At 41.3% G+C, this 72,089-nt stretch overlaps 1 protein-coding gene across 1 annotated transcript; it reads left to right on the top strand.

Moving 5' to 3' along the window:
- The first annotated feature begins 38,436 nt into the window (after nucleotides 1-38,436).
- Nucleotides 38,437-70,054, top strand: tiam1.S (T cell lymphoma invasion and metastasis S homeolog). Its single transcript, NM_001096632.1, is given in 3 exon segments — nucleotides 38,437-38,693; nucleotides 67,161-67,303; nucleotides 68,766-70,054. A coding segment is annotated over 1 exon segment (966 nt). The 5' UTR covers nucleotides 38,437-38,693; nucleotides 67,161-67,303; nucleotides 68,766-68,777; the 3' UTR covers nucleotides 69,744-70,054.
- Nucleotides 70,055-72,089: the final 2,035 nt, after the last annotated feature.

Here is a 72,089-nt window from a genome sequence, read left to right as displayed (position 1 = left end):
ATCTGACTCACACTGATATTACACCTGTTCCCTTATACTGGACAGATGGATATTGTCTCTGCCCCTCCAGCACCTCAGGTACCCCTTGCTCTTGTATTGATAAACTCTTTAAACCCCATGCTTTTAATGTGAGTGTCACCTGAAATGTCCAGGTGTGTTAGGCACAGGTACTTGTGTATACAATGTGCTCTTTTAAGCACACCTATAACCTGCACCCAACACACTTTCAACATATGGGGATGGAGCTTTTGAGCATCACTGGGTAATTCCCATTTTCCCCCCTTTAGATTGGGGCCCCGACCTGTCTTTAATATCCAGACCCCCTGACCTCAAGCTGTGCCCCTGGGTGTTCTTATACTATTTAGGGTTAATGTTTCTAACCATTTAGCACTTATTGTTGTTTATTGTTGTTATGTAATTGCAGTCTAGTGTGGAACCGGTTAATGGTATCATTTTCTGGTATCAGATGTAGTGAAACTAACAGTCCCTGCTTCCGGCATGGCTTTTCCGCATGGGGCAGTAACTTTACCTTGGCTTCTTTTAAACAACGCATTGGATGGATCAGAGCCCTTTGAAAATCACTGCCCAAAGCTGTTGGGTGCCAGAAGGACTTTGGCACCACAGTGGAATAAATACAGAATTATAAGATTTAACCCTCTCCTCCTACTCTTCGTAACGTCACCCTAAAAGAAGTGTTGTGCACTCAACGTGGATCCATTTCTCTGCTCTTGGGAGATGAGCGGATATCTGTGGCCCTGATGTGGCCCTTACATCTCATCAGCCCCAGAGCCCAAAGAGTTAATGGCTACGCTCCGGAGCACTTTGTTGCATAAAGCAGAGCACTCTGCAGCAGCCGCACACATGATTGCATTTAATTCTGCATGAATTCCTTGCTTGCACTTTCCAATGTAATAAATAGGTGGGGGTGGGCACGTAGTGCTTGAAAACAATAAATAATGAAGTGAACTTTCTATAAGTAGAAAGCAAATTCGGCCCACGCTGCGGAGCTGCTCACCTTGTGCCTATTTTTGACTTCTCTGCCCTTCTGTGTAGGCTGAAGAGGAAACAAATCATTTGCCACCATTAGTTGCTAGTAATTATAAAGGGGAAAAAACTTTACTTCTTTAAACAAAAATCCTTGGTTTGATCAGATTTGGTAAAAATTGGGTATGATTTTTATTTTTTTAGCTGAAGGATTAAATGCGCACTTTCTGCCCTCATATGACCATGTCCTTGATCTTTTCAATTAATATCTGATTGGATTAGATATTAGAAATGTGGCCAGACAGCACCACACCAGCCAGTGGACAGGGTCTCTTGCTGATTGCTCTCTACAGACCACCCTATGGTGGCGGCCCTCCCCTTGGATCCACTCATTTGGTTAACTTGGGCAGATCTGTGTGGCAGTGGTTTTTTTTAAATAGGCATTGAGATTGAAAAAAGACATGTCCATTAGGTTCAAACTTTTCAGTCAGGCCCTTATTTGTGGAGAAGAGGCCACCAAGGCCCGGGACTAGGGTGGCAGAATTTTAGGAGGCGGCATGCTGCCCAACCACACCCACATATGGTTCAGGAACACTGGGAATGCACGGGAGATATGATTTTTTTAAATATGATTTTTAAGTTTCCTGTGTATTAATCCGGTCCTGATGAAAATTTGAGAAAATAAAAGGGAGGGGACTGGGGGGTGATGAACGATAGCGGGCCTAGGGGCGCTTGCTATGTAAATCCGGCCTTGTTTTCAGCTAAATAAAACCTGCCTAACTGCTAGTTTGAAGGCAGAAATAGCCATTTTTACCCTCTCCAGTTTGTCTCCCTGACTCCGAGATGGTTATTAGACCAGTCCCTGGGTCAACACTGTGCTGAGTGAGCCAATTGGATTCAGTTTTACAACTCATATTTGGTTAGTCCTAGTGTGATTGTGGTCGATTACCCAAGTGCTCCACTAGGGATATTTAATTAGTTATTATGCTGCTATCCCAGGGCAGTTTAGCCGGGTAAAGCTACTGTATCATTTAAGTCATGATTAACACAACTGTGCTCAGTTAGGGAAGAAAGAAACGTTGCTTTAGGCTAGTGGTTTGGGCAGCTGGAGGGCCTTCAGATATGGCTGCTCTACATCCAAGAGTGGGGTTCCTCCATTGGCTCATGGCTGATATACGTCCTGTGACTCAACTACACCTCCCAGCATTCTGCCTGTTGTGGTCCAAGGGGAAAACATTGTCCACACAGCAATGATATTCATATTTGCTTGAAAACTGCTGCAAAGTCATGATTCTAGTAAATGAATCTGGGAGTAAGTAATGTGGATTATGGGAGAAGGAGAATTTTGGCATAGGATTAGTCCATTCTTTCCCATTAAGCTTGCACTTCTGCGCTGTGGACTAAAGTTAACCTGCTGCCCTGGATACAGCAAATGCAAGATATAAATGCCAACTCATCACTGATCTACTAAAATGCTGGCGTTTATTAAAGCTCCGTGATTCCTGCGTATCTCTAGCATAACCGTGTCATGAAATTGTTGCACCGTCATGTTAAATGTCAGCACTTCAAAGGAAAAGTGTGATGTTAAAATGTTGCTCTTAGTGGTATTTGTTATAGTGATGATGAAGGTATGTATGACCTGCTCTGTCCTACAGGAATGTGGTTTGACAGCTGTTTAGCTGCAGCGATGCCCCCCGCCCCGTAGCTTCACTTTTTGTCCTTCATGGATGTGTATTTGTTGTCTTGAGACAAAGTTCTTTACGGCTAAATAGACTTGTACATAGACATGTTTATATTCCATACACCTCCCTCCCACATACATCGTGACCTTGTTTCCACCAACTAGAGAAGTGCACTTCTGTTGCACAAACTGGTAGCCATATACCCTAGACCAGGAACCCTCAAACCTTTTAAACAGGGTGCCAGTGCACAGTCCCTCAGACCGTTGGGGTGGCAGATTATGGTTTGAAAAAAAATAAAAACCATGAATGAATTTGCGTGCACACTGCACATATCTTATTTGTAGTGCAAAAAACATGAAAGAACAATACAATATTTAACCAACCATTTCAATGGGGGTCAAGTTTTGGCCTGCTTTTGGCTGATGAGATTGTCAATATCTGTTTCCAACTCAGCTCCTACTTTGGCGCAACTTGGTTCCTACATTGGCGCAACTTGGTTCCTACTTTGGCGCAACTTGGCTCCTACTTTGGCGCAACTTGGCTCCTACTTTGGCGCAACTTGGCTCCTACTTTGGCGCAACTTGGCTCCTACTTTGTCGCAACTTGGCTCCTACTTTGGCGCAACTTGGCTCCTACTTTGGCGCAACTTGGCTCCTACTTTGGCGCAACTTGGCTCCTACTTTGGCGCAACTTGGCTCCTACTTTGGGGCAACTTGGCTCCTACTTCGGCGCATCTTGGCTCCTACTTCGGCGCAAATTCCTTTCCATGCACACTGCACATATATTATTTGTAGTGCAAAAAACATGAAGGAACAATACAATATTTAACCAACCGTTTCAATGGGGTCAAGTGTGTGCCTGCTTTTGGCAAATGAGATTGTCAATATCTGTTTCCAACTTGGCTCCTACTTTGGCACAACTTTGCTCCTACTTTGGGGCAAATTCCTTTCCATGCACACTGCACATATCTTATTTGTAGTTCAAAAAAACATGAAAGTACAATACAATATTTAACCAACCATTTCGATGGATTTAACCAACCATTTCAATGGGAAGTATGGGCCTGCTTTTGGCTGATGAGATTGTCAATATCTGTTTCCAACTGGGCTCCTACTTTGGCGTAACTGGGTTACTACTTTGGCGCGATCTGGCTCCTAATTTGCCGCAACACGGATCCTACTTTGGTGCAACACGGCTCCTACTTCGGCGCAACTTGGCTCCTACTTTGGTGCAACTCGGCTCCTACTTCAGCGCAACTCGGCTCCTACTTCAACGCAACTAGGCTCCTATTTCAGCGCAAACCTGGCTCCTATTTCGGTGAAAACTGAGCTCCTATTTCGGCAACTCAAGGGAGCCTAGCTAATCCAGGAAACGTAGCACGGCCAGGCCCCATTGAAAATATAGGCTCTGCACACCTAGCTACGTATCTGTCTCTACCTGAGAGTGGGGATTTGGTTGATAATTCCTCTGTAACACTAGTTAGGACCCTGACATGTGCAGAGGGTGCGTGCAAGAGGAGTACCTGGACCGGATGAGTGACACACTTCCACTAAGTTGCTGCTTGCAGATCCTCTCTTTTCCTCGGGCCCAGCGACGTCAACGCGTCACCCCTGATGCTAATAACACTGGACGCGGCCGCAGCGGGGAGTGGTGCCGGATAAGTAACCTTGGAGGGCCGTATCTGGCCCTTGGGCTGTAGTTTGAGGACCCTGCCCTAGACAGTAGTCCACTCCACCAGCCACCCTGGCTTGGGAAAGTCTAGAGCACCAATGTCAAGTCCTCAGCAGAGCACTTTGTCCACACATATAGATGGCCAACATTACATTGGGATCTGTTATCCAGAAACCCATTACAGAAAGCTCGAAATTACAGGAAGGCCGTCTACCATAGACTCTATTTTTTCAAATAATTCAGATTTTTTTTTGCATAGAAGAGAAGGTCTCCTGGTTCCAAATGGCTGCTCATCGGATTGTGTGCATGGAAGCAGTCATTTATATATTTGCCAAGACTGATCTATTAACCCTTGGCAGGTGTCTAGATAAGCATGCATTGAAACCTGGCTTGCTGTGTCTGGCGGGAGTGTGGTTAAAGGGGTGGTTCACCTTTTAGTTAACTTTTAGTATGTTATAGTATGGACAATTCTAAGCAACTTTTCAACTGGTCCTCAATTATTTTTTATAGATTTTTTAACTATTTGACTTTTTCTTCTAATACTTTCTGGCTTTCAAATGGGGGTCACTGACCCCATCTAAAAACAAATGATCTGTAAAGTTACAACTGTATTGTTAATGCTACTTTTTATTAGTCATCTTTCTGTTCAGGCCTCTCCTGTTCATATTCCAGGATAATTTGGACCTTAGCAACCAGATTGCTGAAAATGTAAACTGGAGAGCTGCTAAATAACTCAGAAACCACAAATAATAAAAAAATTAAAACCAATTGCAAATTGTCTCAGAATATCCCTCTCTACATCATACTAAAAGTTAATTTAAAGGTGAACAACCACTTTTATACTAAGGGAGAATACAAAATCGCCATTTATTAGTCGCTGATCATCCCTTTGGGATCATGCTGAAAACCGGCTGCTACTTGAAAGCGGTAGCTATCCTTAAAATTATCCTTTAGTATGATTGGAATGATTCTCTATTTTATGTGACTTTTTAGAATGATCACTTTTGCTCTGCAGCTCTCATGATCATAATTTATACTGCTATCTGGTTGCTGCAGCTTAATTATCCTAGCAACCAGACCGTAGAGTGTCAGAGATTGGGAAAAAAGTTAGAGCATATCAGAAAAGCAAGGAAAGCAGACAAACCACAAACAAATAAGGCCTACCATAAGGTTAAAGCTTTAGAATAAATCTGATTTAGTTGCAGTGTTGGACCATATAGAACACAAAGGTGAACTTCCCCTTTAATCTTCCCACTCTATAGAAGCTAACAGCAAGCGTGGGTTTGAAAGGTCTTGCTTGCAGTTACATGAGTATATTAAGCTCGCATAGGCACCACTTAATCAAGCTGCATACACTTTATACACACTCTGATTATGTAACCCTTATTTAATTGCCCTGCTCAAGAAATAATAACAGATCCGCCAGCAGAAACAACTCCAGGGTATTACATAGAATGTCAACACATCACAGATCCGCGTGGGAACAGGACAGGCACGGTTAAAGGGGTGGTTTACCTTTAAGTCAACTTTTAGTATGTTATAGAATGGCTAATTCTAAGCAACTTTTCATTTGGTCTTCACGTTTTCTTTTTTATAGTTTTTGAATTATTTGCCTTTTTTGTCTGTCTCGTTCCAGCTTCCAAATGGGGGTCACTGACCCCCATTTAAAATCAAATGCTATGTAAGGCTACAAGCGTATTGTTATTGCTACTTTCTATTCAGCCTGTCTCATATTCTATTCTCTTTTTTCATATTAATTTGTTTGTGGTTGCTAGGGTAATTTGGACCATAGCAATCAGATTGTTGAAAATGCAAACTGGAGAGCTGCTGAATAAATAGCTAAATAACTCAAAAACCACATGATAAAAATGAAAACCAATTGCAAATTGTCTCAGAATTTCACTTTCTATATCATACTAAAAGTTAATTTAAAGGTGAACAGCCCCTTTGAGCTGCAAGTCAGTTTCCCCAGGAGACCTACTTTTGATAAATTGTTTCTTTGCTTATCTTAAATTGTTACAAAAGTATCTTAGTGCACCTGCCACATATTCTGGGCTCTCTGCCAAAAGCCAATTAAGTTAGAAATGTTGTATATGTTTCTGGCTGTTCAGTGCAGGAGATCAAAGAGAAAGTCGTGACATTTCAGTAAGAATCCAGGACTGCGGCTTGAGCTGTCAAAATCGAGACTGTCCCGCTTAAAATGGGACAGTTGGGAGGTATGTGCTAGGGAACAATAGCAATTCATAGAAGTCAGAAACTGCAAGCTAGAACCAGTAGCACAGGCACTATAGGGGGGTCACAGATTTCTAATTAGAGTTTGTGGGCTAAATTGTAAGCTGTGTAGCGGCACTGGAAAGATTAGCTTAGCTTGAGGGTTGTGTCAGTACTGGGAGTTGTGAATAAGTAGCAACTGCCTGGGCTTTTATTGCCTGTATTAGGGCTCTTACAGAGGAGGGTTTTTACCTGCGCTCTTCTTCTGATTTCATGCGTTTAGCCGCAGGGGATCGCAGGAGAAGACGCACTGAATTCTTTTCAATGGGGCCAGTGACGGACTGGGCCAGCGGGAAACCGGAAAAAAACCCGGTGGGCCCCTGCCGGGCCCACACCCAGTCCTAGATTGACCCCCGTATGGAAAAAAAAAATTGTGCAGTGCTGTATACCTGGTGTTCACGCATGCACACGGTGGGCCTTTCATTCTCACGCGCGGTGGGCCTGACGTTCACGCATGCGCGTGGTGGGCCTGTCATTCTCGCATGCGGCAGTGCGTCTGCTATGCGCGTACAAGCTCATGCGCACTGGGCCCCCCGAGGTTCAGAACCTGGTAGGCCCCAACTGCGCCAGTCTGACCCTGAATGGGGCTGTACTCACACAGACGCATGTAATTGCCAAACGCAGGAAAAATGCAACATGCTGCATCCCAACCTGAGTTCGGCGCTTACATGCGTCTGTGTGAGTACATCCCTCTTCAAAATAAATGACTGTTTTCTCCTGCACTCCCCTGTGACTGAACGCATAAAACCGGAACGCAGGGGAGCGCCGCTAAAAACGCTTGTCTGTAACAGCCCTTAGGGTCTTTACACAGCCGTTTTTACCTGTGCTCCCCTGCGTTGCACTTTCTTCTGTTCAGCTGCAGGGGAGCGCAGTAGTAGATGCAGTCATTTATTTTGAAGGGGGCTGTACTGACACAGACACATGTAAACACCAAACGCAGGTTGGGACGCAGCATGTTGCATTTTACCTGCGTTCGGCGCTTACATGTGTCCGTGTGAGTACAGCCCCATTAACAATAATTCAGTTCATCTACTCCTGCTCTCCCCTGCGGCTGAACAGAAGAAAGTGCAATGCAAGGGAGAGCAGGTTAAACTGACCGTGTGTAAGAGCCCTGAGGGTTGCATGTCTGGCAAATATTGTCAGTACTGGGAGTTGTAAATGGGGAGCACCTGCCTGGGCTTTTATTGCCTTTTTTCGAGAGATAATTACCCATACAGGGAAACTGGTGGTGTTTCCTGTTCATTCCCATTGGGTTTATCCCCCTCCAGTGTGGGAATATTAGGGCAGTCAAGGCTCTAATGCATTGACGTATGGAACCATTGTTGGCTGAGCCTGCTCTCCCAGCAGAACCCAATTCAGTGCCAATGTATATGAATTTCTGTTACTTGCCACCCACTTCTTTTGCTTGGGAAAAATGTAACATTTTCACCTTGCGCAGCTTTCAGCCCAAATTAAATCAAGGCATTTCCCTGCCTGGCCAAAGGCCTTTTTGTTCAGTGTCGTGTGAATGGGACCAGTTTCGGGACAGTATTTGACATTTAAAATTAAACTATAGCTGGAAACACCATTCAAAGTAACTCTGGTCTCAAACAACACCTTGCTCTGTTGCAACGAATGGGTTAAATGAACAATATGCCCTCAAATTGTATGTATTTCTATGGTAAAGGCAAAGTATTCCTAATTTATAGGTTGGTTTTCTAGTTCTATAATTATGCAATAGTGTACTGTATTAGCATAGCATGCTCTGCACAGCCTTATTTATATGCATAGTTATTTCTGTAGTAGGAAGATGCCATTCTGGTTCTACTGTTAAATGGAATCTGCCCGGCACAGTAAGTCCCGGTTGATTCAGACTTGCCCAAACATCATTCAAGTCAACAAAGTGATCAAATCAATCAGATCGTTAAGTCATTTCTGATTAATAGCTCCCATGCCTGGACTGCTGCCCTGCAAGAGTTAGGGCTCTTACACACGGCCGTTCCGTGTGAACAAGCCCTTTAACTGCGGCCCACTTGGGGATGATGTATAAGGGCTCTTACATACGGCCGTTCCGACCTGCGCTCCCCTGCGTTCCGTTTTTTGGCGTTCAGCCGCAGGGGAGCGCAGGAATAGACGCAAGTCATTATTTGAAATGGGGCTGTACTCACTCAGGCACGTGTAGGCGCCGAACGCAGGAAAAATGCAGCATGTTGCGTCTGAACCTGCGTTCGGCGCCTACACGCGCCTGAGTGAGTACAGCCCCATTTCAAATAATGACTTGCGTCTATTCCTGCGCTCCCCTGCGGCTGAACGCCAAAAAACGGAACGCAGGGGAGCGCAGGTCGGAACGGCCGTGTGTAAGAGCCCTTATACATCATCCCCAAGTGGGCCGCAGTTAAAGGGCTTGTTCACCTTTGTGTTAACTTTTAGTATGATGTATAGAACGATATTCTGAGATAATTTGCTGTTGGTTTCCATTTTTTATTATTTTGAGTTAATGAGCGTTTTATGCAGCAGCTCTCCGGTTTGCAATTTCAGCACTCTGGTTGCTAGGGTCTGAATTACACTAGTAACCATGCCTTGATTTGAATAAGAGACTGGAATATGAATAGGAGAGGCCTGAATAGAAAGATAAGTAATAAAAAAAGTAGCAATAACAATTAGGGATGCACCGAATCAACTATTTTGGATTAGGCCAATCCCCCAAATCTTTTGCGAGAGATTCGGCCGAATACCGAACCGAATCAGAATTCTAAGTTGCATATGCAAATTAGGGGTGGGAAGGGGAAAACATTTTTTACTTCCTAGTTTTGTGACAAAAAGTCATGCAATTTCCCTCCCCACCCTTAATTTGCATATGCAAATTAGGATTTGGATTCGACTCGGCTGGGCAGAAGGATTTGTCTGAATCCGAATCCTGCTGAAAAAGGCCGAATCCCGAACTGAATCCTGGATTCGGTGCATCCCTAATAACAATACATTCGTACCCTTACGGAGCATTTTTTTAAATGGGTACAGTGTCCCACATTTAAAAGCTGGAAATAGTCAGAAATAAAAGTCAAATAAAATAATAATAATAATAATTATAATAACTTTTAGTATATTTTGGAATGGCCAATTCTAAGCAACCTTTCAACTGGTCTACATTATTTATTTTTTATAGTTTTTTTATGATGTGCCTTTTTATTCTGACTGTTCCCAGCTTTCAAATGGGGATCACTGACCCCATCTAAAAAAAACAAATGCTCTGTATGGCTACAAGTTTATTGTTATAGCTAATTTTTATTACTCATCTTTCTATTCTGACCTCTACTTTTCATATTTTAGTCTCTTATTCAAATTGGTGCATGGTGATAGGGGTAATTTGGACCCTAGCCACCATATTGGAGATATTGCAAACTGGAGACCTGCTGAATAAAAAGCTAAACAACTCAAAAAATGACTCTATATCATACTAAAAGTTCATTTAAAGGTGAACCACCCCTTTAAGGACAGCAATCCTGTCTTCCCACCATAGACCTATATAAAGCCAATAACAGGAATGACCGAGGAGTCTGTCTCTGGCAGAGACAACAACTCAGTGGTTTGTTCTCCCCCATACATGTTAAAGCTGGACTTTAGAACTGTGGGGCTGGCCTGTAGGGTGGCCTGACTTCATCAGAACTGCTACCCCTTTGATCTTTGCTGCATTTTAAAGGGGAACTAAGCACAACACAACATCTTTGTGGTGGGTTTCCTTTCCATATCTCCAGGCCACCCTACAGGGGCCAGCCCCACAGTTCTAAATCAAGACTAGCCAGCCTTTGGCTTTTCAGCTATTAGTGGGGGCGATGGTTGTCGGAATGGTCATAGTTTGGGCAACACTAGGGATCTGGGTCCCCCCTGCCTTTTAGAACTCATCCCACCTTCTACTCCTCTTTGCGTCCAAACTCCGGCCATTGCTCCAGTTTTTAAGTCCTACTATTAAAATGCTCTATTGACAGGACTATTCGTTAAATATTATTTTAAAACGAGGACTGTGGATTATCATATGATGACTCATTACTTTTAAGTTTTCCTTGGTGAATTGAGTAGGGCAGAACTCATCTGTTGAGGACTCTTCATGTAACGATGGGTTTTAATGAAAATTCATTTTCCTTTGGTGATAGATATCTGAATTATAACAAGTTTCTCTAATCTGGAGACTTTCCTGCACTTGATGGGAAAGTGATGGGTGACTCAGCACCTTGACATACACAAAAAGCTGTTATAATAATACCCAGTCCAGCTCTATAGAGTATAACGCAGGCAGCACTGGTGATTGATTAGATTTTGGCAGCATTTTGCAGCATAATTGGCTTGGCTATTTAAAAAGATTGGCTATTTAGCTATAAAGCCTTTTGCACAGTTTTGGGGGGGGGGGGTTAATTTTGGTCACCATACTTACCCCTCTTTCTTCCCTGATGTTACTTGCTTCCGTCTTATTTCTTCTCATCCCCATATTAAAGGGGTGGTTCACCTTTAAGTTAACTTTTGGTATGTTATAGAATTCTAAGCAACTTTTTAATTTGTATTTTTTATAGTTTTTTTTTAATGATTTGCCTTCTTCTTTTGACTCTTTCAAGCTTTCAAATTGGGGTCACTGACCCCATCTAAAAAACAAATGCACTGTAAAGTTACACATGTATTGTTATTGCTACTTTTTATTACTTATCTTTCTATTAAAGGAGAACTAAATCCTAACTAAAGAAGTAGCTATAAATGTTGTACATTATGTTTTGTGCTTCTGTACCAGCCCAAGGCAGACACAGCCCTTTAGCAGTAAAGATCTGTGTCTCCAAAGATGCCCCAGTAGCTCCCCATCTTCTTTTCTGCTGATTCACTGCACATGCTCTGTGCTGCTGTCACTTACTGAGCTTAGGGACCCACTCACAATATACAGTACACATAGAATAGAAATGTCACAATATAAGGCTGATTAGTAATTAATACAGATAATTACTACATGGCAGCACAGAAACCAGTGAAATTAGCATCAGAATTTAATAATCAGCAAACCTGTAGCATCAGCTTATATTACAGGCCAACCTCATTTTCTGCTGGATAATTAGTGACGAGCCCTAAGCTTAGCTTCTCAACAGCTGCTCAGAGCCCACTGAGCATGTGAGTGTCACAGACACTTTCCAAGATGGTGACCCCCTGTGACAAGTTTGAAGTCCTGGATCATTGCTGCTATTGACAAGCTGAAACTTTAGGCTGGTGCAATAAGTTCTGTATATAAAATATGCCATTTTTAGCCCTATTGATTTTTAGGCTTTAGTTCTCCTTTAAGTTAACTTTTGGTATGTTATAGAATTCTAAGCAACTTTTCAATTCATATTCTGCATTAGGAGTTCAGATGAATTTATTAGTGATTAGTGAATCTTTTAGCTGTGCTTGGTGGGGAGAATTCTTGGGCATCTGAAGGGCAGCAGGCCAAACACCCATTCTATACAGCAGTTGTGTCAGTTCGATTCCCATCAGCTTAATAATGTGGCGCTTAGAGGATTGATGAATCAATGTTTTACCTGTTAGTACCAGGTTCAGTGAAATCCCTGGGATCAATATCTAGCTCATTAGCAATGCAATGTGTGTAACTGTAACCAGCCACTGACATACGGAATCCCAAAGCACATTTATACTGCATATCATTTAATAGGGTTTGCGCAAGGCCATTACAGATCAATATAAGCACTGTCTGGATAACCGCTTGTTACACCCAACAACAGACATCTCCCTTATCTCCTCTGGTTTTATTGCCGCTAAGCTTGTACTTATGGGTGAACAGCAGTGCAGGACAGGATGGAGCCTCATCAATCACAGTGGCGTAAACCACCCGACAATGCACATTATCTTCACTGGTTCCTTGGTGAACCTGACAGATGAAATAATCAAGCTCCGTTTCATGGTGAATACAAACCCCTGTTCTAGAGTCGTATCACAGTAAAACAGGCTTATAAACATATATCTGAAAATACCCAGAATACCAGACAATATTCTCTGTGTATAGTCCGGGCACTAGTTGTCCGCAAGCCTTCGTTGGTTTGTAGAGGAGCTGGCATGACCACCGCTGGTGGGGAAGAACGTTCCACAGACAAGCCAGAACACTGTAAGAACCTGAAGCATGACAGTAGATCTCTGAGAAGGGGAGAAGTAGACTCTATATGACCTGTAAGGCTAGGCAGGTTAAAGGAACAGTTCAGTGTAAAAATAAAAACTGGGTAAATAGATAGGCTGTGCAAAATGGAAAATTATTTTAATATTAAAGTCTGAAGTAACTGGATGTCCAACATAATATCAAAAACCCAACTTCCTGCTTTTCAACTCTCTAACTCTGAGTTAGTCAGACTTTAAGGGGGGGCCACATGGGACATAAATGTTAAGTGAGTTTGCAATTGATCCTCAGCATGCAGCTCAGATTAAAAAAACAAAACAGTTTTGACCCATATGGCCCCCCCTCAAGTCTCTGATTGGTTACTGCCTGGTCAGTGTAAACCAAGAGAGCTGCAAAGCAGGAAGTAGTGTTCTGGCTATTATGTGAGACATCCAGTCACTCCAGCCTTTATACATTACATTTTTGGCTAACTAACTATATTAGAAACATTTTGCACAGCCTATCTATTTACCCATTTTTATTTTTACACTGAACAATTCCTTTAAAGAAGAAGGAAAGCTACAGAGGCCATTTATTGCCAATAGATTAGCCACAATAGTACAAGCTATAGCACTATATTTATTCTGTAGAATGCTTTACCATACCTGAGTAAACAGCTCTAGAAGCTCTCACTGTTTGCAGCTGCCATATTAGCTTGGTGTGACATCATTTCCTGCCTGAGTCTCTCCCTGCTCACTCATAGCTCTGGGCTCAGGTTACAGCAGGGAGGGGAGGAGCGAGTGAGAGAGAGGAGCAAACTGAGCATGCTCAAGCCCATGCCCTGGAGGTTTATGCTGAAAACAGGAAGTCTGATACAGAAGCCCATGTGTACATAATAGAAGAAAATAAATTCAGTGTTTCTTTTGACAGAGGACTCAGAGCAGCATTACTTTGAGGGTTTACTGGTGTATTTATATAGACCTTTCTGATAAAGCTTACTTAATTTTAACCTTTCCTTCTCCTTTAATAGAGAGGTTTTTTGAATGGGTGTATGGCAAGGGCTTTAGGCTGCCAGCACTCCAGTTATGGTACAATGGACAAATAACAAGTTTAAAATCATTGGTGTAAGCTCTGTGTTTGTGTATAGAAGAGGCAATGAAAAAGGGGATTTTAATAGTAGAAGAGATAAAATGAATAATTTCTTTATACAAGTTTCTATATAACTTAGGGATGCACTGAATCCAGGATTTGGTTTGCGATTCAGCAAAGATTCAGACTTTTTCAGCAGGATTCAGATTTGGCAGAATCCAATTACCTGACTGAACGGAATCCAAATCTAAAAAAATCACGTGACTGTTCGTCACACAAACAAGGAAATATTTTTTAACCGCAAGCGGCTCTTTTCACAAATTTACATATGGAAATTAGGGGTCAGATTTGGTTCGGTATTTGGACAAATCTTTCACAATGGATTTGCAATTCGGACAAATCATAAATAGTGGGTTTGGTGCATCCCTAATATAACTGGCCTGCACAGTGGGCACAGGCACATTTTTTCTGGGGTGTTAGTCATTTATGTCAGTAGCTAAGTAAGGGTGACATAGGGGGGTACTACAGCCATTCTGCCAACATTCACATGGATAGACCAGCCTGTAGCCATTATGTTACAGGAGTCACATGAGTATAAGTTTCCCCTGTCCATGGTACTGATAGAATAAGAATATACAATGCAATTCTCTGCAGACACAAGTAGGGCTATATGAATAAAGAATAAATAACTAAATCATCTGCACCCTGGTATCATTAATCGCTCTGTTGGATCTTTTGCTGCATTCATAGCCATTAAAGCAAACATGGCAACCCCCGGGGGTCCCTTTATTCTAAGAACATCATAAAGCTGTTTGCACTTACACATGTGCTTTCACACCATTGGGTGCTTTAATGGTTGCTATGCAACAGCATCCCAGGTTGAGGGTACACGTATGGAATGTCTTTGTTTTACTTTATAGTCTCCTTACCCTATGCAGCCTTGGTGGGTTGTAGACTTTACCCCATTAGTCCTGTTTTATAAATGCCATACACAGCATACCCATGAGTGGTACCCAGATATTTATATATAATCTACAAAAGCCATGAATATCTTGTAAATTATATCCTTATAAACGGTGAGTTCTGATGTCATCAGTTATAAACGGTGAGTTCTGATGTCATTTCTGTCACATGACTCACTGAAATTTGTGTATTATAATAAATAAAGTACCCCCGGTTATAAAATATGAGGATATTAGAAGTTACCTCGGAGTTCCATGACCTGTATAAAAACACTCGGCCTTCGGCCTCGTGTTTTTATATGGTCATGAAACTCCTCTGTCACTTATAATATCCTTATATTTTACAAGAGGGGGTACTTTATTCACTATATAATCTACAAAAGCCATGAATATCTTGTAAATTATATCCTTATAAACGGTGAGTTCTGATGTCATTTCTGTCACATGACTCACTGAAACTTGTGTATTATAATACGGCATCGTGTTTTTACATGGTCATGAAACTCCTCGGTAACTTATAATATCCTTATATTTTACAAGAGGGAGTACTTTATTCACTATATAAACAAGGCTAAGGTACCCACGGATGCTGCATTTCATTAACACAATATACATATAATACATACACTGCCAATTTATTTCACTCTCCTAACTAACGACATCAGCCAGAGTACTTATTTATGCATTTAATATGTTCACAGCATCTCTGTAAAATGCATTTTTTTTATTGGGATTTTATATTACAATAACAAAGGTAAGATTACAACAAAGAGTAGGAGAGGTGGTGTACATTCAATAACCATATCATACAGAGTGAGTATTGCAAGCAGCCAATCATGTTCAGGACTGGATGGGGCTCCTTAGATTATTGTATTTTTTCGGGGTACTAAGGATCAGTAGTGGTTTACTGATGGTTGTTGTCATCTGTTGAGTGAATATCTAACCAGGGGGACCATATCTTCTCAAATTTAGATGGACAACCCTGCCCTTCATAGGTAAGTCTAATGGCAGGGACGAGTTTTTTGACTTACTTAATCCACTGAGCGGCTGAAGGTACGGTGCTTCCCATACAGTCCATAACAATTCGTTTTTTAGCATAGAATAGTAGAACCCTGGCAAGGGACCTGGTTTTGTTCAGTGGGAAAAGATCTTCTACCAGTCCTAATAGACATATTTTAGGTGTGTATAAATTTGGAAAATCTAAGCTATTTTCCAGATATCGAGCTATGTCCCTCCAGTAGCTTTGTAGTGGTGGGCATTCCCATGCCAGATGAAGGAAGGAGGCTTTCGGGTCTTGGCATCTGGGACAGTCGACCATTGGTCAACCTCCCTTCTTTTGCAGGTTCACTGAGAGAGAGAACAGAGGGCAGATTAGACGTGTCTGTTGGTGCATTATGAAATCCCGTCTTTGTGCAGAATTAGACATGGTTATTATGTTCGTCCACGTTCAATGTTTAACAATAAGCTGATTAAAAAAACATTCGCCAACGATTGATTCGGCTTAAAGTCAAATTAAAACTGATAGAAGTGTGTGACCATAACTGAAAGACAAATGCTGCAGTTTATTTGTAGGCGCTTCACCTGTTTGATTTGATCTCTTGTATGGGGTTCAGTTGAAACCCAGCCCCTGGCACGTTGCATATATAGCCCCCCTGTTGTAACATATAAGGATATAATAAGGATATATAGAAATCACTTCCATGGCCATAAAAGGCCTAAGTACCAGAATTGCTTGGGAAGGCCCCATGTATAGGCCAATAAGCTGCTGATTCAGTCTGGAGGTGCTGAATCGGTAGCTTTTATGATTTGTATTCACAAGTCTAAATCGGAATCCAAGAATGTGTATTTCTAAACCTCTTTACAAACCACAGAGCGTTTCCTAAGCTCCATGGCAAAACTTTTGAAGCCTCATTAAGAATGATTGTGTATTCATCTGTTGCTTGTTGACCGCTCTGGAGCCTCTTGATAACTCATAATAGCCCAAAGGAGTTCTCGAACAGATGTAGAGCGAGCGAATGAACCTTGTGAAACGGCGTTGTCCACTTGTTCTCTGCATACGCGAAAGCCCCGCTCAAGAGTTTTGGAAGAATGCTCATTCACTGCTGAGCCATGAAACAAAATATCCCAGTCTGTGGTTGAACTGCCCTGTTGGTATAACACAAGGTTACTAGAACATGTGCATTATTTAGCAGCTACAGAAATACCCGCAGCCAATTGGCTTTGGAACTCCGCACCCACCCTTGACCTGGTTTAATCTGCGGCTGTTACTGGGACGGTAAGAAAACAGCTAGTAACAGAAGAAAGGGATATAGGAACATTTAAGCTATTTATCTGATATTTATCACATTGAGTGAAATATTTGCATATGTTCCCATAGTTTTCTTTTTTTTTTTTACTTCCACCAATCTTCGATGAATGTGTCTAAGATTGTAGTTATAGCCTGGCCTAAACTGCCTTGGTCTCAGGCTGGAAAGCCAGAAGCTTTATAATTGTCTCCCATAGCCGTCCTGTTGTGTTATAATCTCCTTGGAAGATGTCAAGAGGGAGATGTACATACCATGTACCATAATGTGATGTGAACTCCTTAGAATTTCTCATAATCTGTACCAGAATATAATTATGCATCATAGTTATTCTCATTGTATTAAGCACAAATTTGCAGGACATTTTAAAGAAATTATGACAGCATGGTGCCCATGATCGGATCAGCCCGATATCGACCACCTCAATGAGGACATATCTGGGAGAGATCCACTCATTTGGCTAAATAACCAAACAAGCGGATCTCTACATCTACGGCCACTTGAAAGGGCCCAAACCAGCAGATTAAATCTGCCTTTTTATAAATACCTTAACATTTGGGGAAGGCTCACTTTAATAGGCTGCTCAATCTCTATCCTCCTTAAAGGAAAAATATATGTAGTTAATCAGTGTGCAGCTGCCGCTCATGCCCCTTTCAGTAAAACATAGCATTTTCTTACTAGCCCCAGAGAATGGTGGCATTTTCTTTTCACCCGTTGGACAGTTTTAGCGAAAAGGAATGTAAAGACGTGCCCTTTTCCTAGATTTATGGATTCCAGGTGATGGAATTCTTTATTGAGGCATAGCAGGTAAGGGGATCTGCATATCTCAAGGCAAGTGTATAAATCACTAACAGGTTAGGAACAGATATCAGTTTCAGCCGGGCCCCAAGCTCTCATACCTTGGCTGTGTACACACACACTCTCTCTCTCTCTCTCTTTTTCAGGGCGACTAATCTCTGAACTGCCTCCCGCGGGCTACAATGTAAATCACCGGCGGGATGGCAATCAGTACACTTCGTTTTCCCAACAAAGCGCTCCGCCTGTCATCCTGCTGGCGGTTTACATTCTAGGAGGCAGTTTGGGGAGATAAGTCGCCACCGAAGAAGAGGAGATTTATCGCCGGGCGACTAATCTCCCCGAATCTGGGCGTGTGTCTCTGCTCTTAAAGTAATAAAAAAAAGTCTCAACTCAACTTCTGGACACCGTATATTTTGCCTTTGTATGGCAGTTTTGTATCTACTTACTTCCTAGAGTAAAACAATGATGCCATCACCGCTTTTTACAGATCCAATTTGTTGACCTACTGTGCCATTTACACTACATCTATCTCACTATTTAATCTTTCATCACTGGTTTGTTCTGAAATATTAATTGCTCCCTTCTCTTTGCAGATCCTGCCCTGTGCATTTTGCGTGACATCTATGGACATGTAAGTACAGTCTCAGCATTACCATTTTCCATGAAAGGTGTTTTTGCCTATTTCCCAACATGGCAGAGCAAACAAATGTGTTTTCCAGTGTTTTCCCCTCCTTTTAACTCTCCCTAATTTAGCCTTATGGCTGACACAGAAAACATTCATTCAACCAACTTCACTCCATATCTGTGTGCACTGATGATCTGCCTGTCGATATGTATGTGGAGAAGATTTTGTCCATATCTTCTCTGTGTCCAACCAGTCATTGCGAAGCTTAATGGGGGCCAAATCCGTGGTCCCAGTTTAAATATTCTGCCAGAAAATTAAAAGTGCCATAGGACTTCAAAGTTGCCAGCTCCTATATTGCTTCATTGTATGTTATAAAGAGACCTTTGTAACTGGGATTAAAGGGGTTGTTCACTTTTAAATTAAATTTGAATTTTATCTGTGTTTTATTTTAGTTATTTAGCTTTTTATTCAGCAGCTCTCAGGTTTGCAATTTCAGCGATCTGGTTGCTAGGGTCCAAATGACCCTAGCAACCATGCACTGATTTGAATAAGAGACTGGAATATGAATAGAAGAGCCTGAATAGAAAGATGAATAGTAAAAACTAGCAATAACAATACATTTGTAGCCTTACAGAGAGTGAGTTTTTTTTTTTAAGAGTCATTGACCCCCATTTGAAGGTTGAAAAGAAGAAGAAAGAAAAGGGCAAATCCTTAAAAACCTATTAAAAATAAATAATGAAGACTAATTTAAAAGTTGCTTAGAACTGGCTATTCTATAACATACTAAAAGTTGACTTAAAGGTGAACCATCCCTTTAGGCAGCCTGTACTTCCATTACAATGTTGCACTGGAGTGGTAGGGTTACAAGGAGCTTCAGGGCCGGCCTTAGGCCTATTGGACCAATTGGGCCCAATAGGGCCCCGCACCTCTGGGGGCCCCGCACCACAGGGCAGCACAGATAATATTTCCCTCAGCACATGATGCTGCCTGGCCTGCCCCCAACTTTGAGAGTCCAGCCCATCCCCAAATCCATAGGTCCAGCCCATCCCCAACTCTGATAAGCCAGCCTATCCCCCAACTCCATAGGTCTAGCCTGCCCCCAACTCTCATAGGCCCAGCTTTCCTCCAACCTTGATAGGCCCTGCCTGCCCCCTATTATGTGCCCCTATTTCATCCCTCTCACTCTCTTACCTTGTCTGCTCCTTTCCTTTCTATTTTGTGCCTGTATGCCCTTATTTTCCTAAATACTTGGTGTGTCAGTAGCCAGCAACACTTTGTCTAGGGGCCCCGCCAACATGGTCCCAATTGGGCCCCACATTTGATAGGATCAGCCCTGAGGAGCTAGAGCCATAACCAGGTCTGGAGTTAGATATTTTCTTCTCTACTTTGCCCTTCCGCAAAATGTGTCACATTTTTGTCAATTTTAGTCAATTCTGGGCAGTGGATTTACAAAGTGCCACAATGAATTAAGATTAAGTTGGTCATTCTGTACATGTTTCACAGCTCTGGGTGTGGCAATTTGTACACTCTAAATTTATTTGGCCTATGGGCTAATTGGTTGGAGAGAATACCTAATTGCCATGTATATGGCCACATTTATAATGACGTCCTTTATTTATAGGGCTGCTTTACTACCCTGTAATCATGCCCTCATAATTGTCTCCTGAATCTTTGCCTATAATACTAGGTGACAGTTGCTGTTTTTTGGGGTATTTTTGGCTATGGGGTTTTGTTGATAATGGATCCCTTACTTGTTTAATGGCAGGGAAATGACATATAGACAGGCAAGGCTTTCAGTAGAGTCTTATTGGAATGTGTTGCGAGTGATGATTGCAGAGGCAATAAAAGAATTACAGGGCATGGAGAATTGTGTTAAAATCAACCTGATGTGTAAAGGCTAATATGTGGGATATACAGTTAGGTCCATAAATATTTAGGCAGACAACTTTTTTTTTTCTAATTTTGGTTCTGTACATTACCACAATGAATTTTAAATGAAACAACTCAGATGCAGTTGAACTGCAGACCTTCAGCTTTAATTCAGTGAGTTGAACAAAAAGATTGCAGAAAAATGTGAGGAACTAAAGCCTTTTTTTAACACAATCACTTCATTTCAAAAGTAATTGGACAAATTAAAAAACTGAAAATAAAATGTACATTTCTAATACTTGTTTGAAAACCCTTTGCTGTCAATGTCTGAAGTCTTGAACTCATGGACATCACCAGATTCTGGGTTTCCTCCTTTTTAATGCTCTGCCAGGCCTTTACTGCAGCGGCTTTTAGTTGCTGTTTGTTTGTGGCCTTTCTGTCCGAAGTTTAGTCTTCAACAAGTGAAATGCAGCTCAATTGGGTTCAGATCAGGTGACCGACTTGGCCATTCAGCAATATTCCACTTCTTTGCTTTAATAAACTCCTGGGTTGCTTTGGCTGTATGTTTTGGGTCATTATGAAAAACCTCCCAATCAATGTGACTGCATTTAGCTGGATTTGAGCAGACAGTATCTCTGAACAGCTCAGAATTCATTCGGCTGCTTCTGTCCTGGGTCACATGATGGATAAACACTAGTGTCCCAGTACCACTGGCAGCCATGCACGCCCAAGCCATCACACTGCCTCCCAAATGTTTTATACATCATGTGCTATGCTTTGGATCATGAGCTGTTCCAAGCCTTCTCCATACTTTTTTCTTGTCATCATTCTGGTAGAGGTTGATCTTGGTTTCATCTATCCAAAGAATGTTTTTTTCAAAACTGTGCTGGCTTTTTTAGATGCTAGTCTAATCTAGCCTTTCTATTCTTGATGCTTGTGAGTGGCTTGCACCTTGCAGTGCACCCTCTGTATTTACTTTCATGCAGTCTTCTCTTTATGGTAGACTTGGATATCAATACGCCTACCTCCTGGAGAGTGTTGTTCACTTGTATGGCTCTTGTGAAGCGGTTTCTCTTCACCATGGAAATGATTTTGTGATCATCCACCACTAGGGTTGCCACCCGGCCGGTATTTTACCGGCCTAGCTGGTAAAATACCTGCCAAGGCCGGGGCCGGTATTACAAATTTACCGGCAATGTAACTGCCGGTAAATTTGTAATACCCTTAAAAAGACCCCTTCGGCCCGCCCCCAATCCCCTGTAAACTTACCTTTTCTTTTGCCTCTTCTAGCGTCCGTGGTGTGGCCCCGCCCCTTTTGACGGCACATCCCGCCCCTTTTGACGTCACGTCCGGTCCCTTTGAGGCCCCGCCCCTGGCAGCCTTTAAATTTTTTTTATAAAAGGTGGCGACCCTGTCCACCACTGGTGTCTTCCGTGGACGTCCAGGTCTTTTTGTGTTGCTGAGTTCACCAGTTTCTTTCTCAGGATGTACCAAACTGTCGATTTTGCTACTCCTAATATTGTAGCAATTTCTTGGATGGGTTTTTTCTGTTTTTGCAGCTTAAGGATGACTTGTTTCACCTGCATGGAGAGCTCCTTTGAACAAATGTTGTCTTCCAGATACAAACCCCCCCCCCTCAAATCAACTCCAGGGCTTTTATCTGCTTCATTGATAATGACATAACGAAGGAATTGCCCCGACCTGCCCATGAAATAGCCTTTGAGTCAATTGTCCAATTACTTTTGAGCCCATGAAATAAAGTAGTTGCATTAAAAAAAGGCTTTAGTTCCTCACATTTTTATGCAATCTTTTTTTCAACCCACTGAATTAAAGTAAAATGTACAGAACCAAAATGAGAAAAAAAAGTTGTCTGTCCAAATATTTATGGACCTAACTGTGTATTCCCCCTGCATGCAAATGCTTGTAGAAAAATGTATTATTAATAGCAATGTAGTCTTTCCTCTGCATACAAAATATTTCTTTTTTTCTAAATATTTATTCAACAGCCCAACTGATATAGAAAGTTTTGCTGAAAAATAATGTATTTACATCTTCAGGTAGATCTTAAAAATGCAAAATGCACATTTAAAATACTTAATAAAAAGCTGAATCTGTCATGTGACCCTGCCAAAGCAAGATGGCTAAGATTAACATTAGTTTGGGCCTGGGCAAAGCTGACTACTTAATTATATAAAGTAGAACTGTCCAGTGGGTGGTCCAACACATTTGGCTCTGCGCAGGGTCCTGGGAGTTGTATATGAACACCACCTGGAGGCCTCTTCTAGTCCGTGTCAGATCTTTAGGACTTAATGATATCTGTTAAAGGTGCAATAATCTGAACCAAGCTGATTGAACCCTGCAGAGTGATAAAGACTTGTCCCATGCATTTGTTATTTGATTTATTGACTTATTCTTTGTAATCCTGTGTGCACATCGATGAAACATTGCAGCCTAAGAAACCCTGTACAAGTGATAGGAATATGGAGGTATATAAAAAAAGAGAGAACAAAACAAGCCAATGGGCTGGGTGTGAGAAAATGTAGTTGCACAGCGAGACAGAATAATTAGCAAGCACAATACAGTCATATTCTCAGACAGGTGAGTAAGTCCTATTGTTGTCATCACTGTGACCTGGAAGCCTGAAGTGCCCTTGGTTGGGTAGCACCATCTGCAACAAAAAAAGCTGATATGATGCAACTAAAGCCCCCATGCAGCTTTGTTTTACTTGTATTGGTAAAAGTTATGAATTTGCTTAAGAATTTGCTTAAGAAAGACTATACTATATACTATATTTTATATGAATAGGCTGATGTGCATCCATGGTAATAGGATACAATGGGATTCTGCAAAATGCATATGTTATCTGCTATGTAACCTGAGCCTTCAATGGCTGTCCCCATGGCTACACAGCAGCTTGTTTATATAAACTATAGTAGTACTTATCTGTTCTCTACTGTGTATCCTGTGCTTGAATGGCTGCCCCCATGGCTACACAGCAGCTTGTTTATATAAACTATAGTAGAGTTTCTGAAGCAAACACACCAGTTTTATAAATGCAGGCCAACACTATATAGTATTTTAATTACATTAAAACACAAGTCTGTCCTTCCTTCTCACTGGTCAATTCTCTCGCATCTATAATTAAGCCCTTTTATTCTCCATCTTATTGCCAACTTATTGTTCCACATATGGAGCCAACATGAAGGTGTGCCCAATCATCATCTAAATATTTATTGGTCAGGTTTGAATATTCAGTCATGTAAAGACTACATCAGCCCCGAGTTACAATCTGGTCTTTGTTGTGATGCAGTTGTTGACCTGGTGGCCAAATGTTCAGATTGGTCTGATTTAAGTAAATAACTTGGGTTACTAAATTGGCAAAGAACCGCATATTTATACACCTAGTCAAATGAGTGACTGTGACTGTTTCAGTGTATGGCCACCTTTAGTCTGTTGATGGGTAATGCAATAACAGTTGGGAGATCCCTGCTGGACTCTTGAGGAACAAACCTTCTGTTGCTAGGTGACCAGCGGGATTGGATGATCTAGATTCACAGGGGTACTAAAGCTTGTTAGATACTGTGACTAAGGATATCAACAGATTTGCCTTAAAGGTATAATGGCACAAATTCCCACACATTTTAGTACTTAAAGGCATACTGTCATGGGATAACATGTTTTTGTTTTTCAAAACACATCAGTTTGTAGTGCTGCTCCAGCAGACTTCTGCGCTGAAATCAGTTTTTCCAAAGACCAGACAGATTTTTTAATAACATTAAAATCTGACATGGGGCTAGACATTTTGTCAGTTTCCCAGGTGCCCCCAGTCATGTGACATGTGCTTTGATAAACTTCTTTACTGCTGCACTGTAAAGCTGGCCATAGACGCAAAGATTTGATTGAAGATTCATACGGTTTTCGGGGTGTGTGGAGTGTCCCAACATTTTTCGTGCCATGGCAATCAGATTGGACAGGTTAGAAAATTTCTGTCGGCTACCAATGATATCTCTGCATGTATTGCGATCTGGTGATATCAGTAGGTGACTGTCATCAGCTTTTGACGGCCCTATATTTCGTACGATTTCTGTCAGGGGCAGAACATCATTTGATCTGTTCTCTTACTACTTTATTTGATCTGAATGGTTAGTGGCAGGTCGGGAGATGGCACCGAACGATCGTCCGTCCGATGTGAAGGTAAATCGTAAGGGCTTTAGCACATGGGCAGATTCGGGGAGATTTAGTCGCCTGACGACTAATCGCCTCTTCTGCGGGGCAACAATCTCCCCAAACTGCCTTCCCCCTGTCTTTCGCCTGCTATAATGAGAAAACACCGGCGCCAATGCACTCGCGGCGCTTCGATTTCCGAAGTCGCCCGAAGTTTCCTCGTGAGGCAACTTTTGCCGACTTGGGAAATCGAAGCGACGCGAGTGCATTGGCGCTGGCGTTTTCTCATTATAGCGCCAAATGTCAGAGATTCCTGTTAACTATAACTAAAGCTTACCATGATCACACCTTTTAGAAAGGTTTTTTGTGTCAATAAAGTGCCATGTACATTTATGTGTCACAGGAAGAGATAATGAGGCCCCCCAGCTGATTGGCAGTGGGTGTCAGATCGCATAACTCCTGCGCTGTTATGAAAGAGGGAAATAAAGAGACAAGTGGGAATGTTACTGAGCGGTGGTGTTGTTAAACGCAACAGGTTTTCTTGTCAAAGCAATCAAATGCCTTGTCAAGTGACTGAATATCATGCTCATGTAGCTAAATATCTCCCGTAAATAAATAGAATGTGCAGCTAGATAGTATGTAACCCTTTCTGATGGCAATTGAAAATAAACATGCACTTAATGGGTACATTCTGTGTTCATTTTGTATTCTCCCTTAGTATTAAATGGGTTGTTCACCTTTGAGTTAACATTTAGTATGTTTTAGAGAGTGATATTCTGAGACAATTTGCGATTGTTTTTCATTTTTTATTATTTGTGGTTATTTAGCTTTTAATTCAGCAGCTCTCCAGTTTGCAATTTCTGCAGTCTGGTTGCTAAGATCCAAATTCCCCTAGCAACCATGCATTGATTTAAATAAGAGACTGGACTATGAATAGGAGAGGCCTTAATAGAAAAGAAAAGATGAGTAATAAAAATTAGCAATAACAATACATGTGTAGCTTTTACATAGCATTTGTTTTTTAGATGGGGTCAGTGACCCCAATTTGAAAGCTTGAAAGAGTCAGAAAAAGAAGGCAAATCATTAAAAAATAAATAAAGACCAATTGAAAAGTTTCTCAGAATTGGTCATTCTATAATATACCAACAGTTAACATTAAAGTGAATCCCCCCTTTAAGAGTGAAGTATATAACTGTTTATTATATTTGCTGTTCTCAACAGAGCCTTATCACTTCCCATAGTCCTTCCATTATGTTAGGATTCTGCCAAGGGGACCTTACAGTCGATAGAGTGCAGTCTGCTGTCATTGTGATGGCACGTGGGATCTCACATCTGTGTTGCAGCTCAGGGGCCCTGAGGTCAAGCCTCCCACATTTTAAAACCAAATATACCATATAGAAATGTTATCAGCAGTATGTGTGTGTTGTGTGTAAGTACTGGTGTGAGTGATCTGTTGGCAGTTAAAGGCCTGACTGCCACACAGGATAGGTTCTACATTTCCATACTTTGCTGTAGCCTATAGGGAATGCACCTTTCCAATCCTAAAAGGGCTTAATTGTGAAATAATGAAATTTGTTGTGATTTTATCCAGCACATCCCATCGGCCTCTATTAGTTGGGCACACTCGCCTTATTTGGCAAAGTGCCCTCCATTGAGAGTGTAAATAGAGATCTCTGAGCGTATACACAGCTGGCCCTGATGTAAGATGGATATTCCTGCTGTGGCCCAGGTCACCACTAAAGTAAACTTCATTATTCTTAACAAGATGCTGAGTGCTCTGGTTACCGACAGGTTAAATAAATGCAGCCATATATGGTCTCTGTGGGTTAAAGAGAAAGTACCTGGCCCAGCAGGCTCCATGCCGTAAGCTGTAATGTCAGATGTATATGTTCACTCGGATGCTCCCCTAGCCTTTATAATATCTTAGTCACTTTGCTAGGATAAATGAGAGTAAATATCTGATTGCTTGCTGGGGGTTACTAATGAGGATTATACGTAGTAAAAATACTGCAACTGCGTCAAAGGCATTTGGAGGCACTGTGCAATGTCAAATTGCATGACGCATGTTTAATTTAACTGTTTTTACTATAGGTATACAACGAATCCAGGATTCATTTCAGTATTCGGCCAGGATTCTGCCTTTTTCATCAGGATTCGGATTCGGCCAAATCGAATCCTTAAAATCATGTGACTTTTTCTTAGAAAACAAGGAATTAAAAAAATGTTTAGGCTCGTGCACCACCCTCATTTGCATATGCAAATTAGGGTTTGGATTCGGTTCAGTATTCGCCCGAATCCAAAATAGTGGATTCAGTGCATCCCTAGTTTACAATGTGCCCAACAGCTCTCCTCTGAAGGCTAGGTCCCATTTTGAGCTCACATTTAAAGGAGTTGTTCACCTTTAAAGTAGCTTTTCATTCAGCAGCTCTCTAGTTTTCGGTTTCAGCTATCTGGTTTCTAGGGTCCAAATTACCCTAGCAACCATGCATTGATTTGAATAAGGGACTGGAATAGGAGAGGCCTGAATAGAAAGTTAAGTAAGAAAATAACAACACATTTGTAGTGTTGCAAGCATATGTTTTTAGATGGTGTCGGTGACCCCTATTTGAAAGCTGGAAAGAGTCAGAAGGTGGCAAATAATTCAAAAACTAATAATGAAAACCTTCATACCTCCCAACATTTTGGAAATAGAAAGAGGAACAAAAAAATTTGCTGCACTGAGCGAAATTTTTCTGTCTATGCCCATTTTTTGTGGCCACACCCCTAATTTTCATGTTTATTTTACAAAATTTGGCAGGTTATGAAAGTTTGAACACATTTCTGTGATTTTTATGTTTTATTACAGTTCTGCTCATGAATGTGAATTGCCCTTTGAAGGGCACCTGTTGGGTAAAATGTTATCCCCAACCAAAGGTGCGGGCTAATAGAGTCCGCATTCCAGTTGGGGATAACCGTAGTTTTTTTTAAAGAAAATGCCCCCCGCCAGTGCTAGGCTACCCGCACCAGGAGGGAGCTCCCCGTAGCCATGTCCAGTAACTCGAATGCGCATTATGGGGCAAATTCACTAAGCGCCGAAGCTCCTAACGCTAGCGTCAATTCGCTAGCGTTGGTCATTTTCGTTACTTCGCAAATTCACTAACGAACGCTGGCGTAAATTTGCTAGTGTTACTTCGCACCCTTACGCCTGGCGAATGTTCGCAACGGACGTAACTACGCAAATTCACTAACGCGCGCATTGTACTTAACGCTACCTTTTACGCTAGACTTCCTTCGCCACTTCAGAACAGGCGAAGCGCAATAGAGTAGATAGGGATTGCTTCAAAAAAAGTTCAAATTTTTTCTAAGTCCCAAAAAACGCTGGCATTTTTTCTATATTATGGGTGATAGGCTGATAAAGATCGAAAACATTTTTGGGGCTCCCCTCCTTCCCCCCTACATTTCCTAACTCATGGCAACTTAACTATACAGTGGGCACATGTGTAGGGCAAAAAAAATTTTTTATATGATGTTTTGAAGGTTTCCCAGGCATTTGTAGTGATTGTACGTATTCCTCCATTGAAATTTGAATTTGGCGCCGTATGCAAATTAACCATCGCTAGCGTAACTTCGATTCACTTAGTGAATCAACGCTAGCGCAACTTCGCAACCTTACGCTCCCCCTGAGCGCAACTTTGATTTTAGTGAATTTGCGGAGCGCTGGCGAAACTATGCCTGGCGAAGTGCGGCGAAGTGCGACGAAGTTATGCCTGACGCAAATACGAATCTTAGTGAATTTGCCCCTATGAAAAGCTGCCTGAATTGCTCATTATGCGCGTCACGTTATGCGCATACGAGTTACCGGACATGGCTGCTCGCACTGGGAGCTCCCTCCTGCTGCGGGTAGCCTAGCACTGGCGGGGGGCATTTTTTTTTTTAAAAAACGACTGTTATCCCCAACCGGAATGCGGACTCTATTAGCCCGCACCTTTGGTTGGGGATAACATTTTACCCAACAGGTGCCCTTTAAGCTGTAAGTCACAGTTTCCCCAAGAGACCTGCTTATCTTAAATTGTTACAGTTGTTACTTTGCTTATCTTAAATTGTTACAAATGTATTTAAGTGCACTTGCCACATATTCTGGGCTCTCTGCCAAAAGCCAATTAAGTTTTAGAAATGTTCTTTTCTGGCTGTTCAGTGCAGGAGATCAAAGAGAAAGTCGGGACATTTCAGTAACAATCTGGGACTGTGGGTCGAGCTGTCCAAATCGGGAGGTATGTAAATTGTACTCTGTGGGAACTGTGTTTTGTGCAGGGCCCCTGTCAGGTGCCCCCCAACTGTGAGTTCAGCTTTTTTTTACAACAGGACTCCTAGAGATTCCAGTTTCTCTACGCTGGGGCAGATGGCTGTGCACTTAAGTCGCGCAGTCATGTTTGGGCCTGCTGCTGCAATTTGCTTTGTTTCACAGATCATCTAATATTGTCTGGGAACGCTCTACCTTGCCCAAAGGGGACAGCACGCAGGGCGTTTGATGGACGGGTCCTCTTAGGGACAATTACAGCCATCCAAACACTGACTAAATGTTGCTGTCCTGTGGCACAGTGTACTGGCATCAAGAGAGCATCCCTTCAGAATGCTGACTTTTATGTTGTAGCTTGGCACAGGGCAACCATTTCCCAGCCAAGTGTTAGTGTAACATAATCACATTGCTGCACCAGAGCTGGCACCTAGTGTGCTCTCCCTCCCTAGTATCTGTGATTAGCTGCCAAATCCCATGCAGGATTATATACAATCTGGCCCTCACATGAGTAGAAACAGGAAGTGAGCTGTGCCACTTCCTGTTTGAGTTTTGACACCTTCTTGTGCTGAGGAAGCTGCTTGGCCAATAGTGTTTACAGTTATTGATAAACCATGAGGGTGGGGGACAGGAATGACAGTACAAAGAATAGTTTAATCAATTGAAAATAACAGCATTGCCCAACCCCTGTGTGGTTTGGGGTTTGGTTTGCAGCCAAATCTGTAATAAAGTTTTTAGTGTTAAAAACAAACAAACAAAAAAAAGTATCCATTCTGTGTGACTAATGTTTCAGGCTGTTATACGCGTATCTGTACGTGCAGGGCAGCCATCAGGGGGGGACAGGGGGGAGAGTTGTAGGGGGCCCGAGGGTAAGGGGGGGGCCCAGCCACGCCACATTTACTTGATTACCTCTGTTTCTGAGAGCTGCTGACTTCGGGAAGGCATGGACGTTTAAGGGGCCCTAGTCACCAATTTTCTCATAATGTGGGGGGGGGGCTGGGCCCCGGGCCCTGGCCACCAATTTTGGCCACCAATTATTTTTTTCTCATGTGGGAACCCTAGCCACCAATATTTTTTTTGTTTTTTTACTGTGTGGTGGGGGGCGGACCTGTGGGGAGGGCGGACCTGTAGGTGGGGCTTGCGGTGGGTGCAGCCCAGGGGGCCCAGGAAATGTTGTCGTATGGGGCCCTGCGATTTCTGATGGCGGTCCTGTGTACGTGCGTCGCATATGAAGCCCTGACGTGTCTCTCTCTTGACCCTTATTACAGATAGGGTTGCCACCTTTTTTGGGAAAAAAAATACTGGCCTTCCTGTATATTTATATTTTTCCCTATTAATAACATTGGGGTCAAGCATCATTTTTACCAGTCAGGCCGGCAAAATACTGGCCAGGTGGCGACCCTAGTTACAGAGTTGAGCACTTGATGGCAGAAACCATGTTGTTATACACATGAAATCATTATATACATAAAGGCACTTTGCAGAACAATGGAAATGGCTGGTTCTGTACATTAGCATGAATAATGTTTAGCCGATGGTGAAAGCCCATCAATTCTATTTATAAGGAATGGCTGCCGCCGACACGGTGCTCAGGATGGTTACAGCTTTGTGTTTAGCAGCAAAATCAACAGTCTTCTAGAAATGCTTCTCAGCAATGAAAAAAAATCACAATTCAGGTAAAGTTTAGGTTAGCAGCACAGAAAATGTTAAGCATTCTTTCTATCTGACTGGACCCTATCCGGCGCTCAGATGTCATTTGTCCCAACATGTTTGCTGTCAAAGGGAGCGCATATCATATTCCTAATGTCGATTTCACCATGAACAAACAGTACACTCTGAGCATATAGCCTGCTGTGTACCAGGTGCATTTCCATGTGTATTTGTATTAGTAATTACAAGAGGAGCTGCCATACAGGTGATATTGGCAGTGCCACAGCTTGTATGCGCCTTTAGACTTAGTGCAACATGGATGACTAGGTCAAACGAGCAGATCTCTCCCCGATATGCCCACCATCAACGATCAGATGCGGCCCCCGATCCGACAGGATTTTTAACCCTGCCCAATCGACATCTGGACCCAGAGCTGGGCCAGCCCGGCTGGGCACCCCAGGCATCTCAGCCGGCCACTTCGCCCCCAGCTGCGGTTACGCGCAAGAGAGGATGTGGCTCGCGATACCGCCGGTGCGCATGTGCAACCAAAGGTGTGCACTACAGTGCACCACAGAAGGGGAAACATTTGATATGGGCTAGGCTGCATATTAGGTACGTGCCTGCGCCCCCGAGCTTTGAGCCCTAGGCACGTGCTTCTTGTGCCTACTCCTAGTTCGGATCCTGTCTAGCTGACTCTTGGCCAGATATCGATTGAGGAAGCCCGTCGGAGGGCCCCACACAGGGGTCAATAAGCTGTCAACTTTTATTGGCCTGTGTATGACCACCTTATCCCCATCTAAAAACAAATTTTACTCATTTATTGTTATTGCAACTTTTCATTACTCCTCTTTATATTCATACCTTTCTAGTGTCTCGTTCAAATCAATGCATGGTTGCTAGGGTAAGTTGGAACCTAGCAACCAGACTGCAGAAATTGCAAACTGGAGAGCTGCTGAATAAAAAGCTAAATAACTTAAAAACCTAAATAATAAAAAATGAAAACCAATTGCAAGTTGTGTCTGAATATCTCTCTCCACATCATATTATAAATTAGTTTAAAGGTGAACAATCCCTTTTAGCATATTTCAGTTAGCATCTGTCTGACTATATCAATATTTAGCTCACAAATTGACAAATCTGCAAAGGTATCTCTGTGCAGATCTAGCTGTAGGTCTGGGTGCAAGAAAAAATCTTCCCATCAGGGAAATGGCTCAGCTGAGGCAAGCAATATGGTAGCCATGATTTAAAGGAATACTGTCATGGGAAAACATGTTTTTTTTCCCACATCAATTAATAGTGCTGCTCCAGTAGAATTCTGCACTGAAATCCATTTTTCAAAAGAGCAAACAGATTTTTTTATATTCAATTTTGAAATCTGACATGGGGATAGACATATTGTCTGTTTTCCAGCTGCCCCCAGTCATGTGACTTGTGCTCTGATAAACTTTAGTCACTCTTTACTGCTGTTCTGCAAGTTGGAGTGATATCATCCCTCCCTTTCCCCCCTCCCAGCAGCCTAACAACAGAACAATGGGAAGGTAACCAGATAGCAGATCCCTAACATCAGATAACAGCTGCCTGGTAGATCTAAGAACAGCACTCAATGGTAAAAGCCAAGTCCTGCTGAGACACATTCAATTACATTAAGTAGGAGAAATAACAGCCTGCCAGAAAGTAATTCCATCCTAAAGTGCAGGCACAGGTCACATGACTAGGGCAGCTGGGAAGCTGACAATATGTCTAGCCCCATGTCAGATTTCAAAATTGAATATAAAAAATTCTGTTTGCTCTTTTGAGAATTGGATTTCAGTGCAGAATTCTGCATGTTTTCCCATGACAGTATCCCTTTAAATTTACAAGAAAAGGAATCTTCTGTGCTGTGAAAGAAGGCTACTAGTTTATTGATAGTGCTACTTTTTATTATTTAATTCCAGCCCTCTCCTATTCATATTTCAGCCTCTCATTTAATCAATGCCTGGTTGCTATATTAATTTAGACCCTGGCAACAAGATAACTACTGAAATCACAAACTGGAGGGCTGCTGGATAAAAAGCAAAATGAATGCAAAAAAACATAAAAAAAATAACCTAGAAAGATGACCTCCACGAGCTTTCAAAAAATAATAAAATTAAAATAATAAACTATCATGCCAAAGGGCTGCATGCCTGTCAGCAGTGTGGAGCAAACAGCACACATCTGTAAGGTAAGGTTTCACTATTTGCACTGCTCAGTGTTTGTTTCCAATTCTCATTAAAGTGCCCCACCCTCCTGTGTATTCACAGCATGGAATGTACAGCCCAAAACCTCATGATACATTTCTAAAATCCAATGAACACAGTGGATGTGAGATTATTTGCCTGCCGTCCAAGGACAGATACCCCAGTGGTAAGGTAGTAAGTTCAGTATCTGCATAGATAGATAGAACTCACAGAGATCATGGCTGCTGTCTATAAGAACAGTTGCAGCAGCTCTATTCACAAGTACTACCATATGTCCCTGGGCATTAGATGCCCTTTAAATGCAATGATCACATTAAATTAAAAGAAGTGCTAATGTGTGCTAAGGATTTTAACCCCACCTGACACCTAACGGGGCAGCTTAACCCTTTGGGAATGCATACCTCCCAACTGTCCTGCTTCTCGTGGGATTTTGACAGCTCAAACCGCTGTCCCAGGTTTGTTACAGAAATGTCCCGACTTTTTCTTTGATCTCCTGCACCGAACAGCCAGAAAAAGATATAAAGCTTTTAACTTAATGGCTTTTTGCAGAGAGCCCAGAACAGCCACCAGATGCACTTATATACTTTTGTAACATTTTAGGATAAGCAAAGAATCAATTGTAAGATAAGCAGGTCTCTTGGGGAAACTGGGACTAGCATCTTAAGGGGTAAGGTCACACTGGGAGATTCGGGGAGATTTAGTCTCCCGGCGACTAATCGCCTCTTCTTTGGGGCGACTAATCTTCCCCCAAACTGCTTCCCCCTGTCTTCCACCTGCTAGAATGAAAGGACACCTGCAGCATGGCACTCCAAAGTCGCCCGAAGTTGCCTCATGAGAAAACTTCGTACGACTTCGGAAAACGAAGCAACGCGAGTGCCATGCCACAGGCGTTTTTTCATTCTAGCAGGTGGAAGACAGGGGGAAGCAGTTCGGGAGATTAGTCATTCCAAAGAAGAGGCGACAGAATCTCCCGAATCTCCCAGTGTGACCTTACCCTAAAGGACAATTCACCTCCATTAGCAAAACTGTAATAACACATAAAAACCACAAAAATGTGTTCCAACTTTCATAACTTGACAACTTTTGTCAAATGAACATGGGAATTAAGGGGTGTGGCCACAGAAATGGGCATGGGCAATAAAAATTACAGCGCGGAGCGCAGCAAATCTTTTTCTCCCTCTTTCTATTTCTAAAATGTTGGGAGGTATGGGAATGTACCATGAAATGTTGGCACCTGAATGCTTTCAATTAAAATTATATTTGGTTTGTTAATACAGGATATCCCTTGAATTAATCTTCTCCCTTATGTGAAACGGTTTCTGGGTCACATATAGGAGTATATATAATAATCGTATATTTGCCTTCTTAACAATGGGAACTGATGCTGCAGCGTCTCCGTTATTTCCACCAATCCATTCAGCTCATAGATCTCCCTGCCCTAGGGGTTCTTACCCTGTCCTTCCTCACAGCAAGAAAAGGACACTTGCTGACTGTTAAATGGGAGGCTATTTTATAACTCCGTAATAATGCTTGTCTCTATCATTGCTTGCTACGCCCCCCCCAAACTATTACAAGGCTCCCAGCTATTTATTGATTTTTTTTTCTATAACCGTTAGCAGACCCTCCCTTCCTACTGACAAGTGGAAAAATATAGCTAATAAACAACCACTGCCCATCTCGTAAACTTGAGACATATGTTTCTAAAAGTTTCCAAATCTGTAGATGAACTTGGCAAACTATATTTCTACCGGCATATGGGGAAAAAGAATGCACTTTTAGGCAAAGATCATGAGCATTTGCCCCAATTTTTAGGTTCCAGGTATGAAATGTATGAAATTTGCCCCTTCTAGCAAAATAAGTCAGTTTTCATATTTGATCCAAAGTGTGGCAGCTTAGATCTTCCCCACTGTAGGGCTTCTGTATATCTAGCTAATTAAACTCTGGCCATACATGCATAGACGATAAAGTCTCATGAAAATTAATTTCCGGACCATGTGTGTCGTGCCAAATTTCTCGGATCATGACGATCGTCGTTTAGACGATCGGACAGGTTAGAAGATTTCTGCTTGCTAATGATAATATCTCTGCATGTATTGCCTATTTGATTATATTAATGAGTGACTGTCACTGTTTGTTTGACATAACTTTCATACGACTGCTGTCATGGCCAAAACATCCTTTTACTACTTTATTTAATCTGAAAGGTTAGTTTCAGGTCGGAAGATTATGACGTACAATCATTATTATTTTATTATTATTATTATTAACATGTATTTATATAGCGCCAACATATTGCATAGCACTGTAAAGTAAATGTGATTATACAACTAAATCACATGAATTACATACATGGAACATATGGAGTTACAAACATCACAATCAATACAGGTACAAAAAGGTGAGGAAGGCCCTATGCATAGGCATACAGTCTAAAGGGAAGGGAGTAATACACAAGGTGTGGGATTGGGCAAGATCGAATTAAGTGGGTGAGAAATGTGGTACTGTATGTGGTGTTGCGTTTGGTAGTTAAGCAGAGTGAGGGTAGGCTTCTCGAAAGAAGTGCGTTTTCAGAGATTTCTTGAAAGCAGAAAGGTTGGGAGAAAGTCGGACAGACCGTGGAACCGTGGGAGAGAATTCCAGAGGAGGGGTGCAGCCCTTGCAAAGTCTTGAATGCGAGCGTGTGAGGAGGTAATGAGAGAAGAGTTGAGTAGTAGGTCAGTAGAGGAGCGTAGTAAGCGAGTGGGTGAGTATATAGAGATCAGAGATATGAGTTCAAAGATGTAGGGTGGGGCAGAGTTATGAAGTGCTTTGAAAGTCAGTGTCATTTATTTGAATTTGATTCTGAAAGGTAACGGAAGCCAGTGCAGGGATTGACAGAATGGCGAGGCAGAGGAGGAGCGGTCATCATTCTTTAGCTATGAGGCTAAAATCTACACGTCTATGGCATTAGGCGCATTATGTGTATAGCAGTTCTTTGTAGGCCTTTAATTCTCCCTTAAAGGGATAATGTCATGAAAAAAATGTTTTATTTTTCCAAAATGCATCAGCTAATAGTGCAGCTCCATTAGACTTCTGCACTGAAATCCATTTCTAAAAAGAGCAGATTTTTTTATATTTAATTTTGAAATCTGGCATGGGGCTAGATATATTGTTAATTTCCCATCTGCCCTCAGTCATGTGACTTGTGCGCTGATAAACTTCAGTCACTCTTTAATGGTGTACTGCAAGTTGGAGTGATATCACCCCCTGCTAATCCAGGTCCCACTGCGACACATTCAGCTACATTGAGTAGGCCAGAAAGCAGTTCCATCCTAAAGTGCTGGCTCTTTCTGAAAGCACATGACCAGGCAAAATGACCTGAGATGCACCTACACACCAATATTACAACTAAATAATACACTTGCTGGTTCATGAATTACATTTTATATGGTAGAGTGAATTATTTGCAGTGTAAACAGTGTAATTTAGAAATAAAAACTACATCATAAAAATCATGACAGAATCTCTTTAATCTTCACTTACTGCTTCCACTGACCTTTGTTGAAAGATAGCTGTATTTATATGCTAATGTAGTGTCCTCTATGTGAACGCAGTATATGTATACACTAATACAATTGCTCTCATACTGCAGGGGATAGGAGGTGCTTTCTGTATCTGTGCTTTGGTGCAGGTATTTGTATTGTGGTTACTGAACAACATAACAATTGGTTGGTGCAAACAGAGCTGTCTTTAGGGGTTGCAAATAGGGTCGACTGCCCTAGAGCCTTAAAATAGTGGGGCCAGACAGAGCAACAGTACATAGATATAGAGCAATAGCACATAGAGGTATTAAAGGTGCCTTTTTTTGCCCATTATTTTTTTGATTTTGGTACCACTCTTCCCCTGTTCTTTCTGTTGCATAATTGTGCAAGTGTTTGTCTGGCAATAGTGCAACTGGTTTTTCAGGTGATTGTCAGTTATCACAAATTGCCTTCCACCAGCACTTGCAAGCAACTGGCATGGCACGCAGTGGAGGTAAGTGTAGCCAATTTTTTGCCACCCCTAAGTTATTAAATGGTGTGTGCCAAAATATCTAAATTGCACTAAATGCCATGGTAGTAATGGTGGCAAAATGGTTACAGTAACATTACCAATAGCCATATTGGAGTTGAACGGGCAGCCAATCATCCATCCCTAAACAAGACAATAATCAGTTCAGGTAAAACCTGATTAGTATTTGTCTAGATATTATTTGAATTGGGGAAAAACATTTTATTGCCCATGGTTGGATTGCACAAGCCCATGGTTGGCAGCCACAGCTGCTGGAACTTCAGCTCCATGGCCCATTATATGGCAATAAGGGAGTCACTTACAACCACAAGTGTAGTGCTCAAATGCAATTTTGGATGCAATTCATGTTACCCACAATGTCATGCCCCCCCACACACACGCAGTTCCTGTGTCATTTACAGCGAGTGCAGCTTTGTGCTTGCTACAGTTGTGTGCAATATGTCAAAATGAATGCGGTGTGCTGAGAGAAGCTACTGTCACATTCAGGATGGTGGTATATCCAGGGTTGCCCATCAGTAGGCGATAGTAGCAGGGCTAGGGTTGCCATCTGGCCGGTAAAAATGATGGTTGATGCTATTTATAGGGTAAAAACATAAATATATAGGAAGGCCGGTATTTTTTTCTAGAAAAGTTGGCAACCCTAGGCAGGGCAAATGTAATGGATACTCAGTGCAACAATTCAGAAGTGCATGGAGTGATCTTAGACGCAAGTACCTTTAATTAGGTGGCTGCAACTATGGTTGCACTTTGTAAATGAGCCCTGTAGTGTCATTATTTGATAGGACAAAGACATCAAAAACACTGAAATACGTAACCCTGTTTATCTGCTGTACATGGGGTATGGCTTGGAAAGAGTTAAGACAGGGATAAACAGATTAAAGGCAAAAATGCATTAGTAGGCATTGGCTTTCTTTTTATTCCCTTTTAAATAAAAGTGAAGTGTAAGACTGTAGCTGAAGCTGGCCCCATGCGGAGAGAGAGGATTGGCTGGGTCATTTCTTTTTCATTGTTATCGGTCGACCTTCCCTCTGTGAATGAGCCCCTTCACCAACCATGGTGTGATTCTATTAAATGCAATTCCATTGCTCTGGATGAAAAAATGCGACCTGTTCATACAGTCATCAGATGAAAGAAAGTCAACATGTGTTTGTAAGAGAAGCAGTATGATCACTCCCACCAATTCTCTGTACACACAAAAGAGAACCCTCTTGTTATTTAAAGAATAAATCAGGGATATAATATGAAATATATGTAAAACATTGCTTTCTTTACAGTAAAGATCATCTCCCAAACATATGCTTTAATTCAAACATAGTGATCAAATATCCCGTGCATACATTAAACTCTCCTCTTGTGCTGCTCTGCAAAATTAAGAAAGTTAAACACATTTACCCATTTTGTGGTGGTGGGGACTTGTTTAAACAGAGGACAACAATAGGGGAAGATTCTAATAGACTGACACCAGAATGTCTAATTTAATAACCTTCTAAATGGCATCTCCCATGCACTTTGCTGAGCTTCCTACCATCCTAAATTCTTTGTTGGGGGTTCAGTGCAAATGGCTAGAAAGCCCCTTTGTCTTGTTCTCCAGCTACCTGCACTGCTTTTCTTAAACTTGCAAATTTCTTGTCACCCAGCTGGGACATCCCCCTAGTCAATTAGATAAAGCTAGCAGGGGGTCAAGCACCCCCCACCCCACTGCAGGATGGCCGGGCACAGGTTCCCACAAGTCACAGTTGTTATGTGTGTGACTAAATACCAGAAGGCCAGGCAAACAGAATAAAAGGAGGAAGGGAGTTAAAAAAAAAAAAAAAGTCAACACGCCCCAAATGACCCGTCTTGTCTTCACTTGAAACTTGGAGATCCACCCACAGCACTGGCAGCCGGCAATCCATTCAATGACTTGTGAAAGGTTTCTCATTAGTGCACGGAGTGTGGAGTTACAGCATGTGCAAGCCAGCGAGGAAAAGCGTGCAAGCTCACACACAATGGGTAAGTCTGCTTTTCTCTTCCGCCAGCCCTTAGTTTTTGGAAAGAAATGTAGAAAATGTAACAGAACGGTGGGGGTTAAGAGCAAAACAGAACTTAACTTTGCTTTAAAGGCTGTGTGTGCCTTTTGTCTTCATGGGGAACCCGGTATACAAACACCCGGCAATGTATTAGGTGAAAGCACATTTTGCTTATTGTCCGTGTGGATATGGTTATTATTGTTTCGTTTGATTTATAATATGAATAACAGGAGGGAGTTTGGTTATAATCAGAAGTAGCAGCTTGCCGGGAGTTGTAGTATAAAAATAAAAACTAGAAACTTTCATTATTGATCACTGCAAACCCCCCAGACATTTGCCTTTCTCTAAGAACGCATGACGCATAATATTATGCAAGGCTTTCCACATTTGTTTTTCCATCAATCATTCCCCTTTAAGCACTCGCATGTCTCTAGCCAATGTTATAATCCCTCATAGGCGTTATTCCTTCTAATAGATTGTAAGCCCCACTGGGGCAGGAACTAGGGTTGCCACCTTTTCTGGAAAACAATAACGGCCTTCCTATATATTTATCTTTTTTTCCCTATTAATAACATTGGGATCAACCATCATTTTTACTGGCCAGGCCGGTAAAATACTGGCCAGGTGGCAACCCTAGCAGGAACTGATGTGGATAATGTGTAATCTCTGTAAAGCACAAATATATCTCTTAGAATGTCGTGCAGAAATCAAGGTATATTTCCCCTTTACATAGGCAGTGGGGAAAAGCCAAAGTCTCCGCAGACCCACATTGTGTGTCTTCCCTTTGCATCTAACACACACACACTGAAATCTGAGCACAACCCCCTGCACAATACGTTTTTCTTTCTGAATGAAAGTGGAGCGTTGGAGGGTATTTTCCTGTAACCCGATCCGGACAGGCTTGTGTTTATTTGGGATCAATGGGGCTGCTTTTTTTTAAGCTTTAAACTCAAAATTTCCACTTTGCCGGTCGATTACAGAAAAAGAAAGTTACGGTATGTAAAGGATAATAATAATCTCTATTTTCCTGACCCCCACTGAGGTCAAACTAAAATAACTACACAAGTAACAATATTGTTTCAGCTTCTCCGGCTCCCTTTATAATTGCTCAGGTTACATAGTAGCACTGGATGTGTTTACATTCATTGGAACTAGGGTTGCCACCTTTTCTGGGAAAAAATACCGGCCTTCCTATATATTTATATTCTTTCCCTATTAATAACATTGGGATCAACCATTATTTTTACTGGCCAGGCCGGTAAAATACCGGCCAGGTGGCGACCCTAATTGGAACCGGGATGATTTTAGGAAGAGGAAAGGGTGATGGTCATGTTGCAATTGCCTGTACGACTATAACAAACTCCTGTGTCGAGGTCACAGTAAGTTCTGTAGAACTGGTGGGGTAAGTCCGACTTGTGGGATGGAACACTCAGCATCTGAATGCTTGGTGTGTCTGTGTTGTCGGCAGTTGCAGTAAAAGTGCAATTGTGAAACTACTGGTAATACCGGAAATCAAGCAGCAGCTGGATGAATGTGGTTACATCTGTAAGGCATTTGCTAATCTGTCTTTCGGTGTCACCGTGTCTCCCCTCTGCTCTCCACGGATTTTTCTATGCCTGCCTCGAAAGCGTTTGGAAGTTAAGATCAGAGCCTGTTTTATCTGTCCCATGCCCTTTTACAGTGGATCTGCGACCTACAACCCCAGTAGGGCCAAACGTGCATAGATCTATTGCAGGGTGGGAAATGAGGTGTTGTAGCAAACTCCAAAGATAAAAGAGACTGGAATTGTCCTCCCCTGAACCTCAGTGTCAATTACTATTTTTGCTATTGGAGAAGTATGCAGACTGTGACTTCAAAAGGAGCACATGTATACCCACGGGGATGGCGTTGTAGTCTTCTGAGTGACATTGAGTGCTACGGGGTTTTTGATATATTTGCAGAGCTGTAGAGATTGGTGCTTTGAACTCTTTTGGTTTCCAGCTCATTCATTTAATTATAGATGAACTAGAGACCTGTGCTGGTTCAGCTGGGCAGACCCGTGCCCAACCTGGACCTGCAAGCCGACCCGCACCCGCCACCCAGACCCACTACCCAACCTGTAAACAGCTCGCTTACCACCCGGCGCCCACGAAAGCCGGAAATAACATCACTATTTACCCGGAAGTGACGTCACTTTTACCCGGAGGTAACATTGTGCAGGTCCCTAATCTGCTACCACAAACTCAGGAGAGAATAAGAGGGACCAGTCCTGCAACATAGCTGGGTACCCAGATGAGTTACCCGCGGGCTACCCGCACAATCAGGTATTCTGCCCAAAACTGACCACCTTTTGGGTATTCTGCGGGTACTCGACCCGATGCAGGACTCTAAGATGAACTATACAGTTCTGCACAATATCGGTGCAACCCTGTACAGTGTATTTTACCAAAAGGTCAGTGATTCAAAGATCTCTGTCTGTTCATGCACTGTAGTATAAAGCCTGGAGCTCTCTGGCTTATAACATATCACTGTGCACAAAGCCTAAAAACTTGGCTCTTATTTTTATGGGCATACTATAGGGCAGGGGTGCCCAAAAGGTAGATGGAGATCTTCTACCCGTAGACCTTTAAGCTCCCCATAGACGCGACGATTCTTCTTGGCGAACGATTGATTTTAGGGAAGTTCGACCAATCCTTCGAAATTATTGTGTGGTTAGTGGGATTCGAACGATCGTACCTCTTACGATTTTTCGTCCGACATCTGTCAGGAAATTGATCGGCCAGCTCAAAAAATCTTTGTCGGTCCCGGTGCAATCTATCTATGTTTGCAGGGCCAAGCAGGCAGCTCCCCTTTGTTTTCCTGGCAAATTGGTCTTTTTAGTTGATGGTAAATTCGTACGATCACACGATTGTTCTGAGAAGATCGTGGTCTCATGATCAGGATCTGATCTTTTAAAAATCTCAACATCTATGGCCAGCTTAAGCTGGGGATCAGTAGATCTCAAGACACTGTCAACAAACAGCTTGCCTAAAACACTCTCCTGTTTCTTGCTTTTCATTCAGATATTTATTATGTTAAGGTTACATAAGAATAGTTGTTTATTAAATATAACAATATACATTTTCTCATAAATCAGTATTAAAAGTAATATTTTCCAATCTAACAGAATGCTAACAATGCTTTTATGGATGTAGATCATAAGGGGACAACATCACTAAAAGTCAACCTTGCATTAGTAAAGTATGGGCACCACATGTTTGTTGTATTTGCTGTACCAGAGGATCTAGGACCCTTCAAGCCTGTATTAGTATTACCATGGAGTCTATAACTCTCCATACTGACTATATGTATTGTACCTGCTTTGTGTATGTTTAAAGGAGAAGGAAAGGTTAAAACTAAGTAAGCCTTAACAGAAAGGTCCATCAAAATATACCAGTAAACCCCCAAAGTAATGTTGCTCTGAGTCCCCTGTCAAAAGAAACACAGCATTTCTTACCTTCTATTGTGTACACATGGGCTTCTGTATCAGACTTCCTGCCTTCATCTTAAACCTCATTGCCCTGGGCAAGAGCATGCTCAGTTTGCTCCTCTTCCACCCCTCCCTTCTCTACTGTAATCTGAGCCCAGAGCAGGGAGAGACTCAGGCAGGAAGTGATGTCACACCATTTTAATACTGCAGCTCCTATCCTAAACAAACAGAGAGTTTCTAGAGCTTTTTACTCAGGTATGGTAAAGAATTCTACAGAATAAATATAGCATTCTAGCTTGCACTATTGCAGCTAATCTATTGGCAATAAAATGCCTCCGTAGCTTTCCTTCTCCTTTAAGTGCATAGACTTAAGTGTATGCAATAGTCCTCTATGCTGTATGTATTGAGCAGGCAAATTAGCCCCTATCCAGTAGCCTACTGATGTGCTTAAAATATTGAAAGCAGACATATGATTGGTTGATATTCTGTATTAATTTAATATGGGACATAGAATTATTTCTTACTAAAGCATCATTAGTATTCCTGGGGATCAAGGATGCTGTATATAAATACAGCATCATCATTCTTTATATTGCTCTAATATACATCTGCTGCAGCTATTTACAGAGACTATTTATTTAGTCTTCGTGCAAGAAATGAGGCTACAAGTGTTAAGGTTTTTACATTTCACTTTACTTCCATACTATATAATCCATCTCTTCAATACTGTCCCTGCACATGATAGAGGAGTAAATTAGAGGTTTGTAGGGGGACACATTGCTTTTTATTGCTATGACTTCCCCAGTTAGTAGACCATAGACTTCCTGAATGTAGCCATGAAAGAGACAGTGGTCTCATCCATCAATAACATGGATTTATGGTACCACAGTGCCTAAAATTTCTGGGAAATCTCCTTAGTAACCCCTGCTTAGTGGCACTTTATTCTTCCTTTAAGCTGGCCATAGACGCAAAGATCTGATCGTACGAATCGAGGATTCGTACGGTTTTCGGACCGTTTGTGGAGCGTCCTGACATTTTTCATCCGGCGGAGATCAGTCGTTTGGTCGATTGGACAGGTTAAAAGATTTCTGTCGGCTGCCGATAATATCTCTGCGTGTATTGCCGATCATACGATTTTTCAGAGGGAGTCTGTCACTAGCTTTTGTCGGACATAACTTTCGTAGATTGCTGTCAGGGGCTGATCTGTTAATTTGTACTTTATTTGATCGGAATGGTTAGTGGCAGGTCGGGAGATGGGAAAGTCAGATCGTACGATGATTCGTACGGTCGGATCTTTGCGTCTATGGCCTGCTTAACTTTTGCCTCCCTTCCGAGACTAAAGGTGGCCATAGACATAACAATTACGATCTTTCTTGGAAAAAGATCTTTCCAAGAAAGATTGTTCATTTCAATACAAACATGTAGAGCTGAATCTTCAGATATACAGATAGAAACAATAGAATTCTACCTCTATCTGACAATTCAACACTAACATTGGCCGATGTTTGGGTTCCTTCAAAGGCACCCGATCCAAATTTTCCGTCCAGTCCGTTCGACGAGCCGACCGATATCCAAGTCTTCTACTGATATCAGTCAGCTCTTTTCCCACCATACACGCGCCGAATATCGTACAAAAATTAGTTTTGTACGATATTATCTGTGCGTCTATGGCCACCTTAAGAGCTGGATGAGTGTTTCCCTTTGTCGTAGTGTGGCCCCTATGACATTGGTTTAAGGGTTAATGATATTGAAATCCCTTCTCTGGGTTTGTCACTGTACATAAATATGGGCTTGACAACATACTCAAATGCAAACGATGGATCTGTTAGATCTGTGAACATTTCATATCGCACCTCCTGGAAGACGTTAAATTTAGAATAAAGATGTAGCAGGGCAAGTGTGATCCTCTGTTACTGGAAGGATTAGCTTCTCCCCCCATTCACAGCAGCTTGTCTTGCCTTCCTGCTCATCCTTTTTTATTTGAAATAATGAGGCTCTCTCGGTATCTCTCAGGGCAGTAATTAGAACAGGATCTCGGTTTTATTCTCCTTGTAAAGTTCTGCTTTATGTAATACAGGTATAGGATCCCATATCCGGAAATCCGATATCCAGAAAGCTCCGAATTACGGAATGGCTGTCTCCCATAGACTCCATTTTATCCAAATAATCCAAATTTTTAAAAATGATTTCCTTTTTCTCTGTAATAATAAAACAGTAGCTTATACTTGATCCCAACTAAGATATATATATAACCCTTATTGGAAGCAAAACCAGATTATTGGGTTAATTTAATGTTTAAATGAATTTCTAGTAGACTTAAGGCATGAAGATCCAAATTACGGAAAGATTATCCGGAAAACTTTTGGTGTACTGCCAAACAGAACCTCCTTTAGGTTGCCAGTCTACAATGGGGCTACCAAATAGCCAATCACAGCCATTATTTTGCATCCCAATGTTGGAAGATCATTTTAAGAGGCTGCCAAACAAGTAGACCTAGGACTGATTTGGCCACCCACACGTTCGGCCAGTTTGGGCCGGTACAATCATTGGCCCTACAGTTCCATGGAATTGTTTCAACAAGCTGGTCCTTGTTGGATGGGGAAATCAAACCAGCAAATTGATATCTGGCTGATTTTTGGCCATGTATGCCTGTGTATGGGTACCTTTGATAGCAGTCTCCCTTTAACAGAATAATTCACTGAACCCAATAAGTGCTGAGTGCTACAGGCTTAGTGACAGGGTTAGGCAAAATGTTTGATAAAAGTCAGACTGCTTTGAGCTAAGGGTTATGGTGCATGGGGCATTTTCTCGGTCATGATCTTTCTGCCATAGAAAAAGTACCCAAAACCACCCCTACCAACTCCCCATTAACCTGAAAACACACATTTTTTTCAAAACTTTTGGCCTAAGAATCTTTAGTATTGGCACTGCCAGACTGGCTTCATTGAAATGAATGTGATGTGGGAGGGGAGGTTTCAGGCACTGGCTTAAAGGAAAACTATTCCCCCCGAACAATATATTGCATAAAACAGCTCATATTTAAAACCCTGCTTCATGTAAATAAACCATTTTCATAATAATATACTTTTTTTTAGTAGTATGTGCCATTGGGTAATCCTAATTAGGAAAGTGCCATTTTAAAAAATAAGGGCCGCCCCCTGGGATCGTAGGATTCACTGTACTCACAAACAAACTTTACATGTTAGTTCATATGAGCCAATTGAGTTCTGTCGTTTGCTTCCACATTTCTTCCTGTTACAGTTAGAGCTGCAGTATTTCTGGTTAGGTGATCTCTGAGACAGCACAGAGACCATCCTGAAATGGTGGTTCAAGGCAAGAGATGTAAAAGGACAATATTTACTTAAATTTATATTCCAGTTTGGTAAGATTCTTCAAGCTGACACTTAATTTGATATAAACTATCTGTTGCTTAAATATTACGTAAAGTTTTCCTTTAAATACTCCAACAGAGAAATGGCCGTGTGTGCCAGGGAGACTTTTCTATCGATAAACATTGACTCCTAACAGCAATAACAACACAGATATGTTTTAAGGGAAGACAGGTAAGTTTAATTTGATTTGTTTCAATACAAGCACTTGGTATCTGAGCAGTTTAATGGCACCAGTACTGTTCCCACAACACCATAACTAGGATTTCTATGCCTGGAGCTGCCATTACCGAGACGTAACTGTCTCTGGAACGGTAAATAAGGTCCGCTGTGTGTTCTGCGTAGTCTGAGCCCCTGTTGCTCCTATCAACAAATGAAAGATGACAAGGGAAGTATTTGATGTAGCGGATGATCAGAAACCGTAGAAACAGACAAAGATAATAATGGTTTTGGCTCCTTGTATATGGACTGATAATGCAGGAAAAGCCGGGTTAATGTCTTGAGGGAGCTTTAATGGAGAAAGCTTTCTAATAAGCATATACTTAACTAAACTGGAACATTGTAAACACAGGAGTTGTGACTCTTGTCTGTTTGTGACAGCAGCTATTATTAAGCTTTTCCCTGGGGCACCTGACCTGTGCTGCATTCTTCCTCCCTCCCTGATAGAGCAAACCAGTAAGGCCAAGAGTGAGAGCCAGTATGTACTGCTAAACTATGTGCTTGTGAATTATTGTCATCGCTATGGGAGAGCAGCCCATCCCTGGAGCACCGTCTATGTCAGGAGTAAGGGAGTGTGCACTCACAAACAGGGATGTGTCCATACATGTGGTTTTTAATTCTTAAAGCTGGCCATAGACGTGCAGATTTTAGCCTCAATTTCAACAAACAATCAGACTTCACAAATTAAACCTGCAACTCACCATTCAGATTAAATAAAGTAGTAAAAGAACAAAAGTTATGTCCAACAAATAGCCATGACAGTCATCCGTTGATATTGTCCGTAGCCGACAGAAATCTTTTAACCTGTCCGATAGACTAAACGACTGTCATGGTACGAAAAATGTTGAATCACATGAATCGAAGGTTTTTTCATATTGTTTGTGTGTGGATCATTCCAACATTTTTCTTTATGTCTGCTTAACACCTGGTTCTATGCCACTGAGGTACCCAATAGACTACTAGTATTCAGCTTCAGTCTTTTCCCAACTAATACGTGTAGATATCAGTTTTCAGAAGTAAACTTAAAGGCAAACTACCGTTCTAACACTAAGGGGCCTATTTATAAAGCCTCAAATTTTTCTGGTCGGGTTTTAAAGGAGAAGGAATAGCATTTAACATTTGGGGGTGCCAAAGGTTAGGCACCCCCAAGTGACTACTTTTACTTACCTGACACCTGGTGGTCGCTAGACGAACCCTGGGCCGGTGCTGTTTTCTGCTGATAGGAGCGCCGGCCCGGGGGTTCTTCTATTGACAACCATAGAGAGATGCTCTTCTGGCTTCTTCAGATCTTCATGTAGTTGCGCATGTGCAGTAGAGTAGACTTTAACGGAAAAAAAGTCTGCTATTTCGCTCTTCTGCGCATGTGTTTGACTCTGGAAATTTGAAAACCGGTGAAGCAGGAAGAGGATCTCTCCGTGGTGGTCGCTAGAAAAACCCCGGCACCGGTGCAGTTTTTTGCTGATCGGAGTATGGGCCCGGAGTTTCAGGTAAGTAAAAATAGTCACTTGGGGGTGCCTAACAATTGTAAAATGATATTCCTAAATCTGAATAGAGGAAAAAAACACTTGCATTTTTCGAGATTTTTTATACTCCAAAGCTGCTTAAAATTCAAACCTCAAAATACTCCAGCTAAAACCTGTAAAAGTCAATGATCCCTTTAACATTTGGAACATGTTTTTAGCCTTCATGGTTGTGAAAAGTGCTGGGCTGTTTGACACTGGTTTTCGTTTGATACGTTTTTCATTCGATAATCTGAATAATTCAGGTTTTTTGGGTGACAATTCAAAAAAGATGCATGATTTGAATTGTCACGCGATTTTGTGGAGGCTTTTCCTGTACGGACAATTTTAAAAACCGAATTGTTAGTAAAGTAAGCCAGATCGTGGATGGAAGTTTAGTTGAAATGTTATTAAAATAATGGTAAAAAATTGAGCCTTAATAAATAACTTCCCCAAGTGTGACATGTTATGCCATTTTTTTTAGTTTGGTGCAAGCCCCAATTGCAAAAATGCCTCTGGAAACTAATTTCAGAAGTTGACAGACTTCTGAAGCGCTTGCAGATGCTCCCAGTCTTTTTTTTAGTGTCAGGCTTAAATCTGGGTTTTGTTGGGGGGGGTAATTGGAATTTGAATTTAGGGCACAGCGTTAACATCCCTACGTGATAATAATCCTCTGCCTCTGGCTGCAGCACAACCTGTGACCTGTAAAGGTGCATTCCTAGTGAGTTCCAAAATGAACACCCAGCCAGCTTTTAGTAGCATCTACATTGACAAATATCTTTAAAACCATTGAAATCCTTATGCAAAAAAAAAATGTATTAGTGGACATTCCATCTATTGTTAAAGTTGTTGGAGTGCGTGCTCATCGGAGAAGAAGGTGAGTAGCTAAAGGTGAGCTAAAGTTTAGGATCTGATCCTGAGACCAGCTGAATCACCAGGCTCCTAAGGGAGCGTCCTCACCCATTTAGCTGTGCCCTAAACAATGAATTGCACCCTCAGCTGGTACTACATATATATAGCATAATTACACCTTGATTGGTAGTATCACTAGTGTCCCTTCCCTGGAATAAGACATAAAAGGAACAGAGTATTGTGCTGGCCGGCTTTCTCCCAGAAATGACACTGGCTCCTTGCATTTCCTGCCTGAAATTTCACATTCCTCTAACAACTGCCCTTTAACAGCTTAGATGAAACTGCGGGCAATCCATGGATCCCTAATTACAAGAGGCTTTGAGGAGGAACAGGTGCTTTAACGCCCGTCCGCGCAGTAACATAAAGTCCTCTGAAATGAAGATACACCCCAAAACACATTTATAGGCTTATTATACAAAGTTATCAAAAACACTTTAAATTCTAAACCTTTGCCCCCACTTTGATTGATATTTAAGCTGTCCATACATGGCCAGATATTGATTTGGTTTAATTTTGATTGACTGGCCCACCGGGATACCAGGAAAAGTCCCGATGGGCCAAGGTGTCAGTGGGCCCTCATGCTGCTAGACATTTGGCCTATTTCATGGCCATTCCATATTTCTATGAGAACACAGTGGCTAAATAGATAAAATAATAGATTATATTATATAAAGAAAAGACTAGGACTAGGAGAATAGAGAATAATAGAGGAAGAATAATAACACTGAGAGTGGGCCCCTGGTCTAAGATGAACTGGTGGGCCCCTGGTCTAAGGTTTTTTGGTGGGTGCATGGTGTCCTAGTCCAACACTGGGTACAATATTGTCTTTATGGCTCACAGGCCTGTTGATCAGATATAGGTCAGCTTGTGTATGGTGAACAAAGTGGTGACACACACTTACAATTGTCTGGACCAGTAACTTGCAACTTCTTCAGCCAACTATCTCTATCTCTGAAAAACCTTCAACTGCCAGTTGTGTATATTGGGAGCCGTGTAACAGCTGAATGGGGCACAAACTGATCCAGACCTTTCCATTCTCTCGTGTCATGCCCTGGCCCCAGCTTATATAATAGTTCTGGTGCTTCAAGATAAAAAATAAAAGCCATCTAGTTCTTCCCAAAGAGAATGTGCCAAGCCTTGGCCATTGGAGCTTGACCGTTCACTAACAGGTAATTGTCTCAAAAGGGACCTGAAATCAGGCAATTTCATTGCTCAATTAAGGTTTACTCTTCTTTCATAAGCTTCTCACTGTAACATAGGTACCAAAAAATAAATAAATAATTAAAAGACAGAAATAGAACTATATTTGTCCTGTAACAAAATCCAGTGCGGTTACGCTACATAATTCAAGGCACCGGCACGTTTCTATCCTATAGGTGTGAATTGTAACACCACCAGGAAGCCGAGTCTTTCCCAAACAAGACTGACTGGGCAGGAGGGAATAATAATGTTTTTCTTTGGATGCTTGTACGTTTCAGCAAAGCAATAAAGCCTTTCAGTTTAATGGCCCTTCTAATTAGCACATCAACTTGTCTCGCGGCTGTCCCCGGTGCTGTTTAAGAAATACACTGTGTTAGTGTTGCTTTTCAGACACTGAACCCCCACGAAACCCAGTGCAGATCAGGATATCTTCGGGACTTCTCCCATTGACTTATATACAACCTTGGCAGGTCTGAGATGCCGGATTTTCGAATTCTGACTTTTTCCATCCTCTGGGTTTAATAAATCATTATAGGTTATATTTTTACGAAAAAATTCAGATTTTATAGTAAAAAGAAAAACGTAATTTTTTTTTGAGTTTTTGCTATTCAGATTTTAATAAATAACCCCCTTAGTATTTTACAGAGTGGCCCATTTAATTAGCCTTCATTTATTCTTATTTACTGTATATATTTTTTAATTATTTGCCTTCTTCTGAGCCTAGCTTCCAAATGGGGGTCACTGACCCCATCTAAAAAAAAACAAATGCTCTGTAAGGCTACAAATGTATTTATTGCTACAAATGTTTTTACTACTGATTCTACTATTTAAGCCCTCTCCTATTCATATTCGAGTCTCTTGTTCAAATCAGGGCATGGTTGCCAGGGTAATTTGCACTGAAATTGGTGAAATTGCAAACTCGAGAGCTGCTGAATAAAAAGCTAAATAACTCAAAAAACGCAAATAATACAAAATGAAAACAAATTACAAATTGTCTCTAAATATCACTGTCTACATCATTCTAAAAGTTAACAACATCTTTTATCAATTCAAAAACAAAAACAAAATCTTTTATCAATTCAAAAACTCATGGCATACATGACATTTGACCATCGGACTGCAGAGCTTCTGTGCTAGTTGCTAGGGCAATGAAAATATCAGAGCCAGCTTGGCACTGGTTCTTATATATATATATATATATATATATATATATATATATATATATATATATATATATATATATATATATATATATATATATATATATATATATATATATATATATATATATATATATATATATATATATATATATATATATATATACTATAGGTTTAGTTGCCTTTCATTGTCATTGAGGGAAAAGGAGGCTGGGATTAATTGTTTGCTATAATATAAGAGCAGGGGAGGGTGCAGATTAGTCAGATTGTTCCCATGCAAGTAAAACATATTCCCATGACTTGGGCTTTTCGTTTTCGGCTGAGCTGACAGGTTTCATTGCTACAGGGGTAAATTTTAAGTGTGTGTGGATGTTGCTTGGGAGGCATTTGAGCATTCCTATTGCCTGTTCAGCAGATGACAAGCCAGATAAAGCTCGTTGCATAGTCCAATCTTTGATGACTGTCAACTGATTCAACTAGCAGGCTCCCTAGCGGATAATTGTGCCTGGGCTCATATTAAACACCTTTGTAAAGGTACTGGTGTTAAATAGGGCCCCCCACTGCCCAAGCACTGACAAATGGTCACACTAGGGCGTTCAGAACAGGCTCATATTGTATTGGCACTTCCCAAATTTCCCAGTAAGGTGGAACCCTGCCAGGGACACAGTTGTGAAAGATGAATGGGGCACACCTGAGTGGCATCCGCCATATGTCTTCAACACAACTCTGTGTATTGTTACATAATCACTGCCATTCATGCTGATTTCTGGTTTTTTTTGCGGTGGAACTACACCCTCAGAATCTGGCATTCCACGAGCAGCCCTGCATATGTTGTATGATGTGATAGAGCTAATTGCAACATTCTGGGCAATCTGCTTGCCCTGGTGCAAAAATAGCTCCGCTCCTCCTACTATGCGGTCTATATCAGAAGCACAATGATCATCATGCAGTTGGTCTTTACTTTTTACATTTTTATTTGTGCATGTGTTTAAAAATATGAATTCTTTGTGTCTCTCTAGTTTTGTACTTGGTATTGTATAGGAGGAGTGATCCCCAACAAGTGGCTCAGGAGCAACATGTTACTTACCAACCCCTTGAATGTTGCTCCCAGTGGCTTCAAAGCAGATGCTTATTTTTGATCCTGACTTGGAGTCAAGGTGGTTGCATAAAAACCAGGTGTACTGCCTCATGTAGGTTGACAGGCCACATAGGGGCTACCAAATAACCAATCACAGCCCTTATTTGGCCCCTCCAGGGACTTTTTCATGCTTGTGTTGCTCCTCAAATCTATTAATATTTGAATGTTGCTCATGGGTATAAAAGATTGGGGATCCCTGGTCTAGGAGGGTGGATAGAAGGGAGATAGGAAGGCAAAGGCACTGTTGGGTTTGAAACATAAAGCTGTGTGCTGTGCAGAGAAATCTCTTCCAATTCCCTGCTCCGTGTGGCCCTGTTCAGTGCAGCCTGGGGGTTAATAAAGGAGATCACAGCTCATTACTGAATTGGTTCCTTGGTTACTAAAAACTTTTGTATTTCTTAAGAGATCAGACTGGCGGAACAGGTTAGTGGATTCTTGTCACTACACGCTTGGCCATGGGTGGATAGCAATGTGGGCATCAGATTCCTTTTATTTGCTTGTGGCAGCACATAATCTGTAAACAAAAAGGCACAATAGAGTTTCATACCAATGGAACGGAGAACAACAGCACAATGTCACATAGTAGAATGGGAGCTGGAGCTGGCATGGGACTCCTGAAGGTGCCACTCTGCTGACTATTCACGTTGCACATTGTAAGTGGGTCTTTTTTATTTATATTGGCGCTCTTGTTACTACCTTTGTACAGTATATATATAATATATAGCTGTAATGTTTTATGCCTAGCTTTACATTGCAAGCAATGCTATCCATTGGAGGGTTAGAATAACCAAAAGTCAATTTTGGAGAGCTCTTTCCTGTATCATTGTACAGGTATGGGATCCGTTATCCGGAAACCCCTTATCCAGAAAGCTAAGATTTATGGAATGTCTGTCAGCCATAGACTCCATTTTATCCAAATAGTCCAAATTTTAAAATATACCAATAGTACCTATATCTGGTGATCAGTAGATCTTAAGACACTGTCAACAAGCAGCTTGTCTTAAAGGAGAAGGAAAGGTTAAAACTAAGTAAGCCTTATCAGAAAGGTCCACCTAAATATACCAGTAAACCCTCAAAGTAATGCTGCTCCGAGTCCCCTGTCAAAAGAAACACCACATTTCTTCCTTCTATTGTGTACTCATGGGCTTCTGTATCAGACTTCCTGTTTTCATCTTAAACCTCATTGCCCTGGGCAAGAGCATGCTCAGTTTGCTCCTCTTCCCCCCCCCTAGTGATGTCACACCACATTAATGCTGCAGCTCCTATTCTAAACAAACAGAGAGTTTCTAGAGCTTTTTACTCAGATATGGTAAAGCATTCTACAGAATAAATATAGCATTCTAGCTTGCACTATTGTGGCTAATCTATTGGCAATAAAATGCCTCCGTAGCTTTCCTTCTCCTTTAAGGTGGCCATACACGGGCAGATAAAGCTGCCGATATCGGTTGTTTGGAGCAATTTGACAGCTTATCTGCCCGTGTATGGGGGCTTCCGACGGGTCTTCCCGATCGATATCTGGCCACTATATCGAGCGGGAAGGTTTGATTTTTACCCAACCGACCCGTCGGAGCCCCTTGGCGCATCGTAATTCGATCGTTCGGCCATACGGCCAAACGTTCGAATTACCCCCGATATAGCCATGCCGTTAGTGGCATATCGGGGAAAGATCCGCTTGTTTGCCGATGTCGCCAAACGAGCGGATCTTTGAGTCTATGGCCACCTTAAAGCTGGCCATAGACGCAAAGATCCGATTGTACGAATCGAGGATTCGTATGATTTTCGGGCCGTGTGTGTAGAGTCCCGACATTTTACGTCCGGCGGAGATCGGTCGTTTGGTCGATCGGACAGGTTATATATATCGGCTGCCGATAATATCTCTGCGTGTATTGCCGATCGTAAGATTTTTAGTGGGAGACTGTCACTAGCTTTGTTGGACATAGATATCGTACGATTGCTGTCAGGGGCAGAACATTGGCTGATTCTTTAACTACTTTATTTGATCTGATTGGTAAGACTTTGATCTGAATGGTTAGTGGCAGGTCAGGAGATGGGGAAGTCCGAAGTCCAGATCTTTGCATCTATGGCCAGCTTAAATCACCCTCCTGTTTCATGGTTTATATTCAGATTATTATGTTAAGGTCACATAAGAAATAGTTGTTTGTTAAATACAGCAATATCAATTTTCTCATTATTTAAGTAATAGTTTCCATGGAACAGAATGCTAACAATGCTTTTATAGATGTAAATCATAATGGGACAAAATCACTAAAAGTAAAGCATTAGTAAAGTATGGGCACTCCATGCTCTTCATGCTACTTCTATTAGACTTAAAGAGTTGGTTTTCTGAATTCCACAGTTAAACCCCAATTTTGGCAGTCCATCATGTTGGTTGAGGCCTTTTTACCTTTGCACATGCACACATTTTCAGCATCGGGTTCAGAGTACTAGAGATTGGTGCACAGGAAATTCCCAGTGCTTCCGAACCAGTGCAGGTGTAGTTGGGTGGCATGCCGTCCCCCTAAAATTCTGTGGCCTTTCCACAAATCCTGGGTTGATGATAAAGTTCTGACTATACGTATGACACAAATGAAATGTTCTCCCCAAATCTCACCCTAAATGCTCTTCAAGGGTTAGCAAAACCCCCCTATTTTATTATCCCTGACACATTTGCCTGACAAATAACCGACGTACCTTAGTGTATCATGTCAATTGTTTTTTCTATTTTAATTCTGTCTTTTAATGCGGCCCAGTGCAATGACAAATGAATAACTCATGGTAATTTAGAAGGTATTGTAACACTATGGCTTCAGGCCAAGGGCAGATGCCCCATTTATTAAATCAGTGCACATTGTTTTAGGGACGTGTATTAACATGCTTCCCACTCCTGTGATGAACATAAAGAATCAACCCTGACCCACATACAGCAGACTTGTCTGACCCTTTTATGGTGCATCCAGTGCCGATATAATTATACTAACACTGAGGGGTCCTGGGAGTTGCTTCCATGCTTTCTCCTATTTTGGCTTAGTGTTACCCCCCAGAACAGAGGGGTCAGTCGCTTATATTTGCATGTTTTTAATATTCCATATTGCTTACTATTTATGGAAATCCATCCTACGATGACTCCTTAGTGGACCCCTGAAAAACCGGCATAATTCAGCTCTTTAGGTTCCTTAAAGTGGACCTGTCACCCAGATATAAAAAGCTGTATACTAAAAGCCCTTTTCAAATTAAACATGAAATCCAAATTCTTTTTTTTTATTAAAGCATTCATAGCTGTTGTAAACTCATTTAAAAATCTCAGCTGTCAATCAAATATTTCCTGCCCCTCCTCTATGCCTTACTTTCACTTTCCAAACTTCCTAGATGTCACTGCTCTCCCCACATTCCCCCAGTTCTCTTAACCATTTAATTGTGTAGTCAGGGCATGAGGATGGACATCACGTCCCCAATTCTGGTGCACAAACAAGATTCTGAGATGATGCAAAGCTTGTCTTAATAACAGTGTCCACAAAATGGCTCCTGCCTGCTTGCTATAATTATAAATTCCCAGACTGAAGGAAACAACATTCAAATACTTTATACAGTGTAATTAAAGTTCATTTTGCTTGACTAGCATGGTAAAATAGGATTTGGAATGATTTTTTTGGGTGACGGGTTCCCTTTAAGCCTAATGACAAAGGATTTATCATGTGTATGATTCACTGATAGTTCTTGTTTCTTGTTCAGTTCAGTTGATATTTATAATCTTAGTTCCCTGTTTTAAACTGAATCACTGATCTAGCATAACCTATATACGTGTGTGTATATATATATATATATATATATATATATATATATATATATATATATATATATATATATATATATATATATATATATATATATATAGATACGTCTTTACATTTACAGTGCACCCCATGCAAAATTCTAGATGCCCCAAACTTTGGCAATGAGACATGGGCACAATAAAGCTCCTGTCCTCCCCCAGCAGTCATGTTGTCTGCTTACTCTACTCATCCTATATACTCCAACAGATATTGAAAAGAAACATGGGGCTTATTTGGTGCCAAGGCTTGGTGCATGCTTTAGGACTTTTAATATCATTAAAAATCCTTAGCTTCTTTGAAAGTCATGTGTAGGTGGAACCTCTCTGTGTTTTATATGAAAACATATCTCGGATTCCCCATAAAGTTAATGAGTACCGGTAATGCACGCTGCTCCATATTTCCAAGATTAGCCACGCCCACATCCTTTCAGCTCCTCCCCTTTCCCCATGTCTCCAAATAATATGTTGTTGTTTTGTACACAACAGCGTCACCCACATTAATCTCATAAGTGCCTATGAGCTAGACATTAATTATGTCTAAATGCCTGTCAACCATCGGCTCAATAAATGTATAAATGTGGTTTGTGCGTGGATATAAGAGTACGGCAAATTTTTCCGGATACCACAAAGCAAATGTCACAGATTCCTTTAAACCATTAATTAACTCTCATGTTGATAGAGACCAATTGTGATCGAATGAATAGTTTTGTACAAATATTTTCATTTGGATGGGTGTCCCTGTGAAATTTCAGATCAGTAGTGATCATCAGAATGGGGCAAATGCATGAGCTTCTTCTTTTCTGTGATTTGAATATATATATATACGTGATATAGTATAAAGAGAACCCAGAAAAACTTCCAGGCCCCTGTTTACAACTAGTCAGATACAAATTCAGCATAGGGTGAATGTTATAAGCCTTGAAACTCCATTTACAAATATAGAAGCTAAATTGCACAAGCGCAGTTGCCAGTAGCAGCCAATCAGCGTTTGGTTTTCAATAGTCTACAGCAAGTTGGAGAATGAAAGCAAACAACTGATTGGACGCACTTGAGTTTCTGTGCACTTGTGTGTAGTGCTCTATTCAGGTCCGGTGTAGAGTCCTGCACTGGACCGGACCTGCAGCTCACGACCCAAACCGCAATCCGCATATTTACCCACTTGGATCTGCTACCCTGCCTGCAACTGCTTTATCTGCAACCCGATCCACAACCCGATCCACAACCTGCCATTAAACAGGAAGTGCTGTTGTAAAATGTTAAAAGGAGTAAAATATAGACAATATAGCATAAGATAAGAAGTATAGATGAGACCCGCAACCCACATCTATATTTTCACCCGAAAATCCTCATCCCGCAGGGTACCAGCTTTTTTCACTGCTAACCCGAGTTACAGGTATTTGACCTGTTATCCTGAATGCTCGGGACCTGAGACTTTTTGGATAATGGATCTTTCCGTAATTTGGTTCTTCATATCTTAAGTCAACTAGAAAATCATATAAACAAACAGGTATCATATTTCTGTCTTGCCTATCTATCACTCAACCAATCTTCTATCTATCTATCTATCTATCTATCTATCTATCTATCTATCTATCATCTATCCATCCATCCATCCATCCATCCATCCATCTATCTATCTATCTATCCTTTGTGCATGTGGGCAAGGAGCTTTACAGTAAATATAGCTATTTTCTCAGTTATTTCAGTGAAGATGAGGTTCCAGGTATAATTAGCGCAGGCTATAAACATCTTCTGATTACATTTATCTGGACCCCTGAGGGTATGATGGGATCTTTCTGTCACCCGCACTCACACACTCACACCTGTCTCACGCATGGAACTGCAGCCTGGTGATCTTCCTGCAACCCACTCGCTGTCAGGCCCCAGCTGTATCCTCTAGGGACTCGCCAACCCTGCCCTGGAACAAATATTCATTATCCGGACGCTTGACAGAAAAATTAGATATCCCCAGCCTACTGGACAGGGGAAGGAGGCGCTGAACTTTATAACAGGATAAACAGCAGGTGCTTTATTCTATTCCCTTGTCTCATTAACATAAGTAATTATGATAAATGATAGTGTTTAACATGGCTTTTAGTAGAGCTTAATGCTCGCTGGTTAGCTGGGATTCCCCCCCTGTTTTTTTATGACACAGTCTTCTTAATGACTGGCATTAACCCATTCCCCTCTGGTAATGATTGGAACTATTTTGAGATTAGGACTTGGTCAGACCCCTTAAAATTCAGTGTAAGTTATGTTTTGCCTCTTTGTTTTTGCTTCATTTTCAGAAATATGGAAAAGTAATTATTTGGCTCCTTTGCTTTTTCCCCCCTCAGTTTCAGCTTTGCCTAAACTTCCATTGTTTATGAGCTGGGCATGGACTTTTTCCTGGTGGACCATCTAATGCTTATGGAATATGGTTGGGTGTGACTCGATGCATTGTTATTTTTGAAGGGGGCGTAATGATAAAGAATGAGAGCAATGGATGAATAATGTAGATGGGACATTCTAAGCTTCTGTATGTATGCATGTATAACTTTAATTATAAAGAGCTACAACCTTACAATATACAAAAAAAACACACAGGGAGGGCAAGTGTTATATTAAATACAATAAATAAATATAAATACTAGGGATGCACCGAATCTAGGATTCGGTTCAAGATTCGGCCAGGATTCGTCCTTTTTCAGCAGGATTCGGATTTGGCCGAATCCTTCTGTCTGGCCAAACCATTCCAAATCCTAATTTGCATATGCAAATTATGGGTGGGGAGGGAAATCTCATGACTTTTTGTCGCAAAATAAGGAAGTAAAAAATGTTTTCCCCTTCCCACCTCTAATTTGCATATGCAAATTAGGATTCGGTTCGGTATTCGGCCAAATCTTTCGCGAAGGATTCGGGGGTTTGGCCCAATCAAAGTGGAAAGATTGTAGATTGTGGAAAGTGTCTTTACTATGGTGCAGGGAGTCGTATTCATGAGTGAGTGATGTAAGATTAGCATCTTTGGTTTTTGGGCATTGAGGCAGTTAGGGTCAGACCACACAGGGCATTTTGGGAAGATTTGGTCTCCTGGCGACTAATTGCCTCGTTTTTGCGGCGACCAATCTCCCCAAGCGCCTTCCCTGACCATGCGTCGGCTAAAATGAAAAAAAAAAAACGCTGGTGCTAATCACACCCGGTGGTTCGTTTTCCTGAAGTCGCCCAGGAAACGAATCGCCACGTTTGATTAGCGCCAGCGTTTTTCCATTTTAGCCGGCACAGAGTCAGGGAAGGTGTTTGGGGAGATTGGTCGCCGAAAAAACAAGGCAATTAGTCGCCCGGCGACCAAATCTCCCCAAAACGCCCTGTGTGGCCTGACCCTTAGAGGTACAGGAAAAGTTCCTGAATAATTTGATTATCCTAACCAACATCTGAGATCTCTGGGAGAAGATTAGGAACCAGTGTCAGCAGAGGAATTTGCATCCTGTTTGTATAATAAAAATGTAAAATTGTAAATGACAATTGTGTCCCTAGGCGACATTATTTTCCCTAAGTAAACTGCCAGAATATCAACTGTCGGCATTCATCCTTCCTTTTCTTTTATCAAGATCAGGGGGGATTGCCATTCAGCGTATCTTTATCCTAGATGGTGCCAATTAGATAAGTAGTATGGCAGCACTCATAGATATAAATACAGGGAAGGGGGGCTCTGTTCAAGTGGAAATGAATTGACAATGCACATTTTTTCATTTTTCTGAATGTGACCCTCCCCAACCACCAAACAAACTTGTTATTCTTTGCACAAGTGTCGGCCACGTGTGCTTTCATGGCCGCCACCAGCGAGTCTTTTGAACTCCACTCGAGAGGTTTAATTCCTTTATAACCGTCTTAACTGAGCAAGAACTGTATCTAATTGTCTGATCCTGCCAATATGGGAACCTTTGTAGGATGAAAGTATTTGCAGCCGAATGAACCCCCTGTCGACCTGGAATCAACAGCTAACTTCTTGTTATTTCATTTCTCAACCAATTACAGTATTCCAGCACCGGACTGGCATTTTAACTCCTTCGCCGCAGATACCTCCCCCCCCCACTTTTTTTGTATCTCATAGTACATTTCAGACAGATCATTGGAGCGATTTAGATGTTTTAGGATTTCTATTTCCACTTAAAATTAGCAGAAAAAACAGAAGTTTTTAGAGGCTTTCGGATTTTTTTCTGATCAGCTTTTTTCATGCTTTTAATATGTGGGATCCATTATCCGTAAACCCGCTATCCAGAAAGCTCTGAATTACGGAAAGGCCATCTCCCTTAAACGTTATGATCCAAATTTTGTTAAAGTGATTTCCTTTTTCTCTGTAATAATAAAACAGTAGCTTGTACTTGATCCCAACTAAGTTATAATTAATCCTTATTGGAAGCAAAACCAGCCTATTGGGATTATTTAATGTTTATATGATTTTCTAGTAGAGTTAAGGTATGAAGACCCAAATTACGGAAAGATCTGTTATCCGGAAACCCCCAGGTCCCGAGCATTCTGGAAAACATCCCTGTATTCGGATCTTTTAATACTGTACTTGACATTCGTAGTTTTAGAGAAAACAAACAAAAAAACCCTGTAAAAGCTATTGAGATCCTGTCAAGGGGAGCTGTACTTCTACTATTTGTCAATTTTTAATAGGAATGCACCGAATCCACTGTTTTGGATTCAGCTGAACCCCCGAATTCTTTTGTGAAAGATTTGCATATGCAAATTAGGGATGGGAAAGGGAAAACAATTTTACTTCCTTGTTTTGTGACAAAAAGTCATGCAATTTCCCTCCCTGCCCCTAATTTACATATGTAAATTCGGATTAGGTTTGGCCGGGCAGAAGGATTCGGCCGAATCTGAATCCTGCTGAAAAAGGCTGAATCCTGGCTGAATCCCGAACCGAATCCTGGATTCGGTGCATCATTAATTTTTAATCAACTTGGATTTTTAGAGGCTGTTTTTATATTCAGATCTTGTAATAGATTACATGGCGTTTGTGGTTTTAGAGAAAATGAGTTTATTCGAGGTTTCAAAAACCTCTGAAACCACTAAAAAGAGAATGTTGGTAAATTGGCCTCTCAGACTAATCATCTGCTTTTATTCACTCCAACCTTGGACTGTGCTCTGTACAGACTCTGTGTAATCACTGCCAACATCTCTGTTGCTGCCGGTGGGATACACAACCTCTTAATAAGTTCCAACACTGTAACTCTCATATGGTGGGCTCGGCTTTCATAGAGACATTTGTGCACTGGAATCTGATAGATACTCTTTCCGTTTTTCTCACGATTTTTCCCACGCAGTCTTTTATGCGGGTGTCCAGAGATTTCTTGGATCTTGTCCCATTGTTTCAAAGAAGCTGTTGACACACAACTATCGGGAATACGAATCATGTATCTATGCAGACCTGGGTTGTTTTTTTGGCTCTCGGCTCTATTGAATCATATTTTAGGGAAAGGACATCTGCACTGTAATATAAATGTAAGTTATTCATAAGAACATGGTGGCAGAATAACAATTTTACAGAAGGAGTGAACCTAAAACACGCAATACATGTATGGGATCCGTTATCCGGAAACCCATTATCCAGAAAGCTCGGGATTCCGGAAAAGGCCGTCTCCCATAGACTCCATTATAATTAAATAATAATGTAATTATAAAACAGTAGCTTGTACTTGATCCCAACTAAGATATAATTAATCCAAATTAATTAAGCAAAACCAGCCTATTGGGTTTATTTTAAATTTTCTAGTAGACGTAAGGTATGGGCATCCAAATTACATAAAGATCCGTTATTCGGAAAACCCCAAGGTCCCGAGCATTCTGGATTAAAAGGTTCCATACCTGTACTGGCTTGAGAAGGGTTTTGGCCCATGGTGTTACCTGTTTATCTAAATATGAAGTATTGTAAGTTGGGTGTCTGACCTGATTGCTGTTGCAAGAGCCATTGTGTTGTCCTTTAAGTTCTAATAATATGGAGGGGACCTTATTTGGATGGTGAAACCAAGAGAAATTGGTTCAACTATGTTCTCTCTTCCAGCAATTAGAGTAAAGAGAGTCCAGAGAGTAAATACTAAAGAGTAAATTCAATCCCCCATATGTAATAAAATGCCCAATGATAGCCCAGGAGCAGTAACCCATAGCAACCAAAAAGGTAACCAGTAAATGCTCCCTGCTGATTGGTTGTTATTGGTTACTGCTCCTGGGCAAACTTAGTGCCTTTTATTACATAACCCTGTCCTATCTAGTCTATCCCTTTAAATTATTGTCAGGTCCCTATGCTGTGTAGTCAGTCTCAAACATTTCCTGTTAGTGGAATAAAACTGCTTCGTACTGTAGGATATAATCACTAAAATTAATTGCAAAATATAAACCTACTTCCTGGTCCAGAAACTGATTCCCAGGTTCAAGATGGATCCCCTGGTGAAGAATGTTTCTTAAAGGGGTCATTTCCCTTTGAGTTAACTTTTAGTATGATGTAGAGAGTGATATTCTTAGACAATTTGAAGTTGGTTTTGATTTTTTTTTTAGTATTTGTGTTTTTTTTTACTTATTTAGCTTTTTATTTAGCAGCTCTCTGGTTTGCATTTTCAGCTACCTGGTTGCTAGGGTGCAAATTACCCTAGCAACAGCCATGCATAGATTTGAAAACGAGTTTAGAATATGAATATGAGAGGGCTTAAATAGAAAGATGAGTAATAAAAATGGCAATAACATTGTTTTTTAGATGGGGTCAGTGACCCCCTTTTGAAAGCTGGAAAGAGTCAGAAGAAGAAGGCAAACAATTCAAAAACTATACAAAAAAAAGAAGACCAGTTCAAAAGTTGCTTAGAATTAGGAATGCACTGAATCCACTATTTTGGATTCGGCCGAATCCCCGAATCCTTCGCAAAAGATTCGGCCAAATACTGAACCGAATCCTAATTTGCTTTGTAACAAAAAGTCATGAGATTTCCATCCCCACCCCTAATTTGCATATGCAAATTCGGATTTGGTTCAGCATGGCAGAAGGATTCGACCGAATCCGAATCCTGCTGAGAAAACTGCTTTGTACTGTAGGAAATAGTCATTGTAATGATGTGCGTAATAAATGTAAACCCACTTCTTGGTCCTGAAGCTGGTTCCAAAGTTTAATCTGGGACCCCTGCTTAAGAATGTTTCTTAACCCGATGAAACCACTTCTGTCTATTTGTTTGGTTAATGTTGGGTGGATAAATTTAGTCTCGTAGTATATTTATTGCCTTGATATTGAGCGATGGTTCTGCTGCTTTTATATCTGTGTGTTTACAGAGGGATTTATGCTGATGACAACAGCCTTGCGAGTCTGAACCCTCAGTGCAGGCAATAAGAATTACAGCTGGTTCTATACCCCTAAATACCCTCAAATCCCTTTTCACTTTATCCTGACATTTTGGATAAGACTGGAACCTGCTGTTTATCTTCATCTGCATCTTTTTTTTAGGATAAAATAGCTTAGGTTTAATTTCATGTTACACCCCATCAGGTTTTTTTTTTCCCCATAGCAATAACAGAAAATTATCGCTGTCACCTAAAATGTAAAAATGAATTATTGGCCACAAAATCCTCCCTCCCTTTATTTGGGAGGGGGCAGACAGTGCAGTTCCCCACCCATAGGGATGTAGTTTCTAAGGAATATCAGGCAGCTTGGGGAAGTGAGTGTTATTAAGTAATGTCTTTCATTTCTAATTTAGCCTAGAACCTCTTCTTGCTGTATAGGAGCCCGTCGGCCTCTTGGAACAGATCCCACATAGCTCTGCTTTCTTAGACAGTGGAGCTGATTTTAAACAGCTGCTCCATGTAATGTGCTTTGTCTCACACAAGGGAGGCAATAGCTAGCGGTACAGCGCAATTCTTAACATTTATTATAAGGTTTAAATCTGTTCCATCACTTCGCCAGATCAGAATTTTTACTCATTCCTTGCAACCATTTAACATAATTAAATGTTTATGTAAACCCATAGTCATTAATTCCGTGCACAATGGTGCCATTTGCCATTATATCGGTCTTGGCAATTCTTTATCAGCATGTAACACACAATGGCTGTGGATATCCTATAATATATATCCTTGCTGAGTGATGTCATCCATTGTAAATGGTGCTCAGTGATGTCACAAGATCCACTGAAACAATAAAATAATGTATCTCCTACTTTAAAAAATGAGGATAGTAGAAGTTCCATGACTTGCATAAAAATACTTGGGCTGCAGCCTTGTGGCTTATATGGCCATAGAAAGCCTCTGTGACTTCTAACATTCTTATAGTTTACAGTAGGGGATACTGTCCTATATTATAAGACCCAGATCTTCCACATTTTATGGCGAAGCTGAATTGGTCAATCTCTACCCATAGCCCACTTCATTTTCATATTCTGCACTGTCCCTTTCATAACAAGAAAATACAAATGTATATCTCTTTTTCCATGCACTTCCATGACTTGTCCTACAATTTTGTTTTTCCAGTTGCTAAAAAAACAGTAGTTCCTAGACTTTTCTGGATCCACCTTAGCTAATATGAAAGTTATAGACATGAATATCAAGGACAGCAAATTAGCTCACACTCCAAAATGTCACTCTACTTGGCCTTCAAACTGGCCTTCCAGGAATATCTACTGGACACAGTAGGCATATTTGTAAGGGCTAACTTTACTTTATTATTGGTCCCCAACCAGCCCTCTGACATGGAATTACACATTATCAAAACCCATAATTACTCATGGTCATGTGTCTTTAAAGGAGAACTAAAGCCTAACTAAAGAAGTAGAAGGCAGAAATTCTGTACATTATGTTTTGGGCTTCTGTACCAACCCAAGGCCACCACAGCCCTTCAGTATGAAAAATATGTTATTTTTAACCATATTAATTTTTAGGGTTTAGTTCTCCTTTAAGTAGCCATGTTTTCAGGTCTCTGTGCAGAGTTGTGTAAACATGTTGGCTCTACAGTATAGTAATAATAGATGTGATTGCAGCCACAGTAGAACACATTGGGGCATTGTTACTAAGTTGCCACCATCCCCTGTGATATAAACAGCCTTTGCCTAATGCTGTTATTTTGCCTTACTCCCACAGGGGCCAATCTCAGCTGTAAAGTCAATATACAACTCTGCTCTGAGATAAGGATCCGGGCTCATGTTGGCAGCTGTTTTTTCCCTGGTACTTCTCTCTGCTTGCAGGGATATAGATAAAGCCTTGTCAGAACTGCCTCCCACCCCTTATCTATTTTTACTTGAGCAATCTGCTCTTCAGAACATTGTACTCTTGCTTTATTTATACCCCTGCACTATAGTCACGCATGACTTTATGGCCTGGGTTGGCTGCGATATTTGTATTACTTATTGGTAAATTTAAGGCAATTTCCAATGGGGCTTAAGCTGGCCATAGATGTGCAGATTTACCTTCACATCGGACGCACGATCGTTTGGTGCCATCTCCCGACCTGCCACTAACCATAGTCACAGACCAAATAAAGTAGTAAAAGAACAGATCAGACAATGGGGCAAATTTACTAAAGGGCGAAGTGACTAACACTGGCGAAAATTCGCCAGTGTGACGTCATTTCGGTACTTTGCCGATATACTAACGGGCACAGGCGTAACTTCGCTAGCGGAGGAGATGGATACTAGTGCAACTTCACACTCTAACACCAGGCGAATTTTCGCTCTGGCGAATGGACCTAACTGCACAAGTTCACTAAGATGCGAATTTTACTGAATGTTAGCTGTTCCGCCAGACTTGCCTTTGCCAGCTCAGACCAGGCGAAGTGCAATAGTCTGAAGTCTCAAAAAACGCCGGCGTCTTTTCACTTTTTCAGGCTTCAAAAGTCCGTGAATTTTTTTTGGGGTACCCGGGTTCCCCCCTACATTTCCTCACATATGGCACATAAACTATACACTGGGCTCACGTGTACGGCATTATAACAACTCTATTTTATTTATTAAGCTTCCATAGACTTGTGTAATGTAATGTATTTGCAGCAACATATACGTCCATTCAACTTTCACTTCCCGCCGTATGCAAACTAGCCAACGCTAGTGCAACTTCGCTTTGTTTGCCGACGTAACGCTACCGAAAATTCGCCAGTGTTCGGCGCCCTGGACGCAACTTCGCATTTTAATAAATTAGGGTTGTCTGAGCGAATGTGTAGCGATGGGTGCGAAGCCATCGCTGGTGAATTTTTGCAGATTTGTAAATTTCCCCCCGATGTTCTGCCCCTGCCAGCAATCGCACAAAGTTATATCTGACAAAAGCTGGTGATCCACTGATATCGTCAGATCGGCAATACATGCAGAGATATTTTTGGTAGCAGACAGAAATCTTCGAACCTGTCTCATCAACTGAACGACCGATCGTCATCTCACGAAAAATGTCGGACACTCCACACATGGCCCGAAAATCGTACGAAACGGAGATTCGTACGATGAAATCTTTGCGTCTATGACCAGCTTTAATGAAAAAGAAAGATAATAAGAGCACAATCTGGGGTAGGAGTAGGGTGCTCTAGATGACATTACACTTGTATTTCTTTAATGCAGTAATAGACACACAGATACCCCAAGGGGCTGATCCTACAGCTTTAATCTGTTCAGACACCGTGGGGGTCATTTATCAAAACTGGGCAAATTTGCCCATGGGCAGTAACCCATGGCGACCAATCGGATTGCTGCATTGTTCTACTTGCAGCTGGCTTTATAAAGCAAATCACTGATTGGTTGCTATAGGTAACTGCCCATGGGGCAAATTTGCCCAGTGTTGATAAATGAGCCCCCTTGTGTGTTTATTTATAATCTGCCGGAGCTGAGCTGGGGGCATGGTGGCGTTTTCTGGGGACATGGACAAAAACCTTTCCTAAAATCACCATCTGGAGATTGACACCCCTTTGTGGTTTTTACAATAACTTTCACAATGATGTAGACAATGATATTCTAAGATGATTGGCAGTTTTCTGCTCTTTATATTTTTTTAGACTTATTTAGCATTTTTATGTTAAGCTGCTCTCCATTTTGGAATTTCAGCACTTTTATGGCCCCCGTCCCCCTGCACCCTGGCAGTGGTTTGAACAACAAAGTGGTTGGAATTTTTTTTATATGAAAATTTCAAAGTGGTTTGCGTTTGAATTAAGAAGCCCTGAATAGCAAAACGCATAATAAAAAGTAACCATCACAATTAAATTGTAGGTTCAAAGAGCAAAATCAGTGATACCCCCCGAAACAGGTAATGCTGTAAATTACAATCGGGAAAGAATCAGGGAAATAATACACTATTAGATATAAAAAATGAAGACCAATATAAAATAGGGAATTCTATGAAATGTTTAAAGGTGACAAGCCCTTTAACTTTAAAATATATGAATTTATGGCACACCCCTTATTGGTTCAGGCCACAGCCTAATTTACTCTTACCTTGCCCTTTTTTAAATAAACCCACCTTGTTTGGGTCCAGGATCATTTAGAAAATGTTGATTGTATACGCACATATACAGGGGTGTAACTATAGAGGAAGCAGGCCCTTTTTGGTAATGCACTATTCTAGTTATCCAGGTTTAAGTAAAAACATGTGTTTCAATGAATACGGTGATGTAATATACAGCAAAGGTATTACTTGTCTAAATCCCGTTCATTTCATTTTGCAGAACCCTTCCTGCGAGCCAGACAAGAAATGAAGTATCCGGATCTGTGCAAGTCTTATGCTGAGTGATGCTAGTCAACTTTTTATTTTGCTACAGGTGAGAAAATTCATAGAAAATGAGGGATTTTAGTCCATAAAGTGTAACGGGTAATTGTAAATATTAACCTTTCGTTTCTTATTCCGTCTTATTCATTCTGTAAAAGGGTCAGTTGTGCTTGTGATTGAGGGTTTCCGAGGCAGAGATGACTATTTCTATATTATATCACAGTGCTGCTGTGCAGAGGTTGTTCCCATCTGGACTATTCTTTGGCATCAGCAAATTGGTACCGAGGGAGAAGTGCAGCGTTATTGTACACTTGTCTTCCCCTCGGCCAGTTCTGAATCTGTGTCAGGGACCGATTTCCATAAGGCACTGTCATAGCTAAAATGCTCCCCAAGGCAAATTAAATTAGTGTAAGATAGAACCACAGTAACAGCCATTCTGATTGAAAGAATTCTTTTATTGAAGCCAAACATAGTTTTTCAAGGGAAAAACCTACTTTCTTTCATTTGCTTCTTGTTTAGGAGTATCGTTAAAGCAATATTTTGCCTGTAGGTGGATCCATATGCTCCCTCCCCAGCGCATTCCACTTTTAGCCTGTGCATGTCATTGCTTTGCTCATTGTCATTTCAAGAAACCCAAAGATGCAGATATTTTCTTAAAAGGATAGCTCCACTTTAAAGGGCATGTAAAGGCAAGAAAATAAAATCCCATTTTTACTTTCTTTAATGAAAAATAAACCTTTCTCCAATATACTTCAATTAAAAAAATGTATACCGTTTTTATAAGAAACCTGACTGTATGCAGTGAAATTCTCCCTTCATTTACTGCTGTGGAAAGGAATTGTCAGATGGTCCCTAACTGCTGAGCAGGGAAACAATCATACTTATGAACAGCAGGGGGAGCCCCCCGCCTTACTTACCAGCCATGCAGAATTCAAGCAGCTTTGTTTATAACGATCCCTAAGCAGCCCAGACCACACTGAGCATGTGCACAGTCTTAGTCTTGCAAAGATGTTTAACAAAGTTACAAGATGGTGACCCCTTGTATCCAACTATGAAAGCATAAATCATTTGTTTGATTAGGCTTGTGGTGCAGTAATGTTTATATTTAGTATACAAAATACAGCATTTCTAGCCTTATTCTATTTTAGACTTTCCTTGTCCTTTAAGTTATTTTCTAGTCCAAGGATTAGGTACCCAGTGCTGTTTAGTGTGGGTCCCTATTAATAATATGAAGTTTCTCTGTAAAATAAACTGAAGGTACATGACTGTTTCTAAACTGGTTCTAATCACACATAGATAGTTTACATAGATGATCACAGATGATTTATTGACCTTATTTGGGCCACAAGAAAAATGGTTAAAAAAAACCACTGTTTTAGTATGGTGTGGACAGCTGCACTCTAGGACCGTATTCATTGATAATTTTTGATTCTGCAGTTCTACAGTGTGAAATATAATTGTCTATATGGTTGTTAGATCACACTCACCTTTACAACCGTGCAAAGGGCCTTATTAGAAAAATAAAATATTTGACTGTTACTTATAGTCTTTTCTTGTCTTCTAGAAGGTCAAAAACATGGGAAACGCCGAAAGCCAAAATGTAGAACAAGCTTTGTATGGGAAAGAGCACGGCAGTTTGGGTCGGAAGCACACGTCTCGCTCACTCCGCATTTCCAATAAGAATTCTCGCAGGACACGTCATGCTTCATCGGGGAAACCAGTGCATCGGAGTTCCGAAGTCAGTAACAGGTCAAGCAGTACCCCCAGCATCCCCCAGTCTTTAGCAGAAAATGGTATGGAGCCATACTCTCAAGATGCCAACCTGGACGACTTTGACAGCCGGGATTGGGTAGATATGGGTTTGAGACCCGTTTCTTACCATACAGATTCTTCAGTCACCCCGAGTTTGAACAGCAGCACTGTTCTTACCACAGCCTCCATGCAGAGCATGCAGGACTGTGAAGAAAGTAGACTTTATGGCGAAGACCACTCTTATTTTCCAGATGGAAATGGGAGAACTCAGATCTACAACACTAATGGGCCAAACCTCTTGGATGCAGCAAGTTTTAAAAAGAAGCGTTCCAAATCAGCAGATATATGGAGAGAGGACAGCCTGGAGTTTTCCCTTTCTGATTTGAGCCAAGAACACTTAACCAGCACGGAGGAGATTTTATGCTCCACTGAGGAGAAAGACTGTGAGGAGACCATAATTGCCGAGGCAGGTAATAACTCCACACTGAACTCCTGTCAACGTGCCAATTCCTTAACAGATTTGTATCCACAAAAGAACCCACATGCGTCTGCTAATGGTGCACCTAGGAGTAAATTTATGGTCTACTGTCGGAATTTAGTGTCCCACTCGCCAGAATCGGAAAATTACAAAATGGACCCCGCTTCCGCAGAAGAGACTCAACCTTACAGCAATTATAACACACTTCCTTGCCGGAAGTCACATTGCCTTTCTGAAGGTGTTGCAAACCTAAAACTCAGCCATAGTAACAGCATGCATGGCCGAAGAGCAAAGACAACTCAGGTAAGCTGAACTGTTCCAAACAAAACTCTTTAAGTTAGCCGTTGTTGACCATAATGGTTGAGTTTGTTTGTGTTTGCAGTATAGATGGTAAATGGTATTATCCAAGCATAAGAACTCTTTCAACACTCCAGCTTTGTAGGATTTCATCCATAGAAAGGTCCCAGCAGAGTTGCTCAGTCTCACTGCAACATTCTGGGGTTGTACTTTGACAACATCTTGAGTTTGGAGGAATATACTGAACGGCAAACTGTACTCGACATGGTGTTATCTATTGGTGCTAAACTTCGTAAGGGCAATAATACAATAAAGTATGGTAATAATTTGTTGTGCTATTGATTTTTTGCCATTCTAAACCCAGGGCGAGTGTTTTATCTCTGCTAGGAATTGTTTCTCCAATATTGGGCCATAAGGAAAAGGAAGAATAGGCATGCACTCCTGCGACACATCAGGTTGGATAAAATTTCAATCTTTATTCCATAGGTTTGATTGTAACCTATGGAATATAGATTGAAATTGTATCCAACCTGGTGTGTCGCAGAATTGCGTGCCTATTCTTCCTTTTCTTTGCATCTCACCCCAAGCTATGGGTTCGGGCGCTGCACCCAGGTCACCGGTTCTCATCGGTGAGTGCGAACCACACTTTTGTTTGAATTTAATTGCAGAGAATGCTACATCCTTAAGAGACGGACCAGGGGCCATGCACCCAGGTCAATTTCGATGCCGGATGAGCTTTGATTTTCATTAGGAATATTGCAACATTTACTTTTTTTGGATAGAACCGTTGGGGTTTTTTCTGTTTGTGGCTGTGCCATAAGTACAATGATTGGCTATAATTCATGGGAGCCCTTGTGCTTGTGGCACACTAGTTACAGAGAAACCATACATGAAAAAAAAATGTGTGGGTCCCATCTTGGTTCAAGTTGACTGTTCTAAGCATGTGGGGAGGACATCGACAACCTGAAGGTAGAAAAAAGGCACAGATCTCTTAATTCCTATGTGGATTTGTGCCAACTTGTCAATCAATGGGATTGTCCTTGTGTGATCCGTTTGTGCAAATGCATATTTAAAATTTTTTTTAGATGTGACCAGTGCTTTGCTGATAATGTAAATGTGTTAATTGCTGATTTAATTTAGGGCAGGCAGCAGACTTCACTGGGTCCCAGAAAGGCCTGCTGTCACCATGGATGGCCAAATATTTTTGTTTTTGGTTGTTAGGGCCAGAACAATCTTCATCTGCTGATGCTCCACCAACTTAAATGTCACTTTTCACAGGCACCCTCATAGATTATTCAAATCTCAATCAATGGCGCAATATGGTTAAAGTAGTGGCAAATTTTGGATTGTATGGCAGTAGGCCTGAGGCGTAAGAGTGATTAAAACTGCTGTTTCTCTGCACCTACAGAGTTAAGTGAGTTGTTCTGTTGAAAGGAGATTGCTATCAGTGAGAGTTGATTCTGCCTGGCTTTGGAGTCACCCATATATAATAAACATCCATACAGTAAATACAGAACAGTCTTTGTTACTGATATACATCATAACCACATATAAATATTGGTGTAGTAAAATGATTTACCCACCCCCGTCCCATGGCAGATTCCCGTCTAAGATGTTTCTGTTTTATATTTTTCCACCTTCTGTCTGTGTTTAAAAACTATAGATTTGTGCAGCTTTAAATACTTTGGACAAAAATCTTTATAAGATTTGCGTGAAAGACAAGGCCCCGGGTTCAGCGTGAGAGCCAGACAGGAGTCGTTATTAATCAAGATCCTTCTGGTGCCGTGAAAAGTTCATATTTATGTTACCACCAGCGCTCCCCTGAGAATCGGCCTACATCAAGGGGGGGTCCTCTCGGGCCCCCGAGGCATTTCATAACAATGATTAACCCGACCCAGTAAATTTATTTTCACAATTGTTCATATGGAAGGATCTCCATGGAATCCCATACTGATCTGTCAGTTTTATTGCCGATGGCAGCGGGTGGGGGCAATTCTAAATTTGGGCTGGGGAAAAAAAACTGCTTATTCCCTTCTGTGTTCTACAGCGAAACAGCTGAAAAGCGTGAACGAGTAAATATTTGCAGGGATGGATGGGACCTTACTATGTGTTTGAGTAACCTCTCTATTTACACATGGGGAATTAAGCCGGAACCTTTGAGGGATTTTTTTTTTACAGTGAGAGCTGTGAAGATGTGGAATTCTCTCCCTGAATCAGTTGTACAGGCTGATACATTAGATAGCTTTAAGAAGGGGTTGGATGGCTTTTTAACAAGGGCGTTATGGACAAGTTCATAGTACAAGTTGATCCGATTGCCATTTTGGAGTCAGGGAGGATTTTTTCCCTCTTTGAGTTAAATTG

Source organism: Xenopus laevis, chromosome 2S (assembly GCF_017654675.1).
Source record: "Xenopus laevis strain J_2021 chromosome 2S, Xenopus_laevis_v10.1, whole genome shotgun sequence".
In the NCBI taxonomy this organism is placed as follows: Eukaryota; Metazoa; Chordata; class Amphibia; order Anura; family Pipidae; genus Xenopus; species Xenopus laevis.
Note: the sequence above shows the minus strand (reverse complement) of the source record. Positions and strands in the feature narration are given on the sequence as shown.